General features: G+C 43.4%; 1 protein-coding gene across 1 annotated transcript; it reads left to right on the top strand.

The window, feature by feature from the left end:
- The first annotated feature begins 46,681 nt into the window (after positions 1-46,681).
- VMA21 (vacuolar ATPase assembly factor VMA21) lies at positions 46,682-52,720 on the top strand. The gene is made up of 3 exons (XM_073358345.2): positions 46,682-46,782; positions 48,774-48,883; positions 50,354-52,720. Exons 1-3 carry the CDS (start codon positions 46,742-46,744, stop codon positions 50,494-50,496), a joined length of 294 nt encoding a protein of 97 aa, XP_073214446.1. The 5' UTR covers positions 46,682-46,741; the 3' UTR covers positions 50,497-52,720.
- Positions 52,721-72,089: the final 19,369 nt, after the last annotated feature.

Raw genomic sequence — 72,089 nt, 5'->3', positions numbered from 1 at the left:
TTAAAAATGAAGGCAGGTACTCTAGCTCCTGTTGTCGGGGGGGAGGGGGGGGGAAGAATTCCAAAGGGAGCCCAGGCTAGCCGGGGCACTAAACTACTGGACACAAGTTCTGAAGTATTAATATCGGGCTTGCATCTGTGCTTTCAAACCATTCGTTTTCTCACTGAGGCATAGGCTCAGCTGTAGGAGAGAGAAGACACAGTCCTACGTAAACAAACACATGGACTTAAAATGGCTTTGCAAGGAGAGAGTTTCCTGATATGGATGAAAAGAGGCAGAGGTTTGAATGGCACAGCAAGGAAAACTGAAAATAATTCCTTGTTTGGTTCCGGGCTAGCCTTCATCCCCAGCTGTCCAAACATACATCTTTCTCCACTTTGACTCACATAAAAATAAAACCAGCTATTTCCCAGTCGGTTCTTTTCTTTTCTTATTCTCAGATTCAAATGTTCACGTTTGAAACCCTAAATTCCTGAGGAGGTTATGTGAATCGTCGAGCCACACAAGTGATTTGCAACATGTACCACCGGAATAAACTTCTTGGGTATGTACAGTATTAGGAATTAGTAAATAATAGCAGAAGGAGATACCTTCTGGGGGGGAGGGATAGGTCAGTGGTTTGAGCATTGGCCTGCTAAACCCAAAGCTGTGAGTTCAATCCTTGAGAGGGCCATTTAGGGATCTGAGCCAAAAATTGGGGATGGGTCCTGCTTTGAGCAGGGGGTTGGACTAGATGACCTCCTGAGGTCCCTTCCAACCCTGATATTCTAGGATACCAGCTAAGGGGTAGAGACAAGGGAGGAGGGGCAGGGGAAAGAAGAGGGGAGGCTTGGTTACTACCAGATGAAGAGAGAAGAAGCCAGTCAGTCCTTCCTTGAGATATGATAGAATATGGATTAAGTTGAAGAGTTTTTAAACACAAAGGTACAAATACACGCTCAATCACATCTCAGGTCCCATTTGGCTGCCCCAGCGAATGGCCTACTCCCTCCTCTCCACTGGCTCAGCTGCACCTGCTGGCGTGTTGGGGGAGGGTAGAGGCAGGCTCCATTCCCCCACCCACCAGCATGGGAATGGGAGCAGCCCAGAGTGGCTTCGCTCGCACGCCCACCCACCACACAGGTAGCAGCTGCCTGGGCGTAAGGGGACTTTCTGTGCCTCTTTAGTCCTTTGCACAAGTTCACCGGTCGCAGTCTGGCCTGGAACTTTGAAAGCCGCATTGAGACTGGCACTCCTATACTTGAAAGCCCGCGGGAGGCAGTCTCTCTGGTGGCAGAGCTGTAATGACCAGTGCGCGGCTTGTCTCACAGGCACTGAGGACAGTGTGTATGTGGACAATAGCAAAAACACTTTAAAAGCGCTCAGATGGTGCATTGTCACCTGTGGCGCCTCCTCCATATGGTTTTAAAATGGAGCCAATGTGGTGCTCAGAGAAGAACAACAAACTGGACTAACTTTACGCCAGGAAGAGCATGAACAATCGCAGGCCGTGCTGTTCCCCCATCCCAGCTCTGCCAGAGCACCTGAGTCTAACACCACTGCTTTTCCAAAGCAGCCATCTGTTGCTGCATTGTGTGATACCATGTGGTAGGTTTGGATATGTAGGTCTTTAAAAAATAAAAAGACACATTAAAATACACTGTCCATTGTGAGCTAAGTCGGATTCGAACCAGGGTTTCATTCTGATTACTCTTTCTGCACTAGAGGGGTTCCAACACTTGCTGGAATAAAGCTGATTGCATTTGGAGACCATTCCTTGGGCTGAGAGCTGTGGCCAATTCCTTGCTTGACACGGCTACTGGACGGTGCACCCTCATGCACTTTGGACAAGACTTTCATCCAGCAGCTACTGGGTTCATATTGAGTTCTGGAGCACAGTAGCTTAATTGGAGCAAGGTGAGCTTGCCTTTTTCTATGGGCTAGAGGTGCCTGGAGGTAAGCAGAAACCATAGTTGGTGCCTTTGGAATCTCCTGGTTGGACCCTGGTTTTGCCCATTGAGAAGACTGAGCTGCTTCTGAGCCAGAAAGACCCGGTAGGGCCTGAAAGAGGTTGCTCTCTTCCTCTCCTCCCACTCTCCTGCAGCTGGGCTCAAACTCCATGTGGTGCTTTGCCTCTTGCCCGAAGAGGTAGGCTGAGCCAGCAGGCCTGGTGGGGATTAGTGTTCCACACACCAAATAGGACGTTTCTGGTTGCACAGGTCACTAGCCCCAAAAGGAGTGTTTAATGAGAGGTTAGCAGCAGGCCTACAAGACTCTGGCTTCATATTGCTTTTTGACTGGGCCAAATATTGACAAGTGAGTGACAGTAGTAGTATTCATATGTGAATCTGTGGCTTCCTAAACTCCCAAATGAATGAGATGCCTGCACATAGCCCTAATAGTAATATCACTGTTTAAGAGTCATTCACATCTCCTCTTCATGCTGGAGTCAGAGACAGAAGGCAGACTGGGTTCAGGACTATGAAAACCCTATTTTCCTTTGCTGAAGATGTGAATTATTTTATTCAGAGGAATAGTTTAGAAACAAGCTGGTGGGGGGGAACAGATTTTTATCCACTCATGTCTTCACTGTCCTTTTTCTTAAAAATAAGCCGATTCTTTCTATATAAACATTGACATTTCTTTCAATAAACTTCCAGTGGCGGTCTGAAACAGTTGTCTCTCCAGAAAGTTACTGATTATTTTAGTAATTCCAGCATTTGACAGGTATTTATGAGTTAGAAGGCTGTTTAAAGTGAATCCAGGGATACTGGAACAATTTGTATAGTGGGGGTGTTGAGAGCCATGGAACCAAACTATAAACCCTGAATATGATGGAAATCACTTAAGCCAGGGGATAAAGCAGCACCCCTAGTTTCAGGACCTATGAGTGAATCCATTCTTACAGTGAACAAAATAATACTCCAAAGACTGAAAATGGCCTTGGAATTACTGGTTTCAGAGTAGCAGCCGTGTTAGTCTGTATTCGCAAAAAGAAAAGGAGTACTTGTGGCACCTTAGAGCCTAACAAATTTATTTGAGCGTAAGCTTTCATGAGCTACAGCTCACTTCATCGGATGCATTCAGTGGAAAATACAGTGGGGATTCACTTCATCGGATGCATTCAGATAATTCAGATTATCCCCACTGTATTTTCCACTGAATGCATCTGATGAAGTGAGCTGTAGCTCATGAAAACTTACGCTCAAATAAATTTATTAGTCTCTAAGGTGCCACAAGTACTCCTTTTCTTTTTTCTTAGAATTACTGTTTCTGATTGCTACATTTAAAGTTTTAGTTACTCTTCTATTGTTATGCTTAATGGGTTGGCAATTTTTATTTGTGTGGAGTTGAACCAGGGCAACATGTAGCTATTAGAGCTGGGTTGGTTTTTTGTTTGTTTGTTTGTAGGGTTTGTTTTTTTTAAATCTCATCCCATGGGAAATTTTGAGAGTTGGAAACTCCATTTTGCCGCATATCAGGACAAAAAGTAGAAATCTTGGAATTTTTCATGAAACTAAATATTTTGAAATACCTGGTGAAGTCAGAGGGGATGGTAAGGGTGTTCTACTCTGGATCCAGTCTTCCCATTGAGAATTTGACTTCAGTTGGCTCAGGGACTGACCCAATGGCACCGCCTTTGGGCTTCCACAGCCAGGCCTTTTTCTTTCTTTCTTTCTTTCTAAAGGTGTCTGTCTTCCTCCTTTTTTCCTGGGGCCTGACACTGAAAGCCACGCAATGCCATTTGAGTGCTGAACAGTTGTTCAAAATTATTCTGTAAATTGCAACTCCATGGCATGCAGCAGAAGAGTGGATCAGATGGGACATTCCAATGGGAGATTAAAAAATATTTTAAAAAATTTAACCAATATTTTTCCTCATCTTCCACTACCTCTGCTGCCCCCCAGCTGAAGCCTGTGATTGCTCCTATTTTATCCTGCCTTTTAACAGACAAATACAAAAAAAGTAATTCGCCCAAAGAAGGTATTGAGGAAAAGAATTTAATAGGATTCCAAAATGGATTAGACACACTTTTATCCTTTAATATTTTTGTATCTGGGATACCAACCCTCATGCTTCAGGACATAAGGCAACATTTCAACTGTCTGGGGGTAGGAAGAAACTCCGCACCCCCACCCTGGGAAACATGCTGTTATATAGTTGTCTATGTGTATTAAGGAAGGGGACTGTGACAGAGAGTGCTGGAGGCTAACAAGCCAGCCAGCTTTCTGATCACTTATGCACCAGTTAGTTCCCCTGGAGAAGGCTGATTGGTTCATCAGTTAATATTCCCCAATTAGCCATCAGCTGAGGGGGGAGAGGATTGGGTTAGCTGAGTTCAGTATGTTCTGAGATCCCAAGGGAGGGAGTTCTCTGTTCCTCTCTGGCCCTGTGGGGCAAGCAACCCCTGTAAATACTTTGCTGCACAAGATTGCATAGGGGTTGGTGCCAGGAATATAAATAAAGAACATGGAGGTGCCACTCACTGCAGAGTCAGAGGCTTCTGGGCATCAGAGGGCAGGGATGGAGCCTGCCCATTACAGGGACTTACAGCTTCTTCTAAAGCATCTGGAGCCAGTAAGTACAGAAGATAGGCTAGCAGAGCTGTGATCCGGTATGGGGCTGCTACTGTCTTTGGCTAGTGCAGCCTCTTCATAAAGAAAGGGATTTATAAAAGAAATTGAGCCAAGAGGTGACCTGCCTTTTTGTTCTGTTTGTACAGAGCCTAACACAAGAGGATTGTCATCCAGGAACAGAGCTGCTAGGCACTATGGTAATACGAATCAATGCATAACAGATCTTTGGGTAAAAGTACTGTGTGCTAATCCCCCTAGCAGACAAGGAGGATGAAGCCACTGAGGACAGCTCAGTCACATGGGCTTACATTATGGCATGCACTGGGGAAAGCATGTGAGTGTAAAAAGAACTACCTCAATCAGTTATTTTTGTGGTGCAAACGTCAGTCACTTGTAAATTCCCCCAAACTTTTAAACAGATGGCAATTATAAGCAGATGGTGGTGGGGAGTGGAGAGAGTTTTGTCAGATGATTTTCTAACTGAATTAGTCCATAAATATAAATGAAATCCAGGCTGCATTCTGTTCACCTCTCTTCATCCTCCTACAGAGTAAGGTCTATTGGTTAACTTATATGAATTAGGGGCCAACAGATCTGGGGTTTATTCCTGATTCTGCCACTTCCTTGCTCTCTGATCTGAAACAAAATCCTTAACTCTTCTGTCCTTCAGCTTTCCTTTTTGCAAAATAGGGGTTGTTGTAAAGTTTAACTAGTCGTTGTAAAGTGCTTTGAGATTGAAGGTCCTAGAAAAGTGCATTGTGTCTCCGTAATAAAGAATCTGAATTAGAACATCTGGAAATGGTTATAGAGTAGACTGCAGTTGCTTGATCCTTCTGTTGTCCAAAAACTTTGCTCAGCATGTGTAAGGGTATATTTTTTTATTATAACTATTTGTATTACCATAGCACCCTTATCATGGGCCAGAATCCCATTGTGCTAGATGCTGTACAAACACAGAACAAAAAAAAAGACCCCCCCAAAAGGAGCTTACGATTGACGTATAAAACAAGGGACAGACGCATATAGACAAACTGAGTACAAGGAAACAATGAGATATTAGCAGGCAATGGGCTCAGCACACCAGTGGCCTAACTGTGTTGTCAAGGCTTTTGTGGGCCTCATGGCAAAGGAGGATAATGAGAGCTCTGCGGATGTTTGAGGAGTACGACCTCCCAGGCATGCTGGGAGAAAGCATAAAGCTAGTTTCCCTGCACTGTCCCCAATAACGGTGGTACCATTACTGCATTCCGTCTGCATTCCAAACAGGTTTCAGAGGAACAGCCGTGTTAGTCTGTATCGCAAAAAGAAAAGGAGGACTTGTGGCACCTTAGAGACTAACCAATTTATTTGAGCATAAGCTTTCGTGAGCTACAGCTCACTTCATCGGATGCATACTGTGGAAAGTGTAGAAGATCTTTTTATATACACACAAAGCATGAAAAAATACCTCCTCCTACCCCACTCTCCTGCTGGTAATAGCTTATCTAAAGTGACCACTCTCCTTACAATGTGTATGATAATCAAGGTGGGCCATTTCCAACACAAATCCAGGGTTTAACAGGAATGTTGGGTGTGGGGGTGGTAGGAAAAAACAAGGGGAAATAGGTTACCTTGCATAATGACTTAGCCACTCCCAGTCTCTATTCAAGCCTAAGTTAATTGTATCCAATTTGCAAATGAATTCCAATTCAACAGTTTCTCGCTGGAGTCTGGATTTGAAGTTTTTTTGTTGTAAGATAGCGACCTTCATGTCTGTGATTGCGTGACCAGAGAGATTGAAGTGTTCTCCGACTGGTTTATGAATGTTATAATTCTTGACATCTGATTTGTGTCCATTTATTCTTTTACATAGAGACTGTCCAGTTTGACCAATGTACATGGCAGAGGGGCATTGCTGGCACATGATGGCATATATCACATTGGTAGATGTGCAGGTGAATGAGCCTCTGATAGTGTGGCTGATGTTATTAGGCCCTGTGATGGTGTCCCCTGAAGAGATATGTGGGCACAGGTGGCAACGGGCTTTGTTGCAAGGATAGGTTCCTGGGTTAGTGGTTCTGTTGTGTGGCATGTGGTTGCTGGTGAGTATTTGCTTCAGGTTAGGGGGCTGTCTGTAGGCAAGGACTGGCCTGTCTCCCAAGATTTGTGAGAGTGTTGGGTCATCCTTCAGGATAGGTTGTAGATCCCTAATAATGCGTTGGAGGGGTTTTAGTTGGGGGCTGAAGGTGACGGCTAGTGGCGTTCTGTTATTTTCTTTGTTAGGCCTGTCCTGTAGTAGGTGACTTCTGGGAACTCTTCTGGCTCTATCAATCTGTTTCTTCACTTCCGCAGGTGGGTATTGTAGTTGTAAGAATGCTTGATAGAGATCTTGTAGGTGTTTGTCTCTGTCTGAGGGGTTGGAGCAAATGCGGTTGTATCGCAGAGCTTGGCTGTAGACGATGGATCGTGTGGTGTGATGTAAATACGTTCTGGCTAGTGTTTGTTTGAAAGCACCAGAGATTGTGACACTTCTAATCCAGGTCCCAAGATTTGGAGGAGAGAACTTGGGGCTTCTTGCACAGAGGCATATGGAATCTTGGGGCTTGTAGTTCCTGAACAAGAATTGCGGGGGAGTTAGAAGTCTGCCAAGGTGTTAGGCTCCCTAAATGCTGCAGGATAACAAGACACCACACTCCCTCTCTCCCCTCCCTCTGTGCCAGGCCATGGTGTAGACCCAGTATGGCACTCTGATAAGATGTAGCAATCACCATTCCTGTGTGTGATCCCCAACCACACCTAGATATGTTGTGCTTTCTGCCTCCAGCCATGAACTCCACAAATCTGGCCCTTGGCTCCAGTCATTGCTTGGTGGTGGTAACACATGCATCCATGAATGCAAAACTGCCAAATGAAACCAGGAAGCCTTCTGTTCTTTAAAGGCTTCAGCTTTATGTATTGGCCTATTTCAGGTATTTTTGGTACTCAGAGGGCTTAGTTCTTCTCTCATTCCAGGGAAAATCAGAAGACACTTGTTTGAAGTCACTGGCTTATAAGAAGGTATAAATGAGATGAGAACTGGGCCAAATATATTCAAGGAAACATGACAACAAAACTGGCTTTATTACCATCTCTCCCATTTGTAAAATGATGGAACTGATCATACTTTGCTTCATAGAGTGCTTTGAGATCTATGGATGAAAAACAGCACAAGTGCTGAGTATGAATAAATACTGTCCCTCCTGCGATAGTTAAACACCTTCTTCAGGAGCTGTCTTTGAGATAAGGCTTTCTTGCCCACTCTTCTCCAGTAGCTGATATGGAATACTAAACATTAGCTGAATCAGTATTGCCTTTCTAAGGCTTGTTACATACCCAATCCAAAAAAATCCCATACCAGTTACATACCCAATCCAAAAAAATTTTCAAAAGCTGAGCACAACCAGACCCTGTTGTTGAATAAAGCCAATCTGTCCCATTATTAAGCACTCCCACCCAAAAGTGGTACTTCTATTGGAAGTCTTATCAGAGGGAAAGAAGCTGCTCTGACTCCCAGGAAAGGATGGAGACATATTGAAGGAGAAGCTTGTATTTCTGTGTCCTGTACTCCATGTGTTTTGGAGACGGAGGACTCTGTCTCCAGGCAGATGGTTGACCCAGCATCTTTGATAGCGTTTCCGCAGCAAGTACTTTAACTGTACCTTTGATTTGTTGTCAAGTTTGAAACACTTGCCATTGTAATGCAGCAACATAGCTATTCAGTTGAATGCCTGACAAGGAAAGTATTTATTTAATTTATCCTAGTGTTATCAAAGATCTGAATACCATACAGGCATCAGACTTAAACCTCTCCAGCTGACTGCCTCTATTGTTCTCAAGCATCTATAATGAGCTATAAGCTCTGCAATCAGAGATTCTCATATAAAACACATTAGCTTTCTAAATACTCTGCTTCAATTTTTAACACTTGATAGAAATAATGAAAAGTACGTTTTTAAATTATCATATTTGTGTATGATCATGCATTAATATTAACAAAAACATATGCTAAGAAAAGATCTGAAAATACTTGCCTGCAAATCCAGAGTTGCAGCATTTATCTCCTTCTATACTTCAAAATTAACACTGGCTGCTAGCAAATAATAATGTAACACCAATGTATAGAGCATTACTTGCAATCACTAGCAAACACTGTCCTAAGAAAGAATAAAGTTGCTTTGACAGCAAAAATCCTTAGATACTGTTTTTATTATTTCATGTGCCGTTAGCCCTGGATTTGTGAGAGGTGTTGCCTAATTAAACTAGGATTTTTAAGCACCAGACATCACAAAGACCAGCAATAGGCGATCATCCTGATGTCTCTGTCTGACAGATAGAACTTGATCGTATGGCTCTGGGCAAATTTTAATTGTGTCTTTACTCCACTTTTCTCCAGCTGGGGAAATAAATTGCAGAGTTATTTATTGCTCTTTTTCCCCCACTCTGAAGTCTGTAAGATGTGTCTGAGTATAAAGCAACTAGAAATACACCGGTGATTTGCCCAGACTGGGAGGGGAGCTTGCAGGAATGTAACTTTTTTGTCTGTTTGACATTCTGGAAAGTAGGTTTGATTATCAACTCTGTGTGCCCCCTGTCTCCCCTCTTCCCCCCCCCCCAAAAAGGGGAGGAAGCACACTAGTCTGACGCGGAACTGTAGTGATCCAGAAAATTCATAGATTCCAAGGCCAGAAGGGAATATTATGATCATCTAGTCTGACCTCCTGTATGACACAAGCCATAGAACTTCCCCAAAATAATTCCTAGAGCCGATCTTTTAGGAAAACATCCAATCTTGGTTTAAAAATTGTCAGTGATGGAGAATCCACCATGATCCTTAGTAAACTGTTCCATTGGTTATTTACTCTCACTGTAAAAAATGTATGCCTTCTTTCCTGTCTGAATTTGTTTAGCTTCAACATTATACTATCATCTATCCATCATCTAGCATCCATCCTCTATCTATTATACATTTCTGCACTAGGCTGAAGAGCCCATTGTTAAATATTTGATCCCCATGTAGATTCTTAGACTGTAACATCACCCCTTAACATTCTCTTTGTTAAGGTACATAGATTGACTCAAGGAGCTCAATCACTGCAAGGCATGTTTTCTAATCTGTAATCACTCTTTTCTCTAATTTATCAATATCCTTCTTGAATTGTGGGCACCAGAACAGGACACAGTATTCCAGCAGAGGTCACACTGGTGCAAAACAGATTCCCTTGTCTATGCAAGCCGGAGATTAGATTAGCTGTCTTGGCCACAGCATCGCGTCAGGAGGTCATGTTCAACTGATTATCCACCAACACATGCCCCCACGTCTCTTTCAGCATTACTGCTTGCCAGGATAGTCTGCCATTTTGTAAGTATGGCCTACATTCTTTGTTCCTAGATGTATGCATTTACATTTAGCCGTATTAAAACACATTGCTTGTACCCAGTTTACCAAGACATCCAAATCACTCTGAATCAGTGATCTGTCCTCTTAATTATTTAACACGCCAACTCTTGTGTCATTTACAAACTTTATCCGTGATTTTTGTTTTCTTCCAGTACGTTGATAAAAACATTAAATAGCATAGGGCCAAGAACTGATCCCTGCAGGACCACACTGGAAACACACCGACTCGATAATGATTCGTCCCTATTTATACTTACACTTTTGAGACTTAGCCAGTTTTTAGTCCATTTACTTTTGATATCCTTCAATGTTTGGTTTTTTTTACCAAAATGTTGTGCAGTACCAAATCAAACGCCGTACATAAGCCTAAGCGTACTATGTCAACACTATTACCTTCATCAGCCAAACTTGAAATCACATTAAAAAAATATCGCAAGTTAGACAGGATCTATTTTCCATAAACCCATGCTGATTTCCATTAATTCCATTACCCTCCTTTAATTCTTTATCCAATATCAGCCACTCCATTATCTTGCCTGGGACTGATGTCGGGCTCACAGGCCTATAATTGCCTAAGCCCATTCCATTTATCCTCTTAAATTGTCACAACATTAGCTTTCTTCCAGTCTTCTGGAACTTCCCCAGTGCTCCAAAACTTATTGAAAATCAACATTAATGGTCTAGCAAGCTTCTTGGCTGGCTCTTTTAAAACTCTTGTATACAAGTTATCTGGAGCTGCTGATTTAAAAATGTTTAACTTTTTAGTAGCTTCTGTTTAACATCTTACAGAGATACTAGTGGAATGGAATGAGTGTTATCACCATATGATGAGACTGCATCACCTGTTTTCCGCCCCTCCCCAAATACAGAACAGAAATATTTATTGAACACTTCTGCCTTTGTTGTAGTCCTGCACTATCAGGTTTCTCTTTGTTTCTAGTATATTTAGAAAATTGCTTCTTATTGTCCTTAACTTTGCTGGCCATAGATTTCTCCATGTGTCCCTTGGCTTCCCTTGTCAACTTTCTACAATTCCAAATTTCTGATTTATATTCATTACTATCAACTTCCCCTTTCTTCCATTTGTTATATATGTTTCAGCTGCCTTCACTTCCCCTCCAATCCAGGTCAGTTTTTCAACCAGTATGGCCTTCTTCCAGGATTGTAGCTTTTTGGGCACCTAGTAAGGTGTTCTTAAATAATTTCCAATGCTAATTTTTTCTGATTTAAATTCTTCCTCATGGCTGATTTGGCTGATAACTGTTTTCAACTTTGAAATTGGCCCTGTTAAAGATCCAAGTATATATATTACTGGTCTGGACTTGATTCTGCTTGTACATTATAAATATGATCAAGTTGTACCTAAGCCAGCATTAAATTTTTAGGTTCTGTGGTCCATTTCAAAGTTGAATAAAGAATTCCCCCATCCTCAATGTAACAGTTCTTGGGACAGGAAATTGTCGTCTATGTTTAGAAATTTTAAGGATGTTTTAGTACTGGCAGCATGAGACCTCCAGCTAAAAGTCTCCAGTGATCACACAGCTTTTTTCCTACATATTGTAGATAGGCACATAAGGGGCGATTTGGTGGGCTGTAGCAAACATCAACTAGTACCCCCATCTTGTGCTTTATCTGTTCAGACACTGCTCTATTAGCATTCAAGATCACTTTCTTCTGCGTTATCGGTGACTCAGAAACAGGTAATGCCCTGTCTGACAGAGTGCCACTCCTCCGTCCCTTCTGCCCACTCAGTCCTTCCTCGATAGGTTAGGCCATTGGTTTTACAATGCCAACCATATGAATCATCTCACCAGGTTTCAGTAATGCCAACTAAATTGAATTTATGCTCATAAATGAGCGATTCCGGTTCCTCGTTCCCCAGGCGCAACTCCTTGCAGTGGTGTATAGATAATTCACAAACTTCTTCTCCTCATGTCCTTTGGTTCCTTGATTAATTCTGTTCTCAACATCTCAATTTGGGGTTCTTATATTTTTCCCTTTTTACTCTTCCATTCTGCTATTCGTTTAACCCTCTCCTGATGACTTTAGCCAGCCTGTCCCCGAGGAGATTGGTCCCTGCTTCTACGGAGGTGCAGGCCATCCAAACTGTACAGCCACTTCTCCCCCTTGGAGATGCACCAGTGTTCCACAGAACCAAACCCCCTGCCCTACACCACTTAGTTAGCCAGTCATTCACTTCCAGAATCTTCTGCCTTCTGTCTCTCTGCTCATGGGACAGGGAAGATCACTTGGACATGCTTCTTGAGTTCCCCTAAGTGATCTACCATCTGCAAGATATCCTTCAATGCAGTGTCATTAGTGCAGATAGGAGCCATCACCAATGGATCCTTGCCTGTTGATTTCAGAAACCTGTTTAATCTGCGTGACCTCTTGTGTCTTGGCTTCAGGAAGGGGGCACACCGTCCCGTTGTCCACCTGTCCCTCACAGAATGTTCTTTTGATTCTTCTGAGTAGTGACTCTCTAACAAGGATAGTCTGACTTTGTTCGTTTAGACCTTGTGCAATCTCAGTTTGAAAAAACCTACCAAGTAGTGTTGGGCCGGGTCAGCATTTGGATGGGTGACCAAATACTCTGAGAATGCTATAAGATGTAGGGCTGCCTGATGACCACCAAGGACTCAGGTGGCACCCTTCCCTCTGTACCCATACTGAATCAGTGCTCCAATGGCGTTAGAGCATGCTGATGCTGGAGGTGACCTTTCTTGGATGAGCTAGAAGGCTGAGATCCTAACCACCCACAATCATTGAGATATCAAAGAGCTTTTGTCAAGGATTAGACTGTTCACACAGTTGTCATGGACATATTCCAGTTGGGCAATTGTTTGTGTCTGAGTTACCAATAAAACGCAGAGAAGGGAGTGAGTGGGAATACTAAGGGTTTGATCCAAAGCCCACTTCAATAGGTTTTGGTTCAAGCCCTAACTCAGTGTCTGCATCTTCTTAATAGCCTTCTGTTCCTGCAGTAATTTTTTTCTTAACGTGGCAGAATAGAGGGAGATGTATGGGTTAACTTCTGGATTCAGTTTGTCTTGTATTTTTGTTATTACTAATTTTAAAATCCTGGGAGAGAAGGGAGCAAGATGGCTTGGATTTGTGTCAATTACAATGGAACTCTGCAAAAAATAGAAGTGGTTTTAAACCACTTTCATTACATAAAATGTCATTCATGCAGATAGAGCAGAAGATTCTCCTATATTTATGTGGCTGGCATCCTTGTGTCCATTTCATAGTAGCCTCTAAGCCTTCTATTCCATGGCTGCACGCAAATAAAACCCAGGCCAGATCTTTTACAATTCCATAGGGTTAATTCTGCACCAGAAAAACATCATATTAATGGGTAATTCTATCCGCAAGTGTTCCTTCTAATAATAATTTAGTAACCAACATGTGTCTTCAGTTAGTGGTCATTTAAGATACATGGTAAGACACTAACAACAAAAAGATCCCAAAGCTTTACTCTGAGGAAAAGCACAACTACTACCCTCTAGCAAATTCACACAAGTGTAGCAAATCTTCAAATAATAATTAATCTCCTGTTCCAAATCAAAGTACATATCATACCGTACATATTCAAGACCGTAAATACAAGTAAAGCAGAGTTGAAGTATTACTTATATCAAGGCAGGAGATGCATGCAATTAGGTACTGTAAAATACAAAGAGATCATCACATCTTAAGTGATGTAAGGCTCTAGTTTTAAGAAGGGATTTTAAGTGAGTATAACAGTGCTTTTATATGTTGGAAGATTGTGTTTGTGGCTTCATTTTCAGAGTACAGCATGGCATATTTTGATATTTAAATACCAACAAAATACAGATTTATTCATTTACTTATAGCATTTTGCTTTTCAGTTTTCAGAAGAATGTGCCTAACAAAATCAGATATAAAAAATTTTGTAGCATACTTCCTGCAATTGATAGCAGCCAAAGACAATCCCAAGTTTAGAATTCAGCCGCCAGACAGGAGAGCAAAACCCAGACATGCTCATCAATCAGTTGCCCAGCCAAATCCTTTGGATAAGACTCTCTGCTCACACCAAATCCATCTCAGGCAAAAGCCTCAATAAACAGATGCTCCTTGCACTGAGCCCTGAAAAATTAGACTCTGGTGACCTAAAGAGAAAAGTGCATTGCAAATTCAAGGGCCCTCCATCCACTTGGAAACAAATTCAGTAGCAAGCTAATGCAGCATACAGAACACATGTGTAATACATTGAACGTCACTTGCACCATTCTGCAAGCACGCTGAATGGGACAATTCAGGTTCTTAAAGCTAGTCCTGTGCTTAAATACCTTCTACAAGCAGAGTACAAATGGTTTGGATGAGAAACTTTCAGACTCTGGGTCATTCAAAAAAATATTCACTTTGTCTTACTATTTTTGCAGCGTACAGTGATCATTTCAGCTTCTAGATTGGATGGACGAAACACTTAAACAGGAGAACAGACTCCAACGAGAGACTGCTGAATTGGAATTAATTTGTAAATTGGATACAATTAACTTAGGCTTGAATAGAGACTGGGAATGGTTGATTCATTATAAAAAGTAACCTATTTCCCCTTGTTTATTCTCCCCCTTATCCCCCCCCCCCCCGCCCCCGTTCCTCAGATGTTCTTATTAAACCCTGGATTTGTGCTGGAAATGGCCCACTTTGATTATCATACACATTGTAAGGAGAGTGATCACTTTAGATAAGCTATTACCAACAGGAGAGTGGGGTGGGGGTAGTGAAAACCTTTTGTAGTGATAAACACCCATTTTTTTCATGGTCTGTGTGTATAAAAACGTCTTCTGTATTTTCCACAGTATGCATCCGATGAAGTGAGCTGTAGCTCACGAAAGCTTATGCTCAGATAAATTGGTTAGTCTCTAAGGTGCTACAAGTCCTCCTTTTCTTTAAAGAGGAGAATAACAAATAATCACAAGTAAATGAGCTCATGAAACTTTTTCAGGATTCACAAACATTTTCTGGAATTCCCACTAATCGCTGAATGCTTCTGAATAATGAATAACAGAACCTCCCAAACAGCAAAGAATTGATGTCAAGCTGTTAGGTTTGCAAATCAGTTTTCTGTTGTTTGACCAGTTCTAATGCTAACCCTAGTGTCTTAGCCATGTACCAGTCAGAAGAGTTACAATCTTCCTATTTAATTTCCCCAGCAGTGCCCGTGTTCCAGTGAGGGGTGAAGTGATTTTTTTTGGTATGTCTGGGTTTTTAAGCACTTTGGGATGAACGACACTATATTAGAGTAAGATGATCCTGTTGTTGTTAGTGGAGTATTACTTCTGAGAATAATTTGAGGCACTACAGTAAATGGCTTTTAAAATATTAAGGGATCTATTTTCCCCTTAGTACAAGTGCTCTGAAAAGAAGCTGAGGATTGCCTCTAATGTATACGGATACTTTTCCTACCACTCCAGAAACTCTGAAGTGCTTTGTGAGAAGGTAACGTCAGAGATTGTTGATAACATTTTCAGAGAAGTCCCATCATCCAAGATACCCCAGGCCCTCTTGAAAACAAATGTTAATCTTTATTGTATATTACGATAAAGAAGAAAAGCTAAAGGGGAAACACTCAGTTGTAAACTAATGCTTAATGCATTTTTTTGCTCTGGAATTGTTGAACAGAGAATTTCTCTGTACTCCATCAGGTATATGCAGATTTCCTCCTTACTTCAGTAGGGGTTTTGCCATTGTGGGCATTGGAGGACTGGGCCAGAGAGCAGATCAATGGGAATTGAGGGCCCCCTGTGGCTAAAGACTTATTCTGAGCAGAAACAAGCAAGGGAATAAGGGAGGCTGAAATTTCTTATTCCCCTGTGTGACTGGCTAAGGGCTCTGACAGTTTAGCCCTATCAAGGGTGCTGGAACTTTTGTAAAAGTGTGGGGAGGACACTGGCGCTGGGATGGGGGGGCCATTCCCCCACTTTTTAACATAGGTATAGTTTGGGGGGTAGGGGATGGTGTGCTCCCCCAAACTGTAAGCCTCAGGCAGGCGCAGAGCAGCTTGGGCAGGGACTGCACTATGCAGCAGTGTTGCAACCTCCAAATTATGCCCATGTTAAAAAGTGGCCCCCTGCCACCTCCGGGTTCTGTCACTGTTGAGCCCTGTGTATTTATGGGTGTGGGCCCTCAGTGTCCATGCATGGTGTAATTTGTATTGCTGTCAAACAGCAAAATTGTTAGCAGTCCCCTCATTATTCATGTAATGTTGAGCTAGTTTAAATGAATTGTCTGTCTGATCAGAGAGTAATATAGGGAAAAGGCAGATGATGGTAAGTACAGGAAACAAGCTAAAGCACTCTCCAGAAGGCACTTAGCACCTCCCAGGATCAGGTCTATAAAGAGAATGAAAGGAAATCTGAGCAGCTGCAACTCCCACTGAAATGAATTAAAAACTTCATGAGTCATTTAAAAAAAATTCATAATGCAGGCCACAGTGACTGTTTCCTCATCAGTCTCTTGATAACACCTGTAGAACTGTCTTGGGATAGGCCCTGCCCACACTGCTGTCCAGCAATGCTAACAACAAGGCAGACTGAGTACAGTTTCAGACCCATGTGGAGAAGGACTCTCCTACCAGGCTGTTGACAACCGGAGGGATGTGGCTGGGCTTAAAGTCATGAACAGGAATGAATGGTGACAGTGTAGCTGCTCCCTGTATCTCTGCAGATGCTCTGGGATGAAAAGGAAAAGAAGAATGGACACCTAAGGTTATAAGCAAAATATCCCATTCTGCACGTCTGGGTATCAGAGCTAGGACCCTGCTAATATCCACCCAGTTTACACATAGATGGAGAGCACAGACTCACTTACTCCTATAATCTGCTTTGTGGAGGTGCCGGAAGACCACCGTTCCTATGACCTTTCCCCTGCTTCTTGTGATCTCTGCCAGTGTAAAGTTGGACCGGAGCACATTTAAAATGAAGCTGTTCCAGGCTGTGCAGAAAAGAATAGGTTCTTCATTCTGAAAAAGAGAGAGTGTGAAGATTTTTCTGGGGTGGATGGAGCTTGAGTTTAGTACGCAAGGCTTTTGAAAGGATTTTGCTAATTTAATATTCTGTTCAATAATCTTGTCTCTTTTACCCTGTGTCAGGGTTCCTTCCCCACTCTGAACTCTAGGGTACAGATGTGGGGACCCGCCTGAAAGACCCCCTATGCTTATTCTTACCAGCTTAGGTTAAAAACTTCTCCAAGGTACAAACTTTGCCTTGTCCTTGAACAGTATGCTGCCACCACCAAGCGTTTTAAACAAAGAACAGGGAAAGAGCCCACTTGGAGACGTCTTCCCCAAAAATATCCCTCCAAGCACTACACCCCCTTTTCTGGGGAAGGCTTGATGATAATCCTCACCAATTGGTACAGGTGAACACAGACCCAAACCCTTGGATCTTAAGAACAATGACAAATCAATCAGGTTCTTAAAAGAAGAATTTTAATTAAAGAAAAGGCAAAAGAATCACCTCTGTAAAATCAGGATGGAAAATACTTTACAGGGTATTCAAATTCAAAACACAGAGGATCCCCCTCTGGGCAAAACCTTAAAGTTACAGAAAACAGGAATAAATCTCCCTCTTAACAGAGGGAAAATTCACATAAAACAAAAGATAAACTAATCCGGCTTGCCTGATTTACCTATACTGGTTGCAATATTGGAGACTTGGATTAGGATGGGTTGGAGAAGATGGATTTCTGTCTGGCCTCTCTCAGTCCCAAGAGAGAACCAACACGTAAACAAAGAGCACAAACAAAAGCCTTTCCCCCCCAAGATTTGAAAGTATCTTGTTCCCTTATTGGTCCTTTGGGTCAGGTGCCAGCCAGGTTGGCTGAGCTTCTTAACCCTTTACAGGTAACAGGATGTTGCCTCTGGCCAGGAGGGATTTTATAGCACTGTATACAGAAAGGTGGTTACCCTTCCCTTTATATTTATGACACCCTGATTTAAGGTTAATCTGCATAGTCATCCAGCTTGGAACCACCATCCCCTGGAAATACCTCTATATTAAAGAAAGGCCAGGTGCCAAGCTAACACATAGTGACACATTAATCTTGTGCACAGGCTTATTAATTAGCTGTCAATTCAAATCTCTCAATATCTGCCCCACTTCTGTGAAATGGAGTTCCATACATTCCTCCCGAACCCACGTTAGGCACCCATCATGTGCATTGTCCATTTTTTCAAAATATGAAACTTATTTAACATATTTAGCATAAATAAACATCTGGATTCTGGTTTTCTTCTCTCCTGATATTTACAAGTTCCACTGTTTAGTTCCCTCTTAGTTCCTATTCATGTTCATGGCTACATTTCTTAATCTTAAGCCTGGCTGAGTGTGAAAAGTCTTTGGCTAGTTAAACTTTCATTATAAATGTGACTTAGAAACTCTCCCTTGACTCTCAGCTCTTTCTCTGCATTAGACAGTAGACACCAAACACCAAAGAACAGCTGTTTAGGAATCTCGCCTTGTAATATTTTAAGCCATTCTAACTTTTTTCTGCATTCGCGCTCTCTCTCTTCATTGGGCTGATCCAGACACTCCTGGACTATGGGGAATTTCAGATTTGGGTCCGACATGGACTCAACTAATGAGAAGGTAGAATTCTGTACATGCTGAAGCCCTGGGACTCTGAGAGGCACAGAGCAGGAGACAGTGTGTGTGTTGCAGAAGTCAAAGTGAGAAGTGACCACAGCATAGACTTTTTTCAGAGTAACAGCCGTGTTAGTCTGTATTCACAAAAAGAAAAGGAGTACTTGTGGCACCTTAGAGACTAACCAATTTATTTGAGCATAAGCTTTCGTGAGCTACAGCTCACTTCATTGGATGCATACTATGGAAAGTATAGAAGATCTTTTTATACACACAAAGCATGAAAAAATGGGTGTTTACCACTACAAAAGGTTTTCTCTCCCCCCACTCCACTCTCCTGCTGGTATAGACTTTGTTAGAGGGAGTTGAGTACACAGGCAAAGTTACAGAGAGGCAGATTTGCAGGCATAGATTCTCCTTCTTTCATATGATATCACAAGTCGATATCTAGATTGTTTAGCCATCTAACTGCTGCATCATCAAGGGCAACAAGGTGTTCCAGTCCACCCTCCAGTCATCTAATCATGCACTCCTCCACCACATCTGACTGTCTGCATCACAGCCCCACAGTCATGCTGTGAAGATGGAACTAAGCCACATTTCTGCATTGTGGCAGCCACTCTAGCCATTCCAGTCACAGCCTGCTAAGCCTTGTACTGGATCTGTGACCCAGGCTGCAACATGGTGGGTGTAATTTGAGCTTCTGAAGTTCATCATCCACATGCCTGGCTCTCTATCCCAGAGTTGCTGCCACTCTGTGAGGACATAGCTGTCGGCCCCTGTACACCATTGCAGGCCTTAGGTGATGTGCAAGAAGAAAAATTCAGATCCGAGTATGAAGATCCCAAGGAAGATCCCAGTATGAGGGACCTTGGAGGCAAATGGAATCCTTTCAAAGAGGCTTTCAGTTAGTTTCTTAACTGGCAGGTGAGCTTCAGTGGTAAGTGAGAGGAAGAAAACTGCCCATTTAAAAAAAAAACAAAAAACCAGGAAGGTAATAGATGCTCAGTAACTCTCTGATACCACAACTATTAGAAATGGGAGTCCCCTGCACCAATGGGGAAGGTGATCTTCTGCAGAAGTCCTTAGAGATCAGAGGGAGAATTTTGAGGGGGGGGACTCACCCAGATAACTAAACATCATTGCCCATAAGCCATACTCTCAGTATCTCTACCCATGGCTGTACAGGGCAATTAGCAATAGACACACCCCTATGGCTCTATGTAGCCAGGCATTGATGGCCCTGAGAATTGGGAGTTATTGGAGCTTCACAAGTGGGGAGCTGATTAGCAAAAGCTCTGCCGCCTCCGGGGCAGCTCCACAACTTGTTGATGTGAGGCTGCGTTATTTTTAGAGATCCAGCCCACAGATGCGATTGTAGAAATTGGCCCCTCAACCTCTAACTGAGTGGGTTGTCACTGTCAATGCAGTTCCAAAGTGAAAACAGCCATGCTAAAAAAAGCAAAACTCTGTCATACAACACAGGGGGAAATATAACCGGGGGGGAGGGTTCCCTTTCAAGTTTTATTTATAAGAACAACACGAGATGCAACAGTATGTGTAAACCTCCTTATGCATCATATGGATTCTGTAACCCCCTTTCTCTTTGGTCACATGGACTGAGCCTGAAAGGTGTGGATGGCCGTCAATTCCAGTTGAGGATGAGAGACTGGAACAGAAATCGTGGGCGTTGAAGGTGCTTAGCAGCATGCAGGTTTGGAGCCACAGGGCTTGGGCACAGGATCTCCAACCCAACATGCCTTCCACCCTGAATTATTTGCCTACTGTTACCTCCCTGCTTTTCAATCATGAACCTACTGATCTCCTTCCCTGTTTATTGACAGCCTTCCCTGGGAATAAATTGTATAGGGTTTATTATCCTTTTGAGTAACATAGTTCTGTCAGAGTTCCTACTTTTGACTCGTAGGATACCTGCAGTGGTTGCCACTTAAAAAGTCTGTGTTAGCAGTTGCTACACTATGGCATGCAAGATGTTTGTTGCTCTTTCTCTCTGAGATCTTCTCTGTTGATACCATTCCCATCTTTGTGGTGGTGTGGTAACTGTCGATAACTGTTGACTTTTCAATAGTGCACACAGCATCGGAGTTTCGTATTTCTGAGATGTTCAGAAAAACATGTCTCTGTCCGTCAACTTCCTGCACGGAATATCTTTCTCTCTCTTCCCCTGCTTTCAGTCCAGATTGTATCCCACCCCTTTGAGTGTGCAAGGGAGAGTACCCCAGGAGCCTCCATTCTTTGTAGCCATAGAGGCTCGCCACAACTGCAGTCCTGGTGCTACCTGAATGTGGCTAGACCGATTAGGTGAGTTCTGGCAACCTACAACACAAAGGTTTGAATGACTCAGAACTGAGTTTTGCTTTGGAAACTAATAGACACTGGTGGTTTTGGTTTAGGGTCACTTTGCATTCTGGGGTTCAGTCTAATCAAGACTAAGAGTGCAGACTCTCAAAAATGTCTACACAAAACCCTGTGAACCAATCCCCGACAGTTCTGTGTCTACACTATATATTGCATTTGCCATCTGCTGCTCAGTCATCTTACCCATCCCAATGCTTTTGAATCTGGTTGCATTGTTTCTCAGCATTTGCTCTACCTCCAACCTCATTATCATCTGTAAAATTGGACACTGGGCCTGCTTTTAATCTCACTTGTGCCAGTAAAAATCAGGACTAAACATTGCCATAAAAACAACATAAAATGAACTCCGAACCAGGCTTATTGTCAATATCCAGCGACAAACCAAATACCTTGTCCTTGACTTCTTTTTACTCCTGCTCTGATGTCAGTTTCCTACCTGGTACTATTTTAATTCCTACACCATGACTTTACCTTAGCACCTATTATGAACATCCCATTTTCCGAGAACAATGTTTCAATTACAGTAACATACTCCCTAGAAAGTGACACTTAAGAGAGGTCTGTGTAGATGCGTTATTCTTATTAAAGGGTAGGATGGTATCTTACCTTTAAAAGCACATCTACCTCACATAAAGAATCGGCCTTTTTATGAAAAAAGCTATGTTTCTTATGAGGAAGAATTCATGAAGCTTGTAACTAGATCTTGCTTTTATGCTATGAAAGTCAGTAATAACCCTTCTTCATTCCAGCCTGTGCTTGAATAGAGCTGTACTACCTCCAGTCTGCTCCAACGGTCTGCACTCTTTCAGCCATGTCATCTTGAGCTGCAATCTAATCAGATTTCCTAAAATGAAGCAGGATCAGCGTTGGTTTGTTCTTGGATCGGAGACATCAAAGGAAGAAGCCCAAGTTGTTGCAGAAAGTGATGTTTCCTTTGATTTCAATAGAGAAACACACCATGCTGTTTAAAGGGCACTGTGCTATCTTTTGGATGAGCCATAATGCCATATTGTTCATCATTTGTGCTCATTAAAGATCTCATAATATACATCACTAGAGTTGGGGTTTGAATCCCAATGTCCCGGCCAGGTCGCACTTCAGATCATTACATTCTGCCTTAAATTCCCATAGCAGTTTCTATTGCATATTATGTTATTTCAGTCACCTAATTATTTTGAATTGTTGCTGCTGTGTGTTGTTGTTAGGTGCTCTGTTTTATCCCCAGAGATGGGTGCAATTTAGTGATAGGTGAACTGTTTCCTATATGCAGCGAGGTGTCACTCTCGGATTGTGTGGGTTGCAATTAGAGGGATGCAGTTGTTAGCACATCCTGTGTGTTCTTTGGTTCTTAAAATAGGGCTTGGTTCTTTAAAAACCTTCATCCACTGATAACTTTGGTGACAATGTCTTGCAGTGGAAATCCATGTCTGATGAATCCTGCTTTCAAAGCATCAGTGAATTTTGGCTGCCACTGCTGTGTGCTACAGTAATGAAACAAGCTATTGGTTTGAGGTAAGTGCAGTTACTAGACAGGTAATACAGTTATTCAATTATAAATGAAACTATTGCATTTTTGTAGCACAATGCTCTCAAAACATTTGTGTTTAACTCAGTAAATAGCACATTTCGCTACTATAGATAGATACACAGGCCTACAACCAGCAGCTCAGCTATTACAAAGTAACCCCATAAAGGCCGGAAGGCAAAGAGGAGCGTGGAAATGACTGCCAGTCTGTCTGTCTGGCTAAATGTTTCTGTGCCACTAGTACCCAGGATTTTAAATGTTCTTTAATAATCTTTAAACTGAAATGCTGTGACTTTCATGGCCCAGAGGCTTTCCATTACGTCCCCAGACTCCCAATTCAGACACATTCTTAATATATTAGAGTCTGATCCGAAGCCCATTAAGTCAATAGAAATACTCCCACTTCAGTGGATTTTGGATCAAGTGTTCAGTAAAGTTCTGCTTACAGAAGTTGCTACCTCCAGTCTTTACCAATACAAAAGAGAGGTAACAGGAAACTGCACTATGCAAAAGGTTCTAGATTACAAAAAGTAAACATCTCTCACAGTGATACAATTACTATACTAACCTGTTGATCTCCCAGTCGTTTGAAATGGCATACATTAAGGATGTGGCATGGGATGGGAATGATTAAAAGACACTCCTCATAATTCAGTCTGTCTAGTGGGAACACAGGGAAGGAAATAGCAATTTTTGTGCATTCCACAGGAAAATGTCTTAATTGCAAGTTGAAACTAGGGAAATAGCGTACTTTGTAATTGTCACCTTTGGATCCAAGGAGAAATTTTTTCTGTGGGGATAAGACATTCTCCACAAGGAAAATGTCACCTGTTAGGCTGGTGGCTACAGCACAATGTTGGATTGTTGGCATGTATATAGATTTCTCCAATACACCTATTATGATATAGTAATCTGTCAATATTCTGAAAAGGCCTGACCCAGAGTACATTGAAGTCAATGGAAAAACTCCAATTGACTTTAATGGGCTCTGGGTCAGATCCTGATTGACGCTCCAGTCTAGTTTGAAGGTACTTTTCACAATATCCATGTCAAGCATTTAGGGACAGATGAGCAGGACTGCTCCATGAATAGTCCAACGTCGTAAGGTACTACTCAGTGTTCGTAAGGCTGGTAGAATCTGTCCCATAACGTTTAACAATTTTCTACTTTCTCTAAAGTCACTTGAGTTATATTTTTTTAAAATGTTTATATCCAAGTGGAACAGCAGGGGAAAACTTAGAATGTGATTAATCATGTTAGAATTGGTACTGGACGCTGACCTTAACAGTCTTGCTCTTGTGACATTGCCATGACATTTTTAATCAGCACCAGTGCTCGGGACCTTTACTTTTGCACCTCCATCCAGTGTTGATGCATCACTCTTCTTTCGCACTCTTTGCCCTGTTATAAAGAAGTAACTGAGCAGAGAATCATCATTCAGTAACATATGATATCACTCGTGTTGAATGGTACAAGTTTTGCAAGCAAATTGTTAACAAGTATTGTCATGACTTGTAACTGTGCCAGTGTTTAACTGACAGATCACCTGGGAACAAAGCAGGCTGGAACTATAAAATTGTGTCCTAATTCTGTAAATGAAGAATGAATGCCAGGGGCCATAAAAAATGTTCTTCGCAATTTAACTGCTCTTTTATTTAAGATCCAGATATTAAACTTTTTAGCCCTGGACCTGCTTGTCTACCCCGGCACATTGAAATCAGTGAAGCCTCAGGGACCATAGTACCTGCTACCAGAAGAAGCAGAGGTAGAAAAAGATCCATCTGGGATGTGAAAGGAATAACCAACTCCTCCTTAGTTGCCAGCTCAAGAGTGCTTGCACAGACTGATCCCAGTAATAACACATGATCAGGCAGAAGGTCTTGGCTACATGACAAATGCATAGCAAATAAGAATTTTAATCCAATTCCCCATAAAAGGGGAAGAAGAAAAAACAGATGGAGAAAACAATTAACTGATGGACAGTTGAACTGGATTAAAATTCTTATTTGCCTTAGGTGAGGACATCAGCGAGGTCTCTTCCACCTCATCGGTTGTTACAAAGCTAAAAAGAAAAGAACTTAGCAGGCAAATCAGAAGATACAGGAGTCTCCCCAAATCTTCCTTAGAGCTGCCTGGCTATTAAGATGTGAGAGTTCCTTTTTTGCCACTTCAGCCATGAAGTGGGACTTGATTTGGATCTAGGAATCTACTTTCAAACCTAGGGGGTTTGATTTTGGACAGAACTGTATATTTCTGAAGTAAAAGTTCCTTTTGCTCTGGCAAGATACGAGTTCTGGGACACTACGTGTTTTTATTTTACAAGCAGAACAAGAATTAGTGTGTTGCACTGCATCGTCTATCTGTGCATTGGAACCCTTTTGTATTTTGATCATCTCCGCCTTGAGGAGGAACTTGTGTCTTACCAACTGGCCTTTAACAACTAGGCTCCAGTTCAGCAAGTTTCTTAAGCATGTTTCACTATGGCAGGGTAAATAATGGGTTTTTCAGTTTGATAGCACTTAAAACAAATCATTTTGGTTGGAACAAATATTTTTGTTTCAATTTCAAGCATTTTTTAAATGTTTTTGAATTTTATAAATAAAATTAAAGACAATTTCAAAAAAAAAAAAGGAAATTCAAACTGAAAAATCAAAACATTTTCGTTTAGATTTTCCAGATTTTTTTTAACTATCTTTCCCCAAAACAGACACTTTGGCAAGATTGACATGAATTCATGAAACATTTCAGTGTTTACGAAATCTGTTTTGTGCTGGCAAAAAGTTTGTCAAAAATTAGCACAGCTCTACACTTAACTTTAAAAATGTAAGCAATCTCTGGCCTTGTCTACACTATGGGGGTAAGTCGACCTAAGTTACGCAACTCCAGTTACGTGAATAATGTAGCTGCAGTCGACATAGCTTAGGTTGACTTACTGCGGTGTCTACACCACGCTGCATCGACAGGAGACCAGAGCACCAGAGTTGATGGGAGAGCAATCTGTGGTCGATTTAACGGGTCTCTTCACTAGACCCACTAAATCAACCCCAGTGCATCAATCACCGCAGCTAAGTGTAGACATGCCCCTCTTGACTTCAGTGGGACTAAGCACAAGAATGTGTCTAGCTTTAAGCAATATTTCAGGGATTCTCAAACTTCATTACACTGCGACTCCCTTCTGACAACAAAAATTAGTACATGACCCCAGGAGTGGGGGAACCGAAGCCTGAGCCCACCTGAGCCATACTGCCCTGATTGGGAGGGCTAAAGCTTTAGCCCCAATGTCCCGGGGTGGGTGGGGGAGGCAAAGCTGAAGCCCAAGAGCTTCAGCCCCAGGCAGGGGGTCTGTAACCTGAGCCCCGCCACCCAAGGCTTGAGCCCTCGGGCTTTGGCTTTAACTCTGGGCCCCAGCAAGTCTAAGCCAGCCCTGGCAACCCCATTAAAACGGAGTTGCGGCCCACTTTGGGGTCCCGACCCACCTTTTGAGAACTGCTGATTAGTCCCATTGAAGTCAGTGGGGGATTGTTTACATGTTTAAAGTCAAATGCATGTTTAAATACCTTGCTGAATCAGGTCTGTAATCACCCTCACTAGAAGAAAAATTACTCTCCAAGGATCTGTATTGTGTGCATTATTTATTCTTTATTGTTTGCATAGGCTTCCATGTAGAGATAGATGGGTGTTTTTAAAAACAAAAATGTCCTGTGAAAAACAGTTATTAGAACCAAGGAGGAAAATGTTTTGCACATTCTTTTGCCAGACTCAGAACTTTAAAATAAAAATTTCTAGATGCTTTACGAAACTCCAAACTTCTCAACTATGTAAACTGCAAATAGCTGCAGCATTCCTACCAAAAAAGGGTTGTATGTAATCTGAAACTTCCAAATAGTTGTTCCCTGGGTAACTTGTGCAACCTTGATAACATGCATAACAGAACATGCGTGGGTCTTCTATGACAAACTCTCTGTCGCCTCTATAATATAGATTTCCCCCCCTTTTACTCATTTAAATATTTTGCAGAACTCTATCTGGAAACCGAGAAAAGTGCTGTGGGTGAAGAGTCTCCTGCTGGGAACATCCACTCTCTAGCTGCCAGCACATTTACTGGGGCTTATAATTCAGTTAGAAGTCCCTAGTTAAGAACTCCATCAAACTCCTTGTATGGGACAAACCCCAGGGTTGTTTGAGGAGGGAGAAGATTTTGAACCATGTGTGTTCAATTTAACCAGTCACAAAACAGGCATTCTTCAAAGCCAAGCTTCGTCACAAGGAAAACAAATAACCTTATTCCAAATCTAGTTAAACAAAACCGACTGCTTGGAGGGAAGATTCTCAAATAGATGACTTACACTAGTGCAGTCAGTGATGAAAATGTGCTGGGTACCAAAGACTGTCTTCATGCTGCCCACAGTCACATCTCACTCTAAAAGAAAGTGTTTACTTCTTCAGTGAAACACAGTACAGATTCCCTCTTGCCTTACTCTAGAGCAGCCTGAATGAATCACCTGCAAAATTACCTTACCAGACTTCCTTTGAAACAAAATCTGATTTATCATGACAGCAAAATGAATTGAAATGTGGGGAATGACTGGGTACCCTTGGAGTACTTTCTCATTTTAACTCAAAACCCCCCTACAAGCACATGCACGGGGCCCATGGTCTCTCCTGAGACCGGGGAGGGAAATATTTAGGGAGATGAATGTGTCTGTATGAAGTGGCAATCATTTCCTGCTGAGCAGCACCATCTAGAGGGCTTTGTAAGCCAAGCGGCAGCATAAAGCAGGGAAGAGGGATGGCAACATGCATGCCCTCCATGGTGGACTCAACAGAAAAGATTTCTGTATTTTAAAATTTTTAAACTTCTCTCGCATCTTGAAAAGGTATGGGCTTGGTCCAATCCTTTATTTCAGTCTCCCTGCATTTCCTCTAAGGGTGGAGCAGGTAAGTTAATACTGACCAATCCTATGGTGTCTGGTTTGCCATGGTTTTGCCAGATGATGTCACCGTGAGCGGCCTTCTCCCCGTCCTGCCGCCACCTGTGAATCCCAGTTCCCTGGCAGCATCACCAGTGGGGTGAAAGGAGAAAGGTGAGCAATACAGCTGAGATGATGCTTCCCCATTCTGAGCTGGGATATGTGTTCTCCCCTCCCCCCCACCAGTCTTGCTTTTATGGAAACAGAGGGGATGGGCAGGGCCCACAACTGATCTTAAAGCAGACAGACAGCAGTTTAACAGCCATTCAAATTCATGCCTACTGCACAGGATGTGCATGGAAATAGACCTCGGTCCTGGCTTTTGTTAGTAGATAGTAAGGACTTCCTAGCCAGTTTCAAAAGGGTTCATTATACTGAACTGAGTATTTAACGGCTTTTAATACTTAGAGCATAAATCCCCTTCTCGTCCATGTCAGCTTCCTAATAACGCTTGATCCTTGGCAACAGCCACTGTATATGAAAACCTACAAAACTTCTTCTCCGGCATATGGGCCTAATCCTGCACCACTGAAATCAATAGCCAAACTTCCATCAGCTTTAATTATGTAAGATTAAACCTCATTAAAGTCAATGGGAATTTGGTGACAGACTTCAATAGGAGCGGGATCCCCTTTCAAGGTTAAAGTTATGATCAGAATAAGCATTGCCGCTAAATTCTGAGTCCCCTTCCCATTGATAGTCTTAAATCATTCTCTCTCTCTCTCACACACACACACTCACACACACACACCATCTATAAACACACTTTTAGGAATTTCACAACAGTCCCAAATAAACTGGATATAAACTGGCCATCAGGAAGTTTAGACTGGAAATTAGATGAAGGTTTATAACCATCAGAGGATTGAAGTTCTGGAACAGCTTTCAAAGGGAAGCAGTGGGGCAAACGACCTATCTGGCTTCAAGATTAAATTCAATACGTTTATGGAGGGGATGGTATGATGGGGTAATGTGATTTGGGCAATTAACTGATCTTTAACTATTCATGGTAAATAGGCCCAATGGCCTGTGATGGGATGTTAGATGGGGTGGGATCTGAGTTACTACAGAGAATTCTTTCATCTGGCTGGTGAATCTTGCCCACATGCTCAGGGTTCAGCTGATAGCCATATTAGGGGTCGGGAAGGAATTTTCCTCCATGGCAGACTGGAAGAAGCCCTGAGAGTTTTTCACCTTACTCTGCAGCATGGGGCATGGGTCACTTGCTGGAGGATTCTCTGCACCTTGAAGTCTTTAAACTACGATTTGAGGACTTTAATAGCTCAGACATAGGTGAGAGGTTTATCGCAGGAGTGGGTGGGTGAGATTCTGTGGCCTGCGTTGTGCAGGAGGTCAGATTAGATGATCACAATGGTCCCTTCTGACCTTAATGTCTAGGAGTTTCCAAAGACTTTACATTAGAGCTGTGCAAATAACAGATTTTTCAGTTCAGTAGCTGAACTGAAAAATCAAGAAAAATTCATTTCAGGTCCAACAAAACATCTTGTTTGAAATGAAGCTTTTTTGTTTGGGGTTTTTAATTATTTTTAATAGTCCTTTGGAATTGAAAAATCAAAACGTTTCATTTCAAAAATGTCTAAACTGAACACTGATTTTTTTTGGAAATTTTCACACGGAATTCATTAAATATTTGACTCCACTTTGCATTTTTCATTTGAAAAAATATTTTGTCCGTACAACTTCACCCAGCTCTAATTTCGATTCATAAGGCTTTGATAACAGGAGAGACACCTTGTGCTGGGCTTTGGTATTCAATGGGGAGCTATTGCAGAAAATGTAGCACCAGGGATGTTTGTTTGCAGTGACCTGTGTTGCTAAGCATATGGAGTGCTGGGCTCTTCGGCAGATGGATTTGGGGCTGGGGCGGGGGTTAGTTTAATTCCTAGATATGAGTTGTAGTCAAACCTAGAAGTCACAAATGTGCTGATCTCTGTGTCTGATAGGTTGGGATGTCATATACTAGCCAGTTGCCGATGGCAGTGGCTGATTTTTATAGCCATGGCTAACTGGAGATCCAGTAGGAATGAGAAGTCAAAAGGATCACAAGGCTGTGAACTGACTGAGCAGTGCAAGAGCTGCTTTTTATAATGGTGTATATTAGGAGGAACAAGCCATTTCTTCCTACCAGCATCCTCTCCACATTGCCGGGGGTTAGCTTCAGCCAGCTCCACTCCATCCAGGTATTCCTCTCCACTAGGCAGTGAGAAAGCTGGGCATGGGTGCTATTTATGTGTAAGCAGAGTCTGAATGAGCTCTCCCCTGACATCTAGTGATGAGCTGTTGAAGAAGACTTCAGGAGCTGATCTCGTTTGCATGGGCAAACCCACCCTGCCTAGATGTTCAGCATGATGGGATTGCTTGCCCGTGTGGTCGCTTTTGGCTGGTGTTGGATTCCCAGTCTCCTTGTTATTGGGGCAGGAGTAATCCTTGTTATGTGAATCCTGGGCAGCAGAACTGTACTTGGCATTTCCCAATGGAGAGACTCACCCTCAACTAAGTGCCACTCGCTAGGCAGGCGACATGGGTTCCAAAGCCCAGTGAGGAGAGAGATGGTGGGGACAGGTACTTGTACTTGGTGGTGTGGGCCCTAGACACCTTCTGACCCTTCTTCTCTCCACTGTGTAATAACAGAGCTAATTTAGTCTCAGTTTAGTCTTGTTACACGCTGCAGAGTTGAAATCACTGATACCTAGCTCTGAATATTAGACTTGCTTTGGGATAGTATCTCTGATGCAAGGGACTACCCAGTGTGCACCAGCAGTGAGGCTCCCCCACTAACAGCTGAAATCACTGAGAGTTGTGTTGAGTGGTGGGCCCTGAAGACATCTTGGCGAGCGGCCAGCAGGTCAGCTGGCGGAGAGGTGCGGTGAGCGGCCAGCAGGTCGGCTGGCGGAGAGGTGTGGTGAGCGGCCAGCAGGTCGGCTGGCGGAGAGGGCCAGAGCAGAGCCCCACAGAGAGGCGTGGAGAGTGAATGCCCGAGCCGCAGAGCGAGTAAGATGCCTCCTAACTCCCCCTCTCCCTTCCCCCTCCCTCTCCCCCCCAGCTGGGAGTTGAATGCTGCAGATGCAACTCTGGGTCTGTGCTGTCCAAGGACAGCAACTGTGAGTGGGGTACAGAGAAGGGACGGCCACATTAAAGGGACTTTTGGGTTGCTGGACTTAAGAACCTGAGGGGAAAAGGACACTGCCCAACTTACTTGCAGGTGGGTCTTTCACTCATGGTTTATGTTTGAGCTCTGTTTGCAGTGTTTCCCCAAATTAATGCAGTTATTTCCCTCCTTTTATTAAAATTTTTTTGGTACACTCAGACTCTGTGCTTGAGAAGGGAAGTATTGCCTTTTAGAGGTGCCCAGGGGGTGATGTGTAATTGTCCCTGGGTGGAGGCTTGAGGCAGTTTTGTGTTGTATTGTTGAAAAGGAACCCCTAGATACTGAACCTGGCCCTTGTTGATGCCAACTCTGACGGGCAGAAGGGTTACATACGTCTGACACACGAGATGTAGAGCTGTATGTCATCACCATATTAATGGTACTCCACCAGCTTCCTGGCTACCTTCAGGTGGATGCTGAATAAGATGGGATACAGAACTGAGCCTTGTGGAACTGCATAGGCAAGGCCCCTGGAAGCAGAGTGGTCAACTGACCATCGCAACCCTCTGAATTTAGTCTGAGAGGAAAGATGCATGCTGTTTCGGGGTATTTCCATACCCCTCTGTGTTCTCTTGGGGGTGGGCAGGAGCCTGTAGTGATCAACTATCTTACATGCTGCAGAGAAGCCCAGCAGGATAAGTATGTGTGGACATCATTCACCAAAGCAGTAAGGGCTGTGTCTGTACCATGTCCTGGCCTGAAGCCTGAGAGAGGTTCCAGGGCATTGGAGACTGGTGTTTTGTGTCCCACTCCCGACCACCTTCTTGATTAGGTTGCTCAGAAAAAGTTAGACATAGCACAGTGACTTGTATGGTGAAAAGCACAGAGTGGTGGCTTTTCTAGTTCTGGTTGGACTATTGTGCAGTTCAGGGTAGTCAGGAGGATTCCCTCTGTGAAGGATGTGTTGATGCTATTGTTAAATCTCAGGTGTGTTCTCTTCTCTCTTTCCAAGCGGAAAGGGCAGGTGGTGCCCAGTACCAGGGGTGGCCCTGATTGCTATGACTTCTTGTGCAATTGGGCTGAATTCTCTCAGGGAGGACTTTGTGCCTTTTTAGTCCTTTGTCAGGCTTGTTGTTCCTACTACCCCATGAGGCCCTCTTGGATGGAGAGATCACCTGTATGAAATAAGACAGTTCCACACAGAGCGAGATGTGAGGTTCTGGGGGGCATGGGGAGGCTTTCTGGGTTTCCTAAATGATTTAGTTTGGAAAGGTCCCATCAGTGTTACTATGTTCCCTTTCTGGCAGAGAAGACATTTCAGGGTAAAGACCTACATTTCTAATGCAGAAAAAGGCAAGTCAGAGTCTGAACTGAGCCCTGCTGTCCCACCTTTGCTAAAGCTGCTGAGTGCTTGGCCTGTTCTAGGCTCGCTTTCCTCTAACGTCCTTTTCAGTGAATGGACTGAGAGGTTTTGCCCAGGTGCACTCTGCTACAGGACCGTTCGCTGCCTGTATCTTATTCAGGAAGGGTTAGCATCAAAGTCTAAGCATATCACGTCAAGATTTGAAGTTAACTCTCACCCCTAATAAAGCAAATGACTGTGTTCCTCATCCCAACGCCGTAGGTTCTCTTTCCTGGGAACGATTATTCTTGCAGCCAGTGAGGGCTGGAAACATTTCTGTTGAACTAAAGCTTGATTCCAAATCCATGAGTTAATCACATCTATGGGTTGGCATTGATATCGGTTTTATAGCTAGCCAGTAGGTTTATGATCATGCTATGCTGAAATCAGGCATTTATCTAATAAACTTTGCTGGACTGCTGGCTCTGCTGTCTCTACTTTTCATTTCCCACATAAGTTCCCCTGGTGCTTTCCCTTTCTAACAATTCTCCCAGCCCTCCTCCCTTCACCAGAAGGCCAGAATGCTTCCTCTGACAAGCATAGTATAGAAGTGCATCCTGCCTGCATTATTGCTAGGTATGTTATAACTCCAGAGGTAAAGTGGAGTGGTTGTTCTATTGTCCCTCCACATAGCTACTAAATGTAAGGAAAATCCTTTCAAGAAAGGGATCTCTTTTCTCCAGCTTTAGGTGGGTGTCACATATTTAATTATTTCCTCTTGTTAAAGGGAAGAGGAAGGATGGAGCATGAAATCTCTCCCCAAAAGATACTAATTCAATAAAATGTACCTATTGTATACTTAGGAAATGATTACAATATCACTGGCTAAACAGAAGCATCAGTCATTGAGCCTTAGTCCACTGGTGAGCTAGTGCTCTGATGTCTGTGTTATGTACACAGTGTACTTAGCAACATACCATTCACAAATTCCTTTGTAGCCTTAAAAAAGTGATCACCATATTTAGGAATTCTTGGGGGAACTATTTCCCTTGTATATTCTAGTGTGTTTGGTTTATACTCCCAAATATCATCACAAAAAACAGACTAATTCTCACCACAAGAGGAATGTCGAATATACTCTTACAAAGCAACCAAATGGTGAATTACTTTGAGACCGGTTTCAGAGATGTCATAATGCTTAAACTGCTAGGGGAAGATGAGGGGTCATGGTTTTAAATATCTTGCAGGGGTGCTAGGCCAAGGGAAGGAGTAGGATGGCGGAGGGATGGACTAGACTAGTGATTTCTCCACCAGTGGGTCATGATGCCTGGTGGGGGGAGGGGTCATAAGGCATTGAAAAATGTATCACAATCTAAATCAAAGAAACTCTTGTTTTCCCCTTTCCCTGCCCACCCTTACCCTTTAAAGTCAAGTATTCTCTGTCAACCATTTGAAACCCCCTCAAACTATGTAGCCATTGCATTGACACTTTTCTTTAAACATCTTATAGTAAATGTAAGGAGGTTGCAAACACTTTTTTGCTTTTGAATAAGGAGCCATCACCACCCCGAGAACGGCTGAAAAACGATGGACTAGACTGCACGCAACATATCCCAGCCTGCTGGCAGGATCTTTGGAGTAAAGATTTACTGACCAGAAGAGACTGTCGATGTGTCCCACGTGCACAGCATCCTGTGATTGCAGAAGAACCTCAGACAATAAGGGACCTTGGGCCTTTTTATCCTCTCTTTATATGTTTATGAATCAGAATCTTTGTGGGTGAAGAAAATTAGCAGTGACGGGAGATTTTAGTGCTGACTAGGAGGTCTCTGATATTCTGTGTGGGGAAGTTGGGGGGGCTTCACACATTTCTACAGTGCATTCTCAGGAAAACGTGAGCCAGATCTGCACTGGGAAAATGTTGGGTGCATCTGAGGAGGTGGGAGGGGCCTTCTGCCACCTTTCCTCCAGACCCATAGATCCTGGGGGCACAGGTGAATGCAGCCTTAAGGCTGCTCTAATTTGTGCTAGATGCAACAGGTTCCTATGTATGTTCCACAAGCTGAAGATCTCCAGAGCACAAGGCTCTCCAGCCACACCCCTGGACCACTCCCTAAACCAGGGCACTAAGAACCTGTGGCATGTGGGGTGTTCTGGAGATAAGTTGGTGGGAGCAATGGAATGAGGAGGCATTACTTGTATAAAGTGCCTATTTTATGCTAAACCAAGCATTAATGCAAACACTAAACAATATTACAAACTCTAACCAGTTCAAGTGAGTAAGTTTTGCATATAGACATTCAACTATGTACCTTGTCTCAGCGTCCTCCTGAACGCTGTTTCACCATGCTGGGAGTGACCGTCGCTATTTTGTTTTTCGTGGGGGTCAAAACAAAGTTCTGTGCTTTGGTGAAAAACAAAGAATTTAGTCCAAGGTTCCTAGAATCTAATCTGGAATGAGCCACAGATTCCCTTGGTGGCCTTTGACAAATGACATTGCCCTAGGTTCAGTTGGAAAACAGAGTAAAGAAAGATTTCCCTGAGGATAAACACGCCACCACACCCTCATTTAAAATGATGGAGAACTTCTGAACATTGCCATGCAGTGAGCCAGATCAGTGTGGCTTCTGGTGAATTGGGTGCATGCATCTGAATGCTAAATTTGGCCACCTAACTGGATTTGGGGTACATTTTGTTGTGCTTGTAGAGCAGCAAAGATTTATGCTGAGGAAACTGACCTTAAAGATTTCCTTCAGCTGATTCAGATGCAGAATGTAAAGGACAGAAGTAAAAACAACCCCCCTCTACTTAAAACTAAGCTAAATTATTACTAAAGTTTGGAAAGCATGGTTTGTCATCCCCCCATCGCTATATAAATGTTATTCCTTTTATTGGATAGTGCATATAATATAACTCTCATATTGATGAATAGCTTAGCACAAGAGGACAGGGGAAAGATGACTTTTTTTGCAAAAATTTGCATATTGTGACTGAATTGGCTCAGTATGCAAAACCCCTGTAGCACATTCAAGGATACAAGATATGAAATGGAATCATCCTGTGTGTAAGTTTTAATGAAAGTAAAACATTCTGGGGAGAGATTTGTTTTCACGTAATTGAGGGAAATAATTTTAAGCTCCTCAGAAATCCTTAACTTCTAGCTGTTTCGGCAAAGAAACTAAAGATTTTTAAATATAATATGATCACACTATATTTGTATGTTAATGTGTTTGTAAGCAGTGTCAGGATGAGCTCCACCCTGACATCTGGTGGTGAGGTGTGGCAAGTCGTGGAAAAGAACTTCAAGGGCCAATCTCATTTGCATAGGCACACCCACCCCGCCTAGAATGAGGCCATCGCTGCCCAAATGGTCACTTTGGCTGCTGTGGGATCCCCAGTGTTTCTGTTACTGGGGCAGGAAGAATAAATTGTTATTACCCTGATTATGGGAACTGTGCTTGGAACTGTACTTGGCCTTTTGTTATGATGGAGGGATTCACCATCAACTAAGTAGCACTCGCTAGGCAAGGGTCATGGGTTCCAAAACTCTGTGAATTGAGAGTGGCTGGGGACAAGTAGTAATACTTGGTGGTATGGGCCCCTTGGTGAGGGCCTTACATGCTAATTGCACTTCCTCCTCTCTCCACTGTGGAATATCAGAGCTAATTTTGATTCCATTAGGAGTCTAGTTACAGGCTGCTGAGCTCACTTTGGGCTAACAGTGCACCAGCACTGAGGCTCCCCTACTACAAGCTGAATTCACCAAAGAGCTGAACTGACTAAGAGCTGAAATCACTGAGCGTTGTGTTCAGTAGTGGGGGAGCCTGAAGATATATTGTGGAGCAGTTTGCGGGACGGCTGGAGTGCCTGGTGGACAGGCTGGTGGAGCAGTTCGTAGGACGGCGGGAGCTGCTGGTGGGACGTGGAGCAGTTTGTGGGACGGCGGGAGCTGCTTGTGGGCCGCGGAGCGGAGAAAGCTGAGCAAAGGAGTTCGTGGGGCGGCTGGCGGAGCGAAGGCCTATGGAGCTGTGGGGCGGTCAGCTTCAGATCATGTAAGGTGCCTCTTACCCCCATCCCATCTCCACCCAGGTTGGGAGGTAAAGCTCCGCAGATAAACTTTCGAACTCTGGGGCTGCCCTCAGGGACAGAGACTTTTGGGACTTTGGGTGATTTGGGGTTGCTGGACTCAAGAACCAAAGGGAAAGGGGCATGCCCCAATTTGCTTGGGGTGGGTTTTTTTTGCTCATGGGTTGTGTTACGAATCCTGTTGGTGGTGTTTCCCCAACATAATGCCACATTGTTTCTCTCTGTTATTAAAAGGCTTTTTGCTACACTCAGACTATGTGCTTGCGAGAGGGGAAGTATTGCCTCTTGGAGGCGCCCAGCGGGGGTGGTATATATTTGTCCCAGGTCACTGGGTGGGGGCTCGAGCCGGTTTGCATTGTGTTATTGGAATGGAACCCCTAGATATTGAACCCGGCCCTTGTTGCTGCCAACTCTGACAGACAGAAGGGTTACATGTTTAATTGTTATGGTTCAGTGCGACTGACCTACAAGCCCTGCCTGGCTTTCTTACCTCTAGTTTTATTTATAACACGTTTTTTTAAATTTACTAAACAACTTTTTTTTCGCTTACCTTGTGAGTTTCTTGGTCAAGCTGTACCACATAAGTGCAGAAAATGTTAAGCAACGACAGCTAATTTGAGGGTGCTGTTTCTTTTCTCTTGGGCTTTGGTGCTTTCATGGGTGAGGTCTGATTTCATTCACAATTGGAGAGCGCTTGTCTCACAGAACGCCAGAGCCTGAGGAATCTGGAAGAAGCTGAGTTCCAAGTTTCTGGCCTCTGTTCTGGGGGTGAGGCACTCGATCTAAGTTATTGTTTGCACACGACAACTATCAAAAGCAGGTTCTCCACCAGTTCAGCCAAACGAATAAGTTTGCCCGTATCTTCTCTACTTGCCAGTTCTGCCATCTATGCAGCCTATGACATGGCTTTTGGTGGTTTTTAAAATGCAAAAGTTAGTGACCGGGGCTGATTTTGAGTATAGTTGAGGTTCTCTCTGTCCCAGGTTTGCATCCACAGGGATGTTGTGAGAATAAATACACTAGAGATTGTGAGGCCATAGAAGTAGCACAGATCGAATCAGTCCAGTCTCCTTGCCCCGTCCATTCCTTGGCCTCCCTATTAAGACTTCCAGTGAGGGACTAAGAAGTTTCATTCAGTGTGGTGAGTTTGTGTTGTTGACCCTCATCTGCAGAACTTGAACAAAGACCCACCAGCTGTGTGGTCCCAGACCAAACAGATGGGAACACATCTCTCCCTGACGGTGTCTAGTTGGATCCTGTGACCCTTGGCACGTTATTGCTTAGGCGTGAAAATAAAAAATGGAGCTCTGTGAAGCCCTTTCCTGACTGCAACAATGCCTTTCTTTGGGGTGCTGGATAATACTCAGCACAAGTGGGACTGGTATTCATGTCACTGAATGGGCCTTGGAAGTACTTTACCTCTGTGTTGGCCAGGCAAGGACTGTACATCAGCAATCGCAGGCATAATTATATTATTCTCAGCCTGCCAAGAACGGCAGCTTTTTTGAGGTCTGTGGCTCTGGTGGTTACAAGCTGGTATGCGGTATTTACAAGGAGCTGTCTGACTGGGAGCCAAGTTGACAAGCTTTTCGTCAACAGGCTACACCATCGGTTTATAACGATGGTGGAATGTACATTGCCACAGTTGCTGCCGTAATTTGGGAAGTGTCCATGTGTCTGAATAATAGAAACAGCATTTATCTGTCTCATCGGCACTTTTAATCCACCACTGCGCATCGCAGTTAGCTGTGATTTTCCATTTCCAAATGGAAATTACCGAACACACTGGAGTTATTTTCTGAAGTGGGATAAATTTAACATAAGTACTTCCTGATCCTATGAGGTGCTGAGGCCCTTTGGTTCCCTTGAGGACACTCAGTCCTGTGGAGGACCGAGGGTTTTTTCTCTCTCAAGGGCTGTGCTCAGCTGTAGCGCTGTGTACATAATGTAACAGTCAAGCTATTAATGTAAACTCTTCCATGCTATTGTTTTAAACTATATGTTGGGTGGCGTGGGGATGAGAGCAAATTGTGGTTGATTTGCCACTGTGACTGAGATCCACTCGGTATAGCAGAAGGGAGGGGATGTAATAGGACTGATTATGGGTCCTTGGATTAGCCCTGGCCCTGTGTAAACTGGTGCAGGCTGAGAGCTTCTCTAGCATACATAAATGGGCAAAAATATCTTTCCCAGCTGAGGACAGTTAGGGGACCGGAGGGAGAGATCACGGCTAGAGAACTGCTACACTCTATGTTGGGCTGGGGGATAGACTGTGTAAGGAGTTGACTATCTTGCCTTTTTCTTCTTTCTTCCCCTCCCTATGCTCTCCCTCCTCCCCCTCGAGGGAGTTCTCAGCTGTCTGGATATGACCCCTTAGACACGAAAGGGCTGGAATGGAGGAGGGAAGCTGGTTACTTGTTTTATTCTCTAACTATAATGTTCATCTGGGACATACTCAGCTTACAGGTCAAAGGATAATGTTTCTAACAGCCAGGCCTGAGAACTCCACCTGGGATCTGAAAGTTAAGCTGGGTTCGTCTCACCTTTGATGAGATCCCCCGTTTAAAAAAAAAAAGAAAAAAAGATGTGGGTGAAACTTTGCTGGTAATTCTGTGTATGCGTCACGAGGGCAGAATTGAATCCCATAGATGCATTAGCTCTGCAGAGCTGAAGCGTAAAATTATTATTTAATATTGGTATTACTCTAGCATCTTGGAGCTAGTATGCGGTAGTCATGGACCAGAACCTTACTATGCTAGTGGGTAGTTTGTTTGTTTTACAAAGATTATCACATCTGTTGTGTAAAGACGTGCCCTTTAACACAGTCATTGTTCTCACTAAAATAACACCTTTAAAAAATGCCTGACATCCTGTAGTCTCTAAAGTGTGTCTTTAAACAAATGATCTCCATTAACACACTGCTCCAGCTGTTAGATTAATTTCTTTTTAAAAGTGGGACACTGTAATTCCTTGCAATGCTTAATGTAGGAATGAAATTCCTGGAAATAGTAAAGCATGTGTACTTTGACCAACCTCTGTAAAAATCCACTTATTTCCTTATGGTTGGTGAGCCAGATCTTATACTGATTTGGGTTGCCAGGGGTATAAATCAATGGTTCTTTGCCAGTGCACAGTTGTTTTACAGCAGTAACAATTGAGACCCTGATCCTGCAATTGACTGTATATGGCACACCCCTATTGAAGCCAGGAGAGCTTTGAATGGATGCTCTGACCCAGGATCAGAACCTAAATTTGTAATTCTACCAATCTCATATCATACACACGCCTAAAACTGTATTGTATCTGGCACATCCTACACTCTATAAAGTGTTGCCCGGGTGTATACTTGCAAGTCAAGGTCTCCGCTCTACACAACACTCAGGCAAACCATCAATCACTATATTCTAACTTTTGTGTTGAGTTTCTCTCAGAGGTGGTAGTCTACAAGCCCAGGCAAATCAGATACCCGGGCTGAAGATCTAACATGTGAAAAGACCAGGGTCTTTAAAGTGAGTCCGGCCTGTCTACTTAACTCCATGATTTGGATGTAATAGAAGGAGTCCTTTCTCTCCTTAATCCTTGCCTTCTTTGTGGCACTCCTAGTGGTACTCGATCAGTACTCCCCTCGCTGAAACACACTTTACTCCTGCTCTGTGGTTCCCCCAGTTACTTCCCTATGTGGCAACACCGTACTGCTTCAGAGGGAATGCTCACACAGAGAGATGGAGGGGAGAGGAGTGAATAATGAGGGGGCGCGGACAGAGGGTGAAGATAAAGAGCAGAAATTAAAGAGGGGAAGGAGAGTCAGAATGCAGGAAGATGGGATTGATTGACAGGTCCAAAGGATGGGTTCCAATACCAAGAGCTTCGCTGGAAAACTTCATAGGTGCAAGTTGTGCTATGCTAACTGCAGCAGTGAAATGTTTCCCACCATTCAAATGTGTGTATTTACTTCTTCCTCCCTCGTGTGTTTCGCAGTGCAAGTGATGGCGCTCTGTGTCCATTATTGGCCCGACCGTGTGGTGCCCTTCAGGTGTTTCCTTTGCAAACCCAGAGGAATAATATTGGGAGTGAGCTGTGGCCGCTGAGTCCACAAACTACAGCCACCCACTAGCCAGGAAGAGAATGGCAGCTCCTAGCTGTGACTTATCACGGGGCCTGTACCAGTGGCCACAGAATTGCGGGAAGATTTCACCCCGCCCACCATGGAAGTGGCCTAACCCTGTGCATTAATACTACTCTCATTCACATTCTGTTTGTAACATGGTGATCTGCCTTACATTTTATTCTGAGATTGGCTATATCCTTTGGTGATAGAGGAGAATGGATCAAATGTTTTTTTCTTGTGGGGTGGAAGTTCTGGAAACAAATGAATACATAAGTCTGTAATTCAGCCAATTACAAATGCTGCTCATTTTTCTTAAGCAACTAGTTAATATTCCCCAGGATGCATATTAAACATATGACAAATGAATAATAATAATAAAAGACGACATGACAGGTTTCTTGCTTTCTGCTAATGCTCTCTGAAGCTCATGCTTAGTATTGGCCTCTCCAGAGCATCTTTCATCCTCTGAAACCTACAAGCCTGAAATAAAAATCAGTGGCTCTGTCATATGCTCTAAGAGCTCCCCAAATGCAGCGCTTTCTGAGCTGTGAGCCCTCAGCTGCTCAGTCTTACCCAGCGTGATGCTGTAGAACTGAAAGAGACCATTTGTATCATTGTTGCTATCACTGTTCTACAATTGCAACAAATCTTGTACAAAGTATGACATGGACGGTGTGTGACTATCATGTTTATATGCAGGTATCGTCTCTGCATCTCAAGTTATGAATATTGGCCATGGACTTGTATCTTATACATGCGACTGTATTCCTGGGTAATATCCACACTGTAGTTTACATCCAGTCTAGCCAGCCCATTGTGAATGGACTAGTCAAGGTTGATGGCCCATTGAGGACACTGCACTCTAGCAATGGGCCATCAAAGAAATTCATCCCGCCCAGCAAACTTGTCTACAGAGCCTTTCCTGTGGATGCCTTAGAAAGTATATGGGTAATAGCTGCCCCTTGAGTCACTCGTGTGACCCTGAACTTCATCTTAAAGGCCAGTAACTTTCCACAAGCTCAGGCTGTGAGCTCTGTCTGAAACAGAAAATTTCCAGGCACATGGCAAAGGATATAAAAGACCCCATGGAATGACTCCATTTTTGTCTCTTTCGTGCTTTGATTCTCTGGGAGACTTACAGCTAAAATGAGCATATTATGGACTGAGGACCTTCCAATCTTTTGGAAATTACCAGAGATGCTAGAAGCCAGCAGTTCATTCCATTACTGCTGCAAACCTGATCTAAGAACTTTGCAATAATGGGATGTATATGATCTATTAACCATTTTAACTCTCTTCTTTTTCTCTTATAAATAAACTTTTTGCTTTTAGTTACTATAGGATTGGTGGCAGCGTGATTATTGGGTAACATCTGACTTATACATTGACCTGGCTTAGTATCTGATCTCTTGAGATCAGAAGAGCCCTTTGCTTAATTAAATTGGTTTTTGGTAACCATTCCTCATAAAGTCTAGTGTCTGGGTTGTGAAATAAGGGCTGGGAAGCCTAAGGAGACTGCATTTTTGACTTCTTGTTAACCAACATGGTGAGACAGAAGCTTACTTTTGTTACTAGCTTGGTATATCGAATGGTAGAATAACCACCAGTTTGATGGGGAGTCTGCCGTGTTTCTCAGCAGTTTGGCCTGAATCTGGTATTCTGAGCTGTGAGCCACTGAGGCACAAGCGCACCCCATCAAAAACTTTTTTTCCCCTTTGAAAATCATTTTGAACCATGTAAAAGTGTTTACAAATTCTAACCAAACAGTGCCAACCCAGCTGCCTGCCTGCCTGCCGCAAGCTGCTGGGAAGTTGCAACCTTGAGCATATTCTGCACCTCACAGGAGGCACTTGACAACTCTGCAGTATAGGGCCCAATTTTGAGTCTTTTCCTGCCTCTGGCATCCCTTCTAGCCATTGCCTCCTTCCCCTGCTCCTACCTTCTTCCCTTTTTCAGGAAATTTCCATGGAAACAAACCTTGATTTTATCCATATATATATTAAATCCTCAATAAACAGGATTTTAAAGACAATCAGTCTTTGAACATTTCACTTCTTCCCTCTTCTCCACCTTTTTCTTTTTCCTTCCTGGTCTTTTGAGACTAGCATCTCTCTCCAGCACCCACTAGATGGTGTAAGGAAGGGATACACCAACTTTTATTGATCTATATCTTTTTGGGAGAAGATGAGGCAGAATATACAACCATTGTGATATCAGCAGTAAGATAAAATGGTTTGGTGAGAGGAACTTCTGGCCGGGGTAAATATAGGCAGAACAATAGCTAAATACGCACACTGTAGAATTTGTCTTGACATTTGTCTGTCAAGTTTGGCATCCATTCCTAGCAAGGGTCAGTATTTGATGCTTCAGAGAAAGGTGAAGATACCTAGCTACTTTCCCATTGCTCTAGGTGGTGTTGGGGAAACTTATTCTGATGTGAGATCTTTACATAAATGTTTCTTAATACATAAGCAACCAATCTCCAAAATAGAAAAAAGGGAAGAGGAAGAATCAGCCAAGAACCAATCCGCAGCCAAAGCCAAATATTTGCAGCAAATGAATCAGGCAATTCCTATCTTTTCATGTGCTGTAATATATATACTACTTACTGTATTTTTCACTCCATGCATCTGATGAAGTGGGTTTTAGCCCATGAAAGCTTATACCCAAATTAATTTGTTAGTCTCTAAGGTGCCACAAGGACTCCTTGTTGTTTTTGCTGATACAGACTAACACAGCTATCACTTTGAAACCTATTATATCCTTATCCATCCAGGCTGGTCCTGTGGTTACAGCACTTCCCTAAGACTTGGTAGACCCAGATTCAATTCCTTGCCCTGCTACAGATTTCCTTTGTGACTGTGGATGAGTCACTTAGTCTCTCTGTGTCTTGGTTCCCCAGCTGTAAAATGAGGGTAATCGTATTTCTCTGTGTCACATGGGGTATTGTGAGGATGTTTAGATTCCACAATAAGAGGATCCATATAATTACCTTAGATGGAAAGGAGTGAACACCTCAGAGATAGAAAGCATTTATCAAAAAAATAATCCATGAGAAAGAGTTTGCTGGGCATAGGAGCCAGAGGTTGGACAGTAGGCATTTTAAGAAAAAAAAATAGAAGCAGGATTGTGGACGGCATAGCAATAGCAGGGCTTCAGCTAATGGTATCGTATATGTTATGGAGCAACACTCGTTGCTCCATAGTTAGAATTGCAGCAGAGTTTCTGTGTAAGGGCAAATTTTGCATTACCTCTCCAATCCATAAGAGATGGCAGAGCTGCCTGAAATTTGGTAAGCCAGCTCAGGCGTAAGGGTAGTTTCATGCGCAAAATATGAAATAATTTGACAAGGGGTTCCCAAGTTACAGTATCTTTGACTGGATTTTGTTTTTTGAGCAGCTGCTTTTACAGTTGCAAATGTTGAACATGTTCTTGCACATCTGTTAAGCATCTCTGTAAGAAAATCAGTTAAATAAAAAAATGATTCAGCAAAACTTTTATAAGTCTAGCTAACAAGACTTTTGCATTAAAAAAAAAGACATGGGCTGGTGCACCTCAAGTGATTTGTTGCCTTTTAATAATGGATATAAATCTTCATCATAAATGTATGATATGAGCCTGTTCCATTTTTAAGTTTCTTTGCTGTTATAAAAATGTTTTGTGTAGTTGCAGTTTTCACTATAGAATCAACCAGCAAAGTGAAACCAGAGGCAAAAGAAATATCCTGTACTTAGAGATAAAATGGGGGTTGAGGGGGGAGGGAATCAAGTGGGTGCTTGTTAAAGCCACCTACTTGTGTTCATTTATTTTAACCACCCAATTTAATTCTTAACACATTCCTCATGAGCAGGATTGTTAAAAGGCCGGGCAGTATTAACTACTACTTACTTTACATTTACAAGACTCATGTACCTCATCCTTTGCCCATGTAAAATATTCCACCGATCAGGAGAAAGTTGTATTTAACATGAAGCCTTGTTGTTAAGCTTCTCAAACACCAGCTTTCATGCTTCCTCTTTAAACTAGAATGTATATACCAGAGAAGTAATGAGACGTATTAGGACAAACACTTTTGCCCTACTGATGGTAAAATCTTTCATCATCTTGTCTTTATAGCTTGTCTCTTTGTTTTCTTGTTGGGTAAAAAGACCAGGAAGGCCAATTGGGTTGTGTTCTTTCATCCTCTCTCCTGAACTCTCCTCCCTGATTCCTAGCATGCTTTTTCCGCTCACTCCATCTCAAGCTTGTAGGGGATCCCTTGTACGGCTCCAGAAAGGGAAGCAAGAGCATACAGTTTTGAGGGGGCAGAAATCAGATATTGTTTGGGGGCAATGGTGAATTTCTCCCCTGTGATCATGACCAGTTAAGGCCTTTGATTTAATATTTTCTGGGGGGTTTTGGCCCATATCCCTAAAAAATGGATGGATTTCAATGACCCCACCTCCACCGCTAAGATCCCCATGGATACTTCAGCAGGGCTTGAGGCAGCAGAGGGTGGACCTAACCCTTCGGACAAAGTTGTGGACAAGGAGTTTGAGTTGGAGGATGATGTGAAACACTTGGAAGAGTCATCTGGTGGTGCGGCGCATCAGGGTCTCTTTTCCAATGAGACACTGGCGGTGTCCAGCAGTCCATCTCCGAAGCGCATGATTTCAGATCTGAACACAAACTTTCCCCAGGTGTTCGGTTTGGGTCTCTCTCGAATGATGATGTTCTACTATCATCACTAATCCTTAGGCCCCTACATACTCAGCCACATGTGTGAGACAAAGGGCTGCCCCGAGGAGCTTACAGAGAAAACCTGGGTGCTGCTGTAGGAAATGTTGGGTAATGAGCCCAGTATAAATGTAAGGGGACTGTTCCCCCTTACTAACATTCACTGGGGGTGTTTTAGTTGCTACCTCCCAGTACTAAAAAGGGGAAGGGTCGATGGGGAATCAGGACCGTGAGACTGACAGCCCCCAGGAACAATGGGGAGAGGCCATTTCTCCAGGTCAGCCTGAATGACAGGGCGAGCAGGCTAATCAGGGAGCCAGGAGGCCAGGGAGGTCCCATCCTCCATGTGAGCTAGATTTGCCTGGGTCAGACAGAGTGGGGCTGAGCTAAGGAGAAAGCAGGGGCCCAAGCTAAGCTGGGGAGCAAAGCTGTGCCAGATCCATAGGGACTAGAAAAGCAGCCCAGAGAGAGCACACCCTGTCCTGGGAGCAGAGCCATGCCATATCCAGAGGGACCAGAAAAGCAGCCCAGGAAGCAGGTCAGTGCTGGGAGCATAGTCACAGAAGCAGCCTGCAGAGCAGACCTGTCCTGGGAGCAGAGCTGCAGCAACCAGAGGGGCCACCAGAGAACCAGAGCTGTAGCAACCAGAAAAGCAGCCCAGGGAGCTGGAGGCAGAGCAGCAGCAGTGCAGAGACCGAGCGGTGGAGCTGGGGCTGGAGCAGTCCGGAGCTGGATGCGGAGAGCAGCTGGGGAGACCGAGGGGGACCCTGGGCAGCAGGGCCAGCACAGGGAGACGCCTCAGCCAAGAGGCTCCGCAGGCCAGGCTTGGATCGTAACCCCGACAGGGCGGGGGCGACACTTGGAAGAAGGGTCCTACCACTTAGAGCCTGAGAGCGTGTGGCTACCACCAGAGCGAGTGTCCAACCCACAGCATCCCTGCAGCACAGTCAGGGCCGGAGGAGGCCTGGGACTTAAAAGGTGCAGACTGTGAACTGCCCTGACATTCCAGAGACACTGTTTGTGATGTTCCCTGCCACAGAGCGGGGTGATGTGTTTCCTTTAACCTTTCCCATTATTCCTTATTCTTCTTCAAATTAATTGTTGATTAAATAACTTTGCTTTAACTTGTATGTAATGGTCAGTGGGTCAGAGAAGTGCCCAGTGCAGAGGGAGTACCCCGGAGTGGGGACACCCTAGCCCCTGTCCTAGGTGACCGCAGCAGGGTTGGGGGTCGAGCCCCCCAGGAATCCTGGGCCCAGCCTTGTTGGGGTTACAAGGACTCTGCCGGACAGGAGAGTGGAAGGGGAGTCCTCAAGGGCAGGGAGGCCACTGGATAAAGGAAGTGGGAGCGAGGACTCAGATCCTTTCGCTGGCCCACTTCACCGGGGTAGTGCAGAAGCCAGGAAAGTTCCCCACAATAGCGGGAGGATTCCCCCGCTTACGGAGGGCTCGATCACAGGATGGGTACAGCTTGACAGAGGCTGTCACGTTGCTCTTGGGGCTAAGGCCACAGGACCTAGCGGTCCTCACGCCTTCTTGCCTCAGTCGGGCCCCAGCAGCGCCGCTGACCGCCCCGAGCCTCAGTTTCCCTATTGGTAAAGTGGGGGACAGGGAGGTTTCCGGGTGCTGTATTAGGCGGGGTGCTGTGGCAGCGCTCGGGGGGAGCTACGCACCCCGCGGGGGGCTGCAGCCACGGCCGGGGCCGGGGAGCGCAGACCGCGCAGCGCGGCCCCGCCCGCAGCCGCTCCCCTGTGGGGGGGCGTGGCCCGAGCAGCCCTTGGAACGTCCCCGCCCCCTCCCCCCCCAGTGGGCGGTGCGAGCCTGAGAACCAGCCCCCGACGGGTCACATGATACACGCGCGGGGTGGGGGTCAGCTGACCGGAAGTAGAGCGAGCGGAGGAAGGCGGCGGCGGCGGGTCGCTGCGATGGAGCGCTACGATAAGGCGGCGCCCCCGGAGCTGGGGCAGTGAGTACGGAGCGGGGGGAGGGGAAGCCCCCGGTCTGGGCGAGTCTCGGGCCGGGGAGCTGCAGGCCCGAGCCGGGCTCGCCTCTGGCCCAGCGGCTGCCGGCGGCGTTGGAGCCCCCTGCCCTGGGTCCCGGGGTGTCACCGGGCCTCGCCGTCGGGCCTGCCCGGCCCCGCTGGGGTCGCCTGACCGCGCCCGGTCCATGCCCAGGCTGGGGCGCGGGAAGGGAGGGAGGAGAAACCTGGAGCTCCGAGTTGCTGCGTGAGCCGGGGCAGGGGCGGGAGCTGAGTAAGAGGCACCAGGAGCTTCCCGTGGGGCAGGGGTCGCAGCGTTGCGCGGAAAGCTGGGGCGTGTGAAGGGTGAGTGCTGGGGAGGTCCGCCCTTCCCGCCCTTCCGCGGGACGCGCAGCGAGGGTCCTGACCGCATTCCAGCCCAGGGAGCCCGGCTGCGCTACACTGCACGCAGGTGGGTCCGGTGGCTGCTCTCTGACCTGGGGCAGGCTCCTTGAGCTCTTCTCGAGGCTTCTCTACACTACAATATTTGGCTACTTTCAATATACTGGGGTAGTTAAAGCAGGGAGAATCCCCCTTGTTTGGATGCATTTATACTAATTTAGCTTATCAAATCGGAATAAGCTCTACTAGTGTAAGGCACCTTTATAACCAGTATAATTGCATCTACGCTAGGGCTTTTACTGGTATAATTATGTCGGCAAAACAAAAAAACAACCCATCCTAACCAATGTATTTATACTGGTGCAGCTTTTAAATGTAGGCTAGCCATTAATTTTTCCATATGGAAAGAGATCTTTTGATAGATCTGTGGAAGTTTACATGTGAAAAGTTCTGGGCAGGGGCTAAGTAGTAGTATTAAGAATCCCTGGCTTAACTTGCTTTTGACGGACCTTCATGTTTCAAAATGAAGGGCTCCCCTCTGAGGACACACTGACATTGACTCTTGTAGGTTTTGGAAGTAGGCCACAGATTGCTTGGCTGGTTAGATCATTTTATTTTGGAGTAAATACTTACACCAAACTAAGTAAGAGCTAGCAAAAGCAAATGCAAAAACAAGTTGTAGCTGGTGTATATAGAGAGACACACCTTGTCCTGACACACCAAATGCAGTTTAAGGGAATTCTTTTCCTTGTTTTTACTGACCAAATTGTACTTAACCCTGCTACTATTGTTTTTTGAAAGCTCTGTTAACTTTATAGTAGCAACCAAACTTTTTGTTCCTAGAGATGTTCTGATATTGGTCTATAATTCAGGTGCCCAGTCAAAGAGGTTTAGCTATAATATTAGCTTTATATTCTAACTTTAATTTGTTGCAGCTAAAATAAATTGATACTCTTTTGCTCCCTCCTGTTTTCTGAATGGAATTTAAATTAATGGAAACTTAAAAAAATAGTGTTGAATGGCAGTGATATTGGGATAATAAAAGAGAACTTGAGTTCTAGACAATTAAGTGTTGAAAGTTGTTCTTAGGTAGTATACCTGCCTATAAATCTCCTTGTCAATTTTATGGTCCTAATCATATTTTTCAGTCTTACAAACTTTTTTTCTCATCTCTACTTGTGGGAGAGACCCCCCTACTATAAAAGGGGGGAATGATACATAGTCAGCAACATGAACTGATTTGTCTAATGCTTCAAGTAAAAAAGCATTGATAAGAATGATTTTTTTTTTAAGTTGATAAAGGTCCCTTTGATGCTTTAGCAGGCATTATTTTTTTTAAAATATACTAAAATAACTTTATTTCTTGTTATAACTGTTTAATGGCAGAATTTGACCCTGAAATAATTCTGAACAAAAAGATGTTCAAATACCAGCTTTGAGTACAAAGCTTAATTTCTGGTATCTTCCAAACAGCAAATGCAAAGAAAGTCCTTTAAAACCAACAATTTGTATTTCTCCCCTTGAAGGAAATCTGATGCATTATGTTAGATGTGTTATGTGACTTTCTGTATTGTTACAGCTGTTCTTGTTCATTTCAGAAATGAGGGCTCCTTAACATCAACTCTAAGAACGCTTCTGTTCTTCACAGCTCTGATGATCTTATTACCTATTGGGCTGTACTTCTCTTCAAAGGCTTATGTATTTGAAGGTAATTCTGTTCCTGCTAAACAGAACGTTTTTAAGAGACAAAGCCTCAGACCTAAAATCCTAGTTTTTTGTCCTTTCTTTCTCTAGTACCCTTTCTTCTCACAAACTGAATGCATTCGATTAGACAGAGAACCCTCTTGGAATATGAGGCTGGAAATGTTAAAGGTTGTGATATTCAAGGTTTTGGGTGCAAACGAGAACAAATTTATTTCAGTGGCTTATGCAGAGTGTAAAATCTGAGTTTCAGCTGTGTAGAGAATACTTGAAAGGCTGCAGTGGTGATGCGCATGGAAATTGTTCTGTGAAGCTTTTCTTGTAACAGCATAAGCCATCAGGTGACATTCAGAATGGTATAATTCTGTCCTTCTCTAGCTCCATGTCTTTGATTTTTTTTTAAAAAAAAATCGCTGAGTATGTTTATAAATATAAACATTTCATTCAAACCCTAAGAGCTTCAGATTTTGAATTCTGTTGCTTGAAGAATTTCATTCTCTCCACCTTCCTGAAGGTTGAGGATGAAACTTGCTGTGGAGCCAGGGCTCCGTTAAATTGCTGACAACCAACCAAAGCCTGTCTCTGATTCTGCAACAGGAAAAATGAACAAACCAGCAGAACTTTCTGATGCTGCTTAACTGTCTTTCTGAAGACACAAATAGAACTTCCCTCTTAAGACAAGAGCAGCTGAGGAATATGTGACTGTTTAAAGGCCTCCCAAAAAACACATTGTTTCCTTCAATCATTGTGGTTGTGAATAGAAATGGAATAAAAGATTCAGCAAAAACTGTTTAGTTTCCTATTTTCTTGATATGTTGACTTTTCTGAAGACATTCTTTTCAGTTACAACAAACTCTACCAACAATGACACTTTGTATTGGGCTGGAAAGAATGATGTATTGGAAATAGCTCTGATATCTTAAATCTTGTATTATATGGGAACCATTCATATAGTTTCCCACTTATCTAATACACACAGTACTTCTGATGAGGAAGCATGGTTTGTCTAGTGGCCTGAGCATGGAAGTCAGGAATCCTAAGTTCTAATCATGGCTGTACCATTGACTCTGTCTGACCATAGGCAAATATCTTAACCTCTGCTCCTCAGTTTTCCCCATCGATAAAAAGAAAACAATACTCAGTTGACAGGGATGTTGAGGTCTGATGTTGGAGGATGGCAGAAGAATGTGTAGAATATTTAAAGATCTAAAATCCTGTATTTCCAAAAGTTAACTGGTACCTCAAAGGAAACAGGTAAAAAGCAGTTTCGTTATCTTGCATCCCAATTGTAACATACTAGCCAAGTCTCATTAATAACTGTAAATTCTGACCTATTGCTCTTTGTCTATCCTACCCTTGATATAATAAATATGTAATAAATTGAGCCTCTTTAAACAATTGCAACTTATTGTTCTGCCTTAATAGAAACACTCAGAATTCCTTTAAATTAGTGTGCTCTTTTTGTCTGTCTTCTCAGGTACCTTGGGAATGTCCAACAGAGACAGCTATTTTTATGCTGCCATCGTCGCTGTAGTTACTGTTCATGTGGTACTTGCTCTCTTTGTCTATGTAGCTTGGAACGAAGGGTCTCGCCAGTGGCGTGAAGGCAAGCAGGACTAAAGCAAGCATCACCATCTGATATCCACAGACTGGAGACTGGATATTTGTGGATGGAGTGAAAAACATTCTTGTGCAAAATAGAAGTTAATGCCTCTGGGCTCTGAATGCCTGTGTGTGACTAGTCAAAGATTCGTGCTCATCTCAGCTGAATACTAGTAATGTGTCGAAGGGTGACCATTTATAATTTAAATCAACCTCAGCTTGGCAAACTTGGAGAAGCCTTTACCTGAAATTGGAGTGGAGTGACTAGAAGGAATGTGTATTTTGTATGTGTACAACAAGTTTGGGGTTTTTTTTACAGTTCTGACCTGCTAACAAGACACAGAGAAATTGAGACACACATCGGTCAGTTATGAAGCGAAATTATGTATTGCTAATGTTAAGTTACCGGTTTAAAAGGCTGAGTAACGTTCTAGTAGGACTAAAACAGAGTAGATTTGGTTCCCACTTGCTCTGGGTGGATGCTCAGTTTTAGAAACATGGAATCAAATTGAGCAGCACTTTGTGCTCCTCAGCCATAGTAGCATGAGTGTACAGTTTACATTTTTAGTGGAAGAATAGGAAGAGAACGTTTCGTACATGCTCCTAAAAGGCAGCTCTTGAGAGCTAAAGATCTTGCATATTGGAGAGGGGCTTGTTAATGTTTTATGGGAACTGTGAGCTATCAGAACAACAGAATAGAGGATGCACCCTTAAAATGTCACTATCCGACACATCTCAAGCTCCCTGAAAATCATTAGCTTGTATCAAAACGTTTTCTGACTCTTACCATTCATTTCCAGGAAAAGTTATTTCATAAACTACAAGGAACCATGTAATATGGTGTCTTACTGCTTCAATAAGCTATGGCAAATGCGTTGGAGGGATTCTGCTGCAGCTGGGGTGGTGTACTTAAGGCTTAAGACCAAATAGATGAAAGTAACCTCCCAAGAAATGCAATAAATCTCCTACAAAGGCATGTTTGGGAGTAATGTCATAGCAGCTGAGCAAGGTGGTCAGAAAATTCAGTTGGTGTCTTCTGTTTCATAGTGAACAATTTTTAGTTTTGTCATTTTTAAATTTTGGCTTGTTGCATTTTTTTTTTTTTTACTGACTTTTCTCCCCACTGACATTTTCAATATCTCTAGAAGATTTCGGTAATCCTGACCTGCTCATCCTTCCACTCGTACTACCTTGAAGCTTTGTTGCAAAGGAGAACTGCCTATTGTTTTCTTTCCAATGACCATACTAAATTGCAGTTGCTCCTAAACAAGTCTCGCTTTCAGCCACCTCCCACTGCTACTTGAATGTGTTGGATATTTCTTATGGTGCAATCGTGGACAAAATACATTGAAGAGTGTGTTTGGGAGATGTGCTGGAGGAACAAGTGAGATTTAAGGGGAGAAAGCCAGCTAAAGCAATACTCTTAAAACTTTTGTCCACTATTAAATAAAACATAATGGTGACCATGTTTTATCATCGCTACCTCTTCCATGACAGATATCCACTTTGCTTATTTTGTTGAATCATGAAAGAAATGAATTTGTTCTAATTTTCTGTCCTCTTGGAAGGAAAGGGGCTTTACCTAAAGTCACATCAGGATGAAATATGTCTAACAGATCATTATCCTGAGTTTCATTCTGCTTTTGTATTAACTATATTTTCTGTGTGGAGCAACATTTTTCCTAAGATTACGGTAATGCATAGCCTTTCCTATACACTTTTTTTAAAGGCGCTTTGTGACTTTGCTTTTCCTGTTTCACTTGTATCATGTTCCTACAGTTTCAAAGGGATTATTGGTTGATGTGGGAATTGGATTGTTCGTACCCACACTTGTGGTCTGCAGACCACGAATATGGTAGATCAACTATTTGGGCTTATGTGCACAATAGATACAGAAGTATATTAAGATAGACTGTGACCCACCCACCCCTATGTACTAATGTACTAATGTTCAGGAGCAAGCCCTAAAAGTGAAGCATACTGCATGTTAGCTTCAGATTAGCCACAAATCAATTTTTAAATCTCATGTCTGAAACATTAACTTTTCCAGTCTGCAAGTCCAGTGTTGCTGGCACACTAGAGAAGGATACTGTAGTTATTTGAAATGCAGATTTATTTTGTAAGATGCCATTCTGAGAGATCCCCATTCCCCACTACATGTACCCCCATGTTATATAAGAGCCCTTTAATAAAGAATTATCATTCACTGAGTTCCAGTACCGAGGCTTAGTAAATGTGAATACTTTAGCTGAATTATTTCTCAATCATCGTCCTGCTAATGCTGCTCATGTAATACGATTTATAATGAACAGATTAGGTACAGCAACACACAGAATTAACTTTACTCCATTTATAACAGTCTGAAAACGAGGGCTCTGCTGTGCTTCATTGATTCTGTGTACAATGTTATATCCAGGTGTTTGTACTGTCAGAGGTCACTAGACCCTAAAATTACATTTCCGTGGAATTATAATTGCTTACCATACTTGGCTAGTCACAAAAAAGTAGAGGTGCTGAAAAGTTCCAGAGGACCGTAGCTTAAATATGTTTCAGCTATTCATAGTGAAAATGTGAGGAGTCCGTTGATAAGACTTTTACTTCCTCATAAGCAGAACATCTTGGTTTTTAAAAGGCCTCCTTAAGGAAAGTAAGACCAGAGTTTTGAGTATGGGGACAGTGGAAACAACTGAGCAGAGCAAAGCAAAGAAGCTGAACACCCCATCTAGGCATGTGACACTGAAAAGAGCAATATTGAAAGAAGGAAAATAAGAGGTGTAGAACCTGAGAAGTTACAGAAGAGCTTAAAGAATATAGCCCACATCCATAGTGGGGCTCAAACAGACTTAATGAGCGCTGTGTTAAACTCACTGTAAGAATTGGTCTGTTTAAACTGATTTCATGGCCTACTTTGGCTAATGTGTACAAGGCCAAAAGCATGTTAAAAATGTATAGGCTGCTGCTTTCAAATAGGATCCTCGCCCAACTTGCCCCATTCTGCTCTGCATGGCCAGACTTTTAGAAATCCTTTTAGCTGTTTATATTTCACTGGTGGTTAGGAACCTGGGATCACACTCCGCTAGGCATTGTACAAATGCAGAACAAAACAATGGTCTGTGTCCCGAACAGCTTACAGTCTTAGGATGCTATGCCTCGCTTTGGTTTTAAAGATCAGTGCACTTGGAACAAACGGAGACGCAGCGATACACCAATAAGAGCTTATTCTGTGGATGGATACTAGTTTGTGCATTGTGTGTACAAGAATTATGCTAACCAGTTAGGTACCTGGACCTGTTTGGCTACAACAGGGTTCAAAAAAGAACTAGCTAAGTTCATGGCAGGCAGGTCCGTCAATGACTGTTAGTCAGGATGGACAGGGATGGTGTCTCTCACCTCTGTTTGCTAGAAGCTGGGAATTGGTGACGGGATGGATCACTTGATGATTACCTGTTCTGTTCATTTCCTCTGAAGCAACTGGTATTGGCCAGTGTTGGAAGACCAAATACCAGGCTAGATGGACTTTTGGTCTGACCCAGTAAGGCCATTCTTATGTTCTTAGAAAATATATACTGCACTAGATACCCTACTGGGAGCCTTCTTGTGCTTCAGCAACATGAAGTTATATTTTAAATCATGGTAGGCTGAGTTTGTATTACAGAGTCCAATGCTCATGTCAGAGTAACATCCAAGCTAATTGGTTATCGTGACACAAATTGTCAGTGTATAATAGCCATAGACCCTTTTCTTGTTTAAATAATGCTCTGTAGGCTTTGAAATTATCCTGAATTGTAGGATTAGCGCTTTCCCTTTCCTTGTTTCCTGATTATTTGTGTAAAACTAAATCGTGCAACAAGGGAATATTTTTAATTGGCATTTAGAAGTTTGCCTTAATTTTTTATATTAATGGTTTTCAGTACTTAAACAGGGGTTTGAACAATTGCTGATGAACAACACAATTTACAGTTTTACACAGGATGGTCGAACTAGAGCTGATTAGATAGCATGAATAGATATTTAAGACCAGTTGTATCTCTAAATTTTCAAAATATTCCCCAGGTCTCTAGCTATGTGGCTCATTGAGACAGTTGGGAATTATGGAGTCAAAAACCCAGGAACTTTCCAAAATTATTCTGTAGTATTACTTGGATAAGTCGACTTTCCTTTCTTTTGTGTGTCCTGCACAGGCTAAATTTTCATCTGATCCTTCCTTTTTAAAATGACTGCAGAGGTGTATGAGAGACACTCAGAAATTGGAATAAGCAAGCTTAATTGGGGTTCAGAACACTTCATTTAGTTTAGACCGAGAATTGCTAAAAGAGTGGCGTGAAATCTACGCAGGAAGATGTCAATATTTGGGTTTATCAGTTGTCATTGTTCTTAGACTTGTTCTTTCCCTCTTGTCTGTCATCCCCTAATGCTGGCTGATGTAAATAAGCTGTTAATATGTGGGCAGCACAGTCTGTGTATGCTGAAGTTGGGGGGAAAAAAGTGTAAAATGTTTGTGGGGTGGGTAACTTTCATTTTACTTGAAACTGCTAAAAACCACTTAAATGGACATAATACAAGCTTGTATGCAGTGCTATAGCAGTGTTGGTCTCAGGATAGTAGAGATACAAGATGGTGAGGTAATATTTGAAGAACTCTAAGCTTGAAAGCTTGTCTATCTCACCAACACAAGTTGGTCCAGTAAAAGATATTACCCCATCCACATAGTACAAGATTGTTAGTAAACAGTCTCCAGTTTGTCATACTGCACTAGCAGAGTGACTGACTGGATGGCAGGTTTTTCTGTCTGAAATTCGGTGGCGGGTGTGTGCGTGCGCTCCGTTAGCTAGAAAATGGAGAGGAAAATTATATACTTCTCACTTGGTGAACTGCTGGACAGTAAGTGTTTGGGGTTATTGGCATTTTGCTAGCTTTTACCTTGACTAGCTTGGCAGCTGTTTGCAAATAAATTAATCTTGTTATATTTGGTTTGAGGTAGAGTACTTTCAGAGCCTTCCCGAAGGGATGTAGCTGACTCAAGTAGTTTTGTCCAAAGACAGGCAAGGTGTATGTCACAAAGGGTCTTTTCTGACGGCTTTCAATGTGGACACGTGCAGTTTAGTTCAGGGAGGCTGCTTCCTGTATAGGGAGCCCTATGGAAAAAAGCCCAAGGGTGATTGTGGGAAAAACTGACAAGTGGGTGCATGAATGAGAACTGGAATATACCTCTTTTACTGCTCTGTACATGTTCTAAGCTCTTTCTGGACAGCATTTTATGGTATATATTCAATTTTTGAGGATCAGGCAAGGTACCAATGCCATTGATCTCGTATTACATGTGAGTCGTGCACAAAGCAGCAAACCAGCTCTGATTTTATATTTTGAAAACTTTCAGTGTAAATCTGGAAGCAAAAAAGTTCACAGCTTTACATCTTTGTGCATGATTTCACCAGGCATTTGTACGCTCTAGCATTGGATGCATGGGGCACATAGAAACAAGCAGGGTAGCTTTTCCTATAAAATCCCCAGTGATGCATCTCTAAGGGGTGGGTCAAGCCTCTGAACTATACATCTTAAAATCCCACAGAGCAATTGTCACTCTGTTTAGCCCTCGTTATCTCTGATCTAGTACTTGTTTACATACATAAAATCAGTATTTTCAGTGTTAGGTTACTGAATGCATCTTCGCCTATATTGACACTTCAAGAGCCAGCATTAGTGAAGGCCAAATTAGACTTGAATGGTGCATACAAAAAGAAAATATTGCCAAGTGCTGGGGTCCAAATCCAGTCCTGTGTCGGTCAGTAAAGACTTTTCTGTACTAATGCCATGAATTTCTGGTGGTGTGTTCTGCTGTTCAAGGGGAAAGCTCTGAGAGAATTGAAGCAGGAGAAATGGACTATGGTGGTGCTATATGTAGCAGAACTGAGGTTGGGGACAAAGATGAACCTTTAGAGATTTGGTCCTTCCTGTTCCCTTAGAATGATGTCTGGTTGGGATAGAGGAGGTAGGAGGGATGTTTCCAGGAGCATCAGTCGCCGCCTCCTAGTGGGGGTAGAGAAATGCAGAGGCCTTCCATTTCTGGAGGGCAGGGCGGTTGATTGGGATGCTTTTTGATGGGAGGGTGTCCCAGTTTGGGTCTGAGCGTGAAAGGTGGGGGAAAGAATGCTGCCTTACCTGCAAGCTAAACACACGCATCTCATACCTCAAATTGAAGTAGAGATGCACATAACAAGAAACACCGATAACACTTTCTGAGACTTACCTAGAAGCGGTTTGATATTTCACGTATCTTGGCAGCATTGTAAGTACAACAGATGGAACAGACTAAGACGTTGAAGCCAGAATAGTGATAGCCAGATATGCCTTTGTAACTCTAAAGCCAATTGGGAGAAAAAGAAATCTTGCCCTCCAGACTAAACTTAGAATGTTTAGCACTATTGTAACGTTGGTCTTACTCTGTGGTGCTGAAACTCGGAGACTTATTAAAACCTTACTATCTAAACTCCAAGTTTTCATGAACAGCTGCCTTTGACAAATCCTGACTGTCAGATGTCCAAAAAAAAAAAATTGAATTCTGGACGAGGACAAAATAGAAACTGATAAGTCAGGAAATAATGGAATGAAAATGGAGGTGGGGTAGGACATACGTGGAAGGAGGACCTGGAGCACCTAAGACAAGTATTGGACTAAAAGCCCCTCGACAAGAGGTGATGAGGTAAACCAAGGATAACATGGAAACACACAATCGAAGCAGGACTGAAGCTAAAACTGCAGCGGGAGACCAGCAAAGATGGAAGGCAGTGGTGAAGGCCATATATTCTGCATGGAAGAGAGAGGTACTTCAGCTCAATTCCTGCTCCACTGATTCTCTTCCTGTTTGAGACTGAGGCCCTTAGCAGAAGCAATTGTCTGTTTATAAATTTTGGTGCTGGGACTGAAGCTCTCTTACACTGTGTCTGTTCTCTTGTGAATGTGGTGGCAAAACGCACTGCCCTACCAAAGTGCATCAACCCTGAATTGAAGGGGAGGAGAGCTGTATACCTGATCAATCAATATGTGATCCCTGTCCCCTCTCTGCTCAGACTACCAGCAAAGATGCCAGTTGTGGAAATTCCACCATGTGGACACCTCATATTGAATTATGTGGCCACTGAACTACCATGAGGTAATGACTTTTGGTCATTTTTGCTCTGAGCTAGAATCAAGGAGATGTAATGCTGTTTCCAAGCTATACTGTGATCTTCTACAGTGCAGTCAGTCTGCGCCTGGTTAAGGCCAGTCTAATATAATTGATTTCTTGTCTATTTTGAGTGGGAGCCTGAAACCGAATGGAGCAACTATCTAAAAAGTGTAACTTTACAACAATAAAAAGGTAACTGGTTAAGTGCTATTTTCATTCTGTGACTCACCTGTACTTCTGACAGAAGACAACGCATCAGAATTGTGACCTTTATCTCGATAATGTGCCCGCAAAACAATAATGAAAACAGTGACTAAGCAAGGGAACAAATTCTCCTTGAAAATTAATAGTGGGTTGTCTTAAACTTTGTGTAACCCCCTTCAAGCTCTGTTGTACTTATTCGTTGCTGGAGTAAATACTATTTTTGTCAAGTACCATTGGCCTACTGGATTACCAATGTAATAAACAGTTTTGATCTTGTTTTCTTGAGATTCAAGCTTGTGCCTGAAGTTTGTCTCCTGTAGATACTATGCGTTTATTCATTTGTTCAACTAATGCCTACCATTGTGTTACTGTAATAACCTTACTTTTAAAAAGTACGTCTTAGCTGACTTTCCAGGCAGATACTGTGACAAAGTGCTGATTTGATTACTCTTTACTTGAATTATGGTAGTGCTCAGAGTCCCAATTGAAATCAGTGTCTCCATTGTGCTTAGAGCTGTGCAGACATCCAAGATGACTACCCCTAAGAACTTACAATCTAAGATCCCAAAATGACAAACATGTACACCAGTGGTCCCTAAACTTTTCAGAATTGTGCTCCCCCTTCCTCACACTCACTCACTCGCTCCTGTCTGCCCCGGGGCTGGGCGCAAGGCTGGGGCCAGGAGCGGCGCACCGGTCAGGTGCCGGGAGTGTGGGAGCAGAGCTGAGTGGTGCTGCTTTTCCCTCCTTCCCCCATTTAGGTTGGCCTGGGCCCCAGCCAAGTCCCCCTGAATGGTCCTCTGTACCCCCCCTAGTGGGGCAAGCCCCATAGTTTGGGGACCTCTTGTGTACGTGTTTCACTGTGAACCCAGGAGTAGCCTTTAAATGTTTTCAGGGTCTAAGACATGGTGCATCAAGAAGCTCTAACAAATGCTAGGAAGGAAGGCAGAAGTAACTGATGATCACTAATCAAAGTTGATATTCTTGTCCCTTTTTAACCCATATGGCTAGTCAAAGTTCAAGGCACTGGGGATGTTCCAGCTAGGAATGGAAATTGATGGAGTCTAGTATGTTTGATGCACTCTTGTTCATTTACAAGGAATATACAAAGTCCCGTTTCCTGGAGAAACCAAAAACAAAAGAAGCAGTTTCTTAGATAATAGCCCCAAACCTCTGTAACCAACGAGCCCAGAATCTCTCTTTTTCCAGGGTCACACTGTGCTCATCAGCTACTGCTTGGCTTTCTTGCTTTTTATCTCTGCTCCTCTGTTCTTGTCTGATCTCAGTTTCTATGTTCTGCTTCCCTCACCCCACGTTTACTTAGCAAAAGTCCTCCACACACTCAGTCCAAGCTCCTGGGCAGGTTCACAGCCCTCTTATGTTATAGGTTGGGGGGGGGGGGTTCTGATTAACTCATCCTGACAATTATGCAAATTGTCCTAGAAGTACGAATTGAATGCAAGTAGCTGATACCACAATTTTCTCCAATTTCCTCTGCCATTTTCTCTAGAAAAAGGTTAAAATGAGAACTAGTGGTTGGCATAATGTTCCAAATGTTCGCCATGTAACCAGTCTTTTTTTTAAAATTTAGGTTAAATCTCTAAATTGGATTCCCATGAGGAGTTTTACTCTGTGGATTTCATACTTCTAAGAATGCTTAATAGGATATTTCCATGACGGTGTTTAATAAATATTGGTATAAAGAAGAACATGGAAATGAATCCAGTATCTAGGAAAACTTTTAAAGTGATATATTTATTACTTCATAGCTTATGCCTTTGCAAAATTAATGAAGACAGGGCCTACTTGTTTTCAGCTTAAAATGAAACAGTAAGAGCATATGTTTTTCACTGGTAGCTTCCATGTTAACTTTTATAATTGCTAACAGATAAACCAGTTCCTTTATAATTAACAACTATATGTATGCTGTTCAAAATTTAATTTAAGAAATCAGTCACTGTTTACATAAATTCACCGAGTGCATATGTGGCTTCGATGGAAAGCAGTGTTACATTTCTGTTAGCAATGTGTCTGTTTTATCCTGTTGCTATATTAGATTTATGCTTCTGTCATCGATGAAGTACAATTGCTATGCTTGAAAATCTGCTTCTGTGCAGCTGAATATATCAAATCCTACAATGGCAGTTAGAAGGTTGCATTTTCCAGAGCATAATAATGAAGCACACATGTCTCAGTCATGACATTAAAGCAAGCAACAGAAAGTTGCCCATTTACATTTTTAACAATCCCCCTCCCCTCTTCCTCCCCCAGCTCCACCTTCAAAAGTGATTGTCAAGTACTTTACAAAAAGAAAAGGAGTACGTGTGGCACCTTAGAGACTAACCAATTTATTTGAGCATAAGCTTTCGTGAGCTACAGCTCACTTCATTGGATGCATAAACGTGGAAAATGCAGTGAGGATGTTTTTATACACACAGACCATGGAAAAAATGGGTGTTTATCACTTCGAAAGGTTTTCTCCCCCCCACCCCTCCCACACCACTCTCCTGCTGATAATAGCTTATCTAAAGTGATCACTCTTCTTACAATGTGTATGATGATCAAGGTGGGCCATTTCCAGCACAAATCCAGGGTTTAACAAGAATGTCTGAGGAACCAGGGGAAGGGGGTAGGAAAAAACAAGGGGAAATAGGTTACCTTGCATAATGACTTAGCCACTCCCAGTCTCTATTTAAGCCTAAATTAATTGTATTCAATTTGCAAATGAATTCCAATTCAGCAGTCTCTTGCTGGACTCTGGTTTTGAAGTTTTTCTGTTGTAATATCGCAACTTTCATGTCTGTAATCGCGTGACTAGAAAGATTGAAGTGTTCTCTGACTGGTTTATGAATGTTATAATTCTTGACATCTGATTTGTGTCCATTTATTCTTTTACGTAGAGACTGTCCAGTTTGACCAATGTACATGGCAGAGGGGCATTGCTGGCACATGATGGCATATCACATTGGTGGATGTGCAAGTGAACGAGCCTCTGATAGTGTGGCTGATGTTGTTAGGCCCTGTGAGGGTGTCCCCGGAATAGATATGTGGGCAGAGTTGGCAACGGGCTTTGTTGCAAGGATAGGTTCCTGGGTTAGTGGTTCTGTTGTGTGGTATGTAGTTGCTGGTGAGCATTTGCTTCAGATTGGGGGGCTGTCTGTAGGCAAGGACTGGCCTGTCTCCTAAGATTTGTGAGAGTGATGGGTCATCTTTCAGGATAGGTTGTAGATCCTTGATAATGCGTTGGAGAGGTTTTAGTTGGGGGCGGAAGGTGACGGCTAGTGGTGTTCTGTTTTCTTTGTTGGGCCTGTCCTGTAGTAGGTGACTTCTGGGTACTCTTCCGGCTCTGTCCATCTGTTTCTTCACTTCAGCAGGTGGGTATTGTAGTTCTAAGAATGCTTGATAGAGATCTTGTAGGTGTTTGCCCCTGTCTGAGGGGTTGGAGCAAATGTGGTTGTATCGTAGAGCTTGGCTGTAGACAATGGACCGTGTGGTGTGGTCTGGGTGAAAGCTGGAGGCATGTAGGTAGGAATAGCGGTCAGTAGGTTTCCGGTATAGGGTGGTGTTTGTGACCATCGCTTCTTAGCACCGTAGTGTCCAGGAAGTGGATCTCTTGTGTGGACTGGTCCAGGCTGAGGTTGATGGTGGGACGGAAATTGTTGAAATCATGGTGGAATTCCTCAAGGGCTTTTTCCCATGGGTCCAGATGATGATGACGACATCAATATAGCGCAAATAGAGTAGGGGTATTAGGGGACTAGAGCTGAGGAAGCGTTGTTTTAAGTCAGCCATAAAAATGTTGGCATACTGTGGGGCCATTCGGGTACCCATAGCAGTGCCACTGATTTGAAGGTATACGTTGTCTCCAAATGTAAAATAGTTATGGGTGAGGACAAAGTCAAAGTTCAGCCACCAGGTGTGCCGTGACATTATCGGGGATAGTGTTGCTGACGGCTTGTAGTCCATGTTTGTGTGGAATGTTGGTGTAGAGGGCTTCTACATCCATAGTGGCCACTTTTATGCATCCGATGAAGTGAGCTGTAGCTCACAAAAGCTTATGCTCAAATAAATTTGTTAGTCTCTAAGGTGCCACAAGTACTCCTTTTGATTTCTAGTGTATGCCTGGGGCAGCGGGGTGTGTGTACTGAATCTTAATTCTCAGTTAAGAAGCTTGTTATTTTGGGGAAATACAATCATGCTTGGCTAATGCTCTGCATTTGTCCTCCTGCTCTCTGCCCCTCAAGCATTGTGCCATATTAAGTGTTCTATTTTTCCCATATTTAAATGTATTTAGGCACCAAAAAACTACTTTCCATTTTCATTTTTTTCCAGAACAATCGTTGAACTGTTTTTATTAATTGCTTTCATCCTCGAAGAGCCCATATCTGCGACACACAATAGAAGCAAATGAATTGATGTTTTGAGACAAGGATGCTCTTTATCCTACAGAAACGATGACTCATGAGATTCCACAAGCCTCATCTCTATTCCTCCCCCAACTAATACGTTTAATGTAAGTTTTGTGTTTATATTAAAAGGCAGCCGGTGCTTACCTCACCAAGGAGCTTGTTTGAACATTGAGTTCCTGAGGAGAAAAAATTCCCTACCACAGTGAAGCTGGATTTCTAGTACTAATGCAGCCTTGCAAACTTCCCTAGGCAAATAAAATATCATCGGAGATTAACTCCTTGTGGTCGTCATAGTAAGTGTGAGAAGCTAGCTGGTATGCTGGTAAATGTTCAGGATATTTAGGAAGTCTGTCTTAGGACTCCACAAATAGATGGCAACAGGCCTGTGCAGTTTCATGTCCAAGACTTGCTAAGGCTCAGCTAAGCAAGTCTTGAACTATCTTAGTGCAAATCAGCATGTAAAATAAATGCCCCTCAGGCGCCATTGTTGTGTTGACTCGAAGGCCTAGCAGTTGGGGCATTTTAAAAAGGAAGGAGAGAGAGTCCTGCGCTGAGTGTTTCTGAGAGTCCTTCTTGCCAAATCATTCTCTCAAACCACAGTAGTCTCCCAAATACATGACTACTTTTCCGAAAAAGCAAATCCTCTTCCTTCCTGTGCAGCAGTGAAAGTTCACTTAGCGGTGGAACTGGTCTGTGTTTTTTTTTGTTTTTTTTGCTGTGTATAAGGGGACCAGGATTGCAGGGGTGCTCACACATGGCACATAACTTGATTTTGCAGGGACCCTGGCATGATAGCCTGCAGTAGCAAAGCACAGGTGGGCGGGGCAGGAGATCCATCACTGTACACATCCTTCCATTTTTACCAGCATCGCCATGAGGGAGGCTATCATAGAATATCAGGATTGGAAGGGACCTCAGGAGGTCATCTAGTTCAACCCTCTGTTCAAAGCAACCAACCCCTACTAAATCATCTGAGCCAGGGCTTTTTGTCAAGCTGGGCCTTAAAAACCTCTAAGAATGGAGATTCCACCCAGGGTCACCCAGAGGATTCAGGGGGCCTGGGGCCTTTGGCGGCAGGGGTCCTTCCGCTCCAGGTCTTTGGGGCACTTCATTGAAGACATGGAGCGGAAGGACCCTTGCTGCCGAAGACCCGGAACGGAAGAAGCGGTGATGGGTCCTTCACTCTGGGTGTGTTTGGTGGCACTGAAGGACCTGCCGCCGAAAACTCTCGTGGGGTCCCCTCCAGGGCCTGGGAAAAATTGACCCACTTGTCACCCTCTTCCCCCCCCCCCCCGCGCCCTGGGCGGCCCTGATTCCACCACCTCCCTAGGTAACACAGCTTAGTGTCATCTGCAAACTTGCTGATAGGGCAATCCATTCCATCAACCCGATCATAAATAAAGATGTTGAACAAAACCGGACAGACTCCTAGGGCACTCTGCTTGATAACTGGCTGCCAACTAGACATCAAGCCATTGATCGCTACCCATTGAGCCCAACAATCTAGCCAGCTTTCTATCCACCTTTATAGACCCTTCATCCAATCCATACTTTCTTTAACTTGCTGGCAAGAATACTGTGGGAGACTGTATCAAAAGCTTTGCTAAAGTCCAGATATATCATGTCCACCACTTTCCCCATATCCACAGAGCCAGTTATCTCATTATAGAAGGCAATCAGGTTGGTCAGGCATGACTTGCCCTTGATGAATCCATGTTGATGGAGGAGAGGAAAGTGCTCAGGAACCAAGTGCTTAAAAATGGATTCCTTGAGGACCTGCTCCATGATTTTTCCAGGGAATGAGGTGAGCCTGACTGGTCTGTAATTCCATGGATTCTACTTCTTCCCTTTTTTAAAGATAGGCACTATATTTGCCTTTTTCCAGTCGTCTGGGACCTCCCCCAATCGCCATGAGTTTTCAAAGATAATGGCCAATGGCTCTGCAATCACATCAGCCAACTCTCTCAGCACCCTCGGATGCATTAGATACTGACCCATGGACTTGTGCATGTCCAGATATTCTAAATATCTGTTCTTTCACCACTGAGGGTTGCTAACCTCCTCCCCATACTGTGCTGCCCAGTGCAGCAGTCTGGGAGCTGACCTTGTCTGTGAAGACCAAGGCAAAAAAAGCAGTGAGTACTTCTGCTTTTTCCGCATCATCTGTCACTAGGTTGCCTCCCCCATTCAGTAAGGGTCCCACACTTTCCCTGACCACCTTCTTGTTGCTAACATACCTGTAAAAACCCTTCTTGTTACCCTTCACATGCCTTGCTAGCTGCCACTCCAATTGTGCTGTGGCCTTCCTAATTTGGCCCCTGTATGCTCGAGCAATATTTTTATACTCCTCCCTAGTCATCTGTCCAAGTTTCCACTTCTTGTGAGCTTCCTTTTTGTGTTTAAGCTCACCGAAGATTTCTCTGTCAAGCCAGGCTGGTCATCTGTCATATTTGCTATTCTTTCTGCACATCAGGATGGCTTGTTCCTGCACCCTCAATAACGCTTCTTTAAAATACAGCCAGCTCTCCTGGACGCCTTTCCTCCTCATATTAGCCTCCCAGGGGATCCTGCCCATCAATTCCCGGAGGGAGTCAAATTCTGCTTTTCTGATGTCCAGGATCTGTATTCTGCTACTTTCCTTTTTTCCTTTTGTCAGGATCCTGAACTCGACCATCTCATGGTCACTGCTGCCCAGGTTGCCACCCACTTCTACTTCCCTTACCAATTCTTCCCTGTTTGTGAGCAGCAGGTCAAGAGGAGCATGACCCCTAGTTGGTTCCTCCAGCACTTGCACCAGGAAGTTTGTCCCCAACACTCTCCAAAAACTTCCTGAATTGTCTGTTCACTGCTGTATTGCTCTCCCCGTTGATGTCGGGGTGATTGAAGTCCCCCATGAGAACCTGGGCCTGTCATCTGGAAACTTCTGTTGTCCAAAGAAAGCCTCATCTACCTCATCCTCCTGGTCTGGTGGTCTATAACAGACATCCACCACGACATCACCCTTGTTGCTCTCGCCTCTAAACTTAACCCAACTCTCAACAGGCTTTTCTCGTTTCATACTGGAGTTCTGAGCAATCATATTGTTCCATTACATACAGTGCAGCTCTACCATCTTTTCTGCCCCATCTGTCCTTCCTGAACAGTTTATGCCCATCCATGACCGTGCTCCAGTCATGTGAGTTACCCCACCAAGTCTGTTTTTCCAATCACATCATAGTTCCTTGACTGACTGTGCCAGGACTTCCAGTTCTTGCTGCTTGTTTCCCAGGCTTCTTACAATTGTGTACAGGCACCTAAGATAACTAGCTGATTGCCCTACTTTCTCAGTATGACTCAGGAGGTCACCCCTGTTGCACCCTCCTCCTTATGTTTCCTCCTGGTATCCCACTTCCCCACTTACCTCCCCGCTTAGGAGCGAGTTCCTGACCATCACCACCCATCTCCTCCTCTTGGGAGTGGTGGTCGTGGAACCCCCATGATGACTCTTCCAAACTGTTCTCCACCGTAGTACCTGTGCAGAGAGCCTGAAAATGGTTTCTTACCTCTATATGCATTGGGGGTACATGGGTTCTCCTTTCTTCTTCTGGAGGTCACATGCTGCCAATTTTCTTCCCCATTCTGCACTGCCCTCTCAGATTCTTCAGCATGCTGTGCCTGCAATACCAAATGCTGACTTCTATCCAGAAAATTTTCTCTGGTGCAGTGCAGGGTTGATACTTGGCTCTCTAGACCTTTAAACTTCTCTTCCAATATGGAGACCAGCTTGCACTTTGTACAGACAAAGTCACGTCTATCCTTTGGGAGAAGTACAAACATGGCACATCCTGTACAGGTCACAACAGCTGATCGCTCACTATCCATATTGTCTTCCGTCTAAGAGCCTCTTCAGCTGTTGTATTTACTGCTCACAGAAGCCTGAAAGGCAAAAATAAAAAAAAACTCTGTGGGAACTCCTCTCCCCAGGCAAATTCCCTCTGTTTGCCTGTCCTCTGTTTGCTGCTGTATGAGCCCTTGGGATGGAGAAGATCCATGGAGAGGTTCTGTATTTGGGTCTGTAGCCTCTATGAATCGGGGCAGGCGGACATTTTGCTCCTTAAAAAAGCAAATAAAAAAAACCACTCGAAGGCAAGAGGTGAGAAGCGGTGGTGGTGTATATATCAGACCTTCCCAGGGACATCTGGTAGTCTTCTATTTGTTTTTAACCTACAGAGGTTTTTCTGAACTCTCCTCATCACTGTGCAGGGGAATGTAAGCTGTGTTTAGCCTGTTCTTACTCTAGCAGGAATAACGAACCCAAAGCTCACCTAATGGTGTATTTTTGCCTTTAAAACCTGAGCAACTCTGTCTCTATGAATCTGGCTTAGAGTTTTTGTGAGGACTTTCTATCTACCTTGGCCCTGATATTTTTTTGTTGCCTCTTTTAATACTGGCTTTTCTGTACATTGTGATCAGCTTCAAAGTTGCTTCCATTTCTGAAGTCCTCTGAGTAAAGTGCACTGGGAGCTGAGTAGGGTGACCACATGTCCCAATTTTATAGGGACAGTTCTGATATTCGGGGCTTTGTCTTTATATAGGTGCCTATTATCCCCCACCCTGCCCCGACTTGCTATCTCTTGCTTCCCTAGCGCTGAGACAGTTTGGGGTGACCAGCAGACACTGACGTCTCTGGGCAGAGTATGACTTGGTTTTGGCTCAGGTATCGTGATCTTTTCTTCAGAACCTGAGATTGCGTTTTGCTGAAAGAGTGGGGACAATATAAGAACCAATTGTGATTTGCCCAAGAAGAATTTGAGGAATTCTCCTCCTAGCCCTTCGCTGTCCCGAAGAGTTCCTTTGGCTTCAGTGACCTCATGATATATTAAATCGTAGGGCTTTTAAATGAGAAGTGTTTATTAAACAAAAGACCTACAGCTACAACAAACGAGCTTCTGCACAGCTTGAGTTCCAGCTTTATCTCCTTTTGTTTACCAAGGAACACACCCTACCTGGAGATCAATACAACATAAAGATGACCACTGGCTGAATAATATATAAACCTATAATTAAAATCAGGGCCGTTTACATGGGAGCTGCAGTGTTGAACCTATTCTTTTAAAATAATAGTCTCCGGGGTTGTTATAAAGTAATTGAGCTATGTTGTCTTTTAATAAATGTGATATATTATGTAGGTGAACTGTCTTTATTTACAGGGATAGGAATAGATAATTCCCACAGTGCTGTCTTACGACAGCATTACAAAGTTATGCAAGAACTAATGAGTCCAATGCTTGTCACTTATATTGGCAGGAGGGGTGGAGGGACTAAGACCAGCAAAACAGAAAAGCATTTGGAGATAGAGCACTGTTCTTGCCCCATAAATACAATCAATCAGAGTCTGCAACTGGATGTTCTGTTTGTAACAACCTCCTTCTGGCCACTGTGTGTCACTCTTGAAGCTCACTCTCAGATGCACAAGAGCATTGATGTCAACAACAGTCTCTTCTCACAGAGGTATCCCCACCTTCTCCGGGAAAGAGGAGAAACCCTGGAACTTGTCAGATGAGGTGAAAGGAAACCAAAATCAGGAATGAACTGGAAGTGGTGTAGACCATTGAAGATCAAAAGGGGTTCTGCTAAAATTCCCACAATGAATGAAAAAGGTTAAGCTTAGTAAAGGAGAGACAAGTGCAGAGCTGTGCTGAAATCTGAATCCTACCAAAAAAAAGAAATCTAGTGGGCCACGGGGGGTGCGAGACATCACATGGTGTCAATGACAACTAAGGAAAAGGTTCCGGAGAGCTGCATGGAGACCTCTGTCCGCATTACCACATAATCTTCGAACAGGTGTGGCATCCTGTCACCAGCTTCAGGCCAGTGCATTGTAACCACCTCTGGGATGAGCCATTTGAGGCAGTGCAGTTCTTGTGCAAGTTTTCTTCCTCAGAAGCCAGCAGGCTGTCTTGTGGGGGACCTTGTCAGTTCTCTACACTCTGGGCTAACTTGGAATTGCCTGGATGGGATAAGACTATCTGACATAGTGAGAATGGATTATTTAACCCTGTCCTAATAATTTATACACAGTTGGGTCTAAGAGTTGTGCCTGATATTTTCTTCATTATTTTAATATCCTAATTTCACTAGGTCAGCTGAGCTGGAAAACAATTGGATCCTATGTTTGCAATTATTTTCATTTTCTTTCCTTTGCTCCAGGCAGTCTGAGCATTTATTGATATCTGTGATAATTAATAAGCTCTTATCTAGCGCTTTACGTTTGCAAAGCAGTTTGCAAACATTAATTAGATAATGTCAACTAATGCCTGAGGTTTCTTTGGCTAAAAGCGCAAGGGTAATACCTCCCGTGGACCCTTTCTTACACATTGGAAGGATTTGTATATAGTTGTCTGCGCACAAACCTGTCTCAATTTTTTTTCATTTGAAAGTAAATTTGGTGATTGTAAGAAGTGCCTGATGCTCATCGCTGGAAGCTGCCAGCTATTCTCTGCTCCAGTCCTTTTGTGCTACTCTGATGGTGCAAGGGGAGTGGAAACTTTCCTCATGTCCTCCCACCCTCTCCACAGTGTGGGGAAGTCCTCAGAAGAGCCAGCACCTATGCCTCCCAACCTGTGACCTGCAGTAGAGGGGCTGAGGAGAGTTGGGTATAGAGAATATGTTCTGGCAATCCACAGCTGGCACAATTTAGAGCAGACCTGAGGCCGCTCTAACCTTGGACCAGAGAGAGAATCAGGGAAGTGTAGGCTCTGTGACAGTCCTCCATCTCTGCTGCACCCAATGAAAGCTGGATGTACCAGAGAATGGGCCCTGAAAGTCTATTTGCAGAGGTATGTTATGGTCTTCCACTCACTACACCTTAAACCTCTTGGAGCAAGAGGGGATTTCACCCTCTATTCAGTCCCCAGCAAAGATACCAATTATTGCCATTTGCAAAGGCAGTTCTTTTGTTTCTGGATTTTTTTTTAATGTAAACATTCATCAACTAAGAACAGGACTAAACCACTCATTCACACTGCAAAGGGTGCCAAACAGCTGTCTGGTGACAGCAGCTTTCATTGATTGGTACTGACTGGGCCTCAGTGGAACCGGCGACATAGAGGTGAATTCTCAGGCACATGGACTCTTTCCTTCTCTCTTCCCAGTTGTTTATTCCGTGGTATTAATTCCAGAAGTGAGTTCAGTACCTTGCGTCATTCTTTCTTGTTACTCCAGGGTTTCAAGGCAAGATGAAAATAGTCAAAGAAGAAAGGAAAAAATTATGGTCATGGTCAAATGCAAGCGCTAAAGATAAAACTTCATCCCCGCCCCTTCATAACTGTCCCAGGCTACAGTGGTGAAGTTGTGTGTGTTGAAGTGGGAAAGTGAAAATTAGGGACTGACCAGGAATAGTAAAAACTCTGAGCCAAACTATTCTGTCTTTTTTTTGGGGGGGGGGAGGCTGATTACCCCGCTCTGCTGCCGACAAAGGCTCAATGCAATTGCCTGGACTACCAAATATGCATGCATGTGATTGACTTCTCTGCTCTCAGTTGGCTACATAAGCACCTAGATGTGTTTTTGTTTTTTTTTGTCTAGAAAAGTCGAGATATAAATTTAGTAATGTACCTGCGTGATTGTACCCAGACCTTGTCCAAAAGCAGGTCCTGGTTATCCATTGAATATTGTACAGTAATTTTGTATGTTGAACTATTTTTTAATGGAACAATGCATATGGAATTTGTATTTGTCAGCAGGACTTCTGATTTGCTAGCATTTTATGCCCACTTTGCACAGAGGTAAACAACTGCACAAGTACCTGGCAGTGGAGAATCAAGCTTAACAACCTTCTAAGCAAATTGGTTGAGTATGTTGTACAGCAAAATGATATGTTAATTGTGCTTTGTGTTAGGGCACCCTGTGAAATACCACATACAAGAATACCAATTGAAAACCAACTTAGGTCATAAACTTTTGTTTTCAAATGCACAAATGTTCCCGCTTCCATGGAAGGAGGTTGACAATACAGTTTCCACTATCACAGAAACCTTGGGAAGAAATCAGAGTATCTGTTTATAGGCCACAAGCCATGACAGGCAATTCATGTTCCGTGTTGGATCAGTTTGGTGAATTTCTGATCAGTCACAAGTCAAAGCACAATGAGTGCTACTTAGATTTGTCTCCATTGAACTGCTCTACTGTTTGCAGGAAGCATATTCTAAATTTGGATCATTGAATAACTCTTTAAAAAAAATTCTTCATGTATCTTTTAGTTCCTCTCTTCTGCCGTGAAGGCAAACCTGAGTAAAAGGAAACCTCATCCGTTCAGTCGGATTTATTATTGCCAAAAAAAGCTCTTCCTCTTCTACTTGCCTTCTGCCATCCCTAAGAATAAGGGACCAGATCTTCTACTGGTGTAAATTGGCATAGCTCCATATACACATGCCAGTTCACACTAGCTGAGGAACATCCAGGGTCTGAAACTACAGGCTTTACCCAAGCAAATCCCCCCTCTTGTTGACATCAACAGGAGTTTTGCTTGAGTTAGAATTGCAGGAGTGGTCTGTTGGTTTGACAGGGTCCTATGTACATGGTGAATGTCGCATATTGTCTTGGACATATCACAGTTCAAAGCACAGTGTGTTAATCAGTAAAAAGGTCCATAAATATTATCGCTATCCCTTTCCGTGATGGCAAACTATTTAATATTGCTGTCTTTTACAGTACCCTAATGATGAATATAGTATTAGCATGTTTGTATATAAAACCTCTCTTTTCAGATACAGTTGCTGTTAAAGTGCAGATTTGCCAGCTTCTATGGTGCTCGGTACTATGTGGAAGTCCCTAAGTTATTTTCCAAGCATGCATTCATTATAAGAATTTGTATGGTTGTGTCTTTTTAACATTGCATGCAATAGAGGTTATTTAAAAGCTTCTAAGGGATGAGCATCTGTATTACGAGCTGGGAATCCTTGTAAGTTGTTACAACCTTAAAACATAAATGGATTAGAAAATAAAGATTTTGAGAAGAGTGATAGTGATTACAGAACCACGAAAATGTACTAGAAACCTAACTAGTAGTATAATCCTTGAGGGGGAAATTACTTCTGCATTCATTTATAATGATAATGTGTTTGGCTTTGTTTTAGTCAGACTTGGAGTCTGACTCCATGAAAACCTCTTGACTCTCATTCTGAAAAACCATCACAGATGGGGGTGGGGTGAGCTTAATTTAGGAACATTGATCTATTCACTCTAATATGTTGCTGGTGCCCGTTTCTGTGACGAGGGAGGGAGATATCACAATATTTGGTGGAATAATGTGAGGAGGCAGTTGAGCAAGCCCCCAATGCTTCCCCTTTGTGCAGCTTCCCCTGTCCTTCAGGAAGTGTGCGCAGGTGTGGGAGACATCTGCTTCCACAGCACTGTCCTACTCTGGCCTGCACTTCATAGCCCTCTGTGGGGTTGGGGATATTTAGATGGGGAGTGGGCCAGAAGAAAGGGATGTACACCAAACCCCATGGAAAACCCAGTGTATAATTGATACAAACTAAAGCTGCCCTTCTGCCCTTGGAAACCCACTCTAAAGGTGGGAGGTGCTCTTGGGGTAGCCGTGGATGCCAACCCCTTGGCAACATGCTTCTATGGCAACCATGAGGCCTTATAACCAGAGAGGAGGCTGTGGCCCCCCAGAAGCACAAGTCCTTCATGGGGACATCCCTGGCCTCTCGGGACCAGGGAGGGGCACAGGGGCCCTGGTGGAAACTGACCTTTTCTCTTAGGGGAAACTCTGCCTGGGAATCGCCATGTTCTCCTTCTCTCAGAGCTCCCTCCTGAATTTCCACAGAAGGGAGCAATCCAGGCCA

Source organism: Lepidochelys kempii, chromosome 9 (genome assembly GCF_965140285.1).
Source record: "Lepidochelys kempii isolate rLepKem1 chromosome 9, rLepKem1.hap1, whole genome shotgun sequence".
NCBI classification, from domain to species: Eukaryota; Metazoa; Chordata; order Testudines; family Cheloniidae; genus Lepidochelys; species Lepidochelys kempii.
The sequence above is the reverse complement of the archived record's forward strand: the minus strand, read 5'-3'. Positions and strand labels throughout refer to the sequence as shown.

Coding starts and splice junctions, on each gene's coding strand:
- VMA21 (XM_073358345.2), top strand. CDS start 46,742: ATGGAGCGCTACGATAAGGCGGCGCCCCCGGAGCTGGGGCA. Junction 46,783..48,773: donor GCGCCCCCGGAGCTGGGGCA/GTGAGTACGGAG, acceptor TGTTCATTTCAG/AAATGAGGGCTCCTTAACAT. Junction 48,884..50,353: donor AAAGGCTTATGTATTTGAAG/GTAATTCTGTTC, acceptor CTGTCTTCTCAG/GTACCTTGGGAATGTCCAAC.